Source organism: Hevea brasiliensis, chromosome 18, assembly GCF_030052815.1.
Source record: "Hevea brasiliensis isolate MT/VB/25A 57/8 chromosome 18, ASM3005281v1, whole genome shotgun sequence".
Lineage (NCBI taxonomy): Eukaryota > Viridiplantae > Streptophyta > Magnoliopsida > Malpighiales > Euphorbiaceae > Hevea > Hevea brasiliensis.
The window spans coordinates 44,715,147-44,786,941 of NC_079510.1; the positions used below are offsets into that span (position 1 = coordinate 44,715,147).

A 71,795-nucleotide genomic window follows, 5' to 3' on the forward strand; every position below is an offset into this window, starting at 1 on the left:
CAACTTTCACAATACTTTAATTTTAATGAACGAATTGAGGCCGCCCAATATATATAAATATATATTTAGCTGTAATTTAGGCTATCTTAAATACACTTGTTCTAAGACGAAACATACTAAGTGAACAATCTAAAATTCTTAAAAGGAAACCATATATTGGAGCATCTCGTCTTCAACTTCATTGACATTGAGAAACTAGTAAGTGGTTTGGTAACTTAAAATGAAGAAGTTAGAGTTTTTCCTAGACCACAAAAACAAAGCTCAAACCAAGATTCTAGCCTAACCCTAAATAGCTCACTATGGATTGAAATCAATCGAGTTTTATCTGATTAGTTTTATATATTAATTTATGAGATCAAAGTGAAGCTATCTCAGCCTAATTTACAGTCTAATTTAATAAAATCTGAATGCAAATCGAGACCAAAATAATATGCAATCGCATATTCTTCAATTAAAGAGAGGGTTTTTCGAAGGACCTACAAAAGTAAAAACATGCATATAGAAGCCATAGCATGAGTTTGTAAGCTGGGTGATAGAGATGCCTCAGTGGATCAATCCGCTTATTACGCTTCGTTCATATAATTTGAATTTGTCTTGGTGGAGACCAACCCTTAAATTTCTTTTCCCTCTTATCCATGGTAATATACGGTGTAGTGCCATGAGCAGCCAAGGCCACTTAAGTTAAGGACCACCACTTAAAAGTTCGAACTTTTTCTTAATTTTTCTTCTTTCGACTTTAAAGTTCTTCACATGGGGCACCCATAAATACAACGAGCTCTCTCTCTCTCTCTCTCTCTCTCTCTCTCTCTCTCTATATATATATATATATATTCATATTCGTATTATCTGATGTTGTTGCATTGCAAAGAAGACAGACAATAGGGCCGGGCGGCAAGAACAGAAAGCAATGTTTCTGCTAATATGGAAAAGGACCCTTTAAAGGGATTGCATGTTTTTTATTTTTTTAGGTTTCTTGAAAAAAATGATGGCAAAAATACTTGAACGTTTGATGTTTTTAGATTTTCTTGCTTAATAGATAATATAATATCTAGCTATAGTTTCAAATTCTGATGATAATTAAGATGATCGATCGAAGATGATATACATAACCTTCAAAACACTAGCTATGACAGGATTGATTAGTATATGCATGGCAGGCAAAGGCACCATGACGTTGACGATTTATGGACAGGACAAGGGTAACCTTTTCTGGATCATGTTTTGACTAATCTTTTTATGAAACTTTGTTGTTTTGTTTAGCTTGCATTTTTTACTCTGAAATCTTACGATATGTATATAGAAAGACGAAGAAATTTGAACAAGTTGTTGCTTGCCACTCCTGTATCTATCCTCCATGTTCTGGAGCCCATATAAAGGCATAGACTGTGGTCATCAGGATACACATGAAGGCTTTGAACATGGAAAATTAAAGGAGATGTTTGCATTTTCCCTGCCTTTGCCTTACAAGCGAGGTTGTGTAGATAGTGAGTTGTTTCATTTCTCTTTCCTCACAACGATTTGAAATAATAATAATAATAATAATAATAATAATAATAATAATAGTAATTATTATTATTATTATTATTATTATTATTATTTCGTCAAGTTGAGATGGTGTGGAGTGAAATAATTTTGACTTGACCTGTTAATTAAAATTGAATTTGTTCAGGTGATTATAATTTATATAAAATTTAAATGACTTAAATTAACCAGAGTCAATTCATTTGAATTGAATTGATTAAAGAAAAATTTATTCAAAAATTAAATTAACAAAAATTACTTTTTGAAAATTAACATTTAACTTGAAAGACAGCCCATAAATTGATTAAAAAATTCCTACACATAACGATCGATCTAAAGAGTAAACGAATGAACCCACAATTCAAAACAACTCAACTTAAATACATTTAGAAAATGAGTTCTAAAATGACTCATAAGCCAAAATTACTCAAATTCAAACTTTAGTTTGTCATCTCTAAAGGTAATATATTAATGTCATTAGAATAATAGACAAAAATAAGAGTAGTAGTTGAATGAAAATCAATGTAACTAACCTAATGATCACATATATAATAGGTAATTTTTATAGCGCTTCCTGAATTTTATTTTCTATTTCACTTTTATCTCTTAATTTTAATTTATTATTAAAAAATTTCTAAAATTTAATTTTATTTCAAAAAAAATCCCTTTAACTTGTAATGGTAGGTTTTTAGATTAAAAAATCTCTCAAAACTATAATGTAACATTTACTATTGCAGTTTCAGCACTTTATAATGAAAGGTAAAATCTCATCCATTACCGATGTTTTTGGAATGTGAAAGGAAAAGAGGTAAAAATATAATTTTTTTTTTTTAACTTGAAAAATGTAAAAATATAATTTTATTGTTTTTTTTACTTTAAAAAATTATTATAATAAATTGGAGGAATTTTTATGAAATAAAATTAAAATTTAAAAATCTTTTAAATAATAAATTGAAGTTAAAAGATGAAAATAAAATATAAGATAAACTCCGAATACATGTCATAAAAATTACTCCATATATAATTCTTGAAAAATTTTCCTTGGGCTTCATTTCAATATCAAAGTGAAACAAAGCAATGCAAATATTTCTCTTCAATATTTGCCCAGAAGAATTGATTGCATGTGCAATTGATGGCCTGAGCTAATGGACAAGGATGAGGAGGAGCAGCCCTCTCAATCTGTAGACGAATGAATTTCTTATAAAATTGGGAATAAAGAAAAATGAAAAATATAAGAGATTAAGTCTCTATTTATTTAAAAAAAAATAACTTATACATGAAAAATATTATTTAATTGAAACGTTAAATTAATGATATGTTTATATATATATAAATGTATTTATATTTTAGTAAAATTATTAAAATTTAAAAAATAAAAAAAAAAACTTATTTTTCTTTTTAATCAGAAAAATATTTTCTATCTATCCATTTTTTTAAGTGCCTCAAACATAAAAAAAAATATAAAAAATATTTTTTAAAAAATATTTTCTATAAAACAAATAAAACCTTAATTACAAATTAAAAGGCATGTCTGCTCAGCAGAATAGATGTAGAAGCCTGCTGTGCCGTATAAGGTAAAAGCTCACAGAGATTTGAGAATCTTGCCAGACAATGAAATACAAATTTTAACTTTTTTGCATTTAAAATCTTGTTTACAAACGGAAAAAAAATTTAGTTAGGGAAGGAAAACAGTATAGCGACGTCGTGTGCATGAGTATGCCTCATTCAAGCTTGGAAAAGACTTCTTTCTTCATAATTTTTTTATATAATTAATTTTAATTAATATTTAAATTCGACACCCCATAAATTTAGAGATAACTTTATATTAAAACTAGCTTAAAGGATTTAAGATGTTGTAAGACTTTTAATTTGATTGCAATTTCCGAAGAATTGCTTTGGAATTGCAAAAATTTGCAATACAATGGGATTAGGCTACAAGATTTTTATGTGACAATTAATTAATAAGTTTGCAAACGCTGACTGAGCCATATATTTAGACATAAGGATAAATGGATATCTATTACTTTGATTAATTATATATGATTTGATTAATTATAACTTTAACCCCAACATAAGTCTTTGTATAAATATGAAAGGTATAATTAATATTCTTAATAAATATTCTTTGTCGGGTGTGTGATTAACTTATTTATACATTTATTTTTTTTAAATAAAAAAAAAATTAGTTGTTAAGGCAGAGTTATTCTAATTTTTTTTAAAAAAAAAAAAACTTAACTACAATTTCAAATTAAACCTAAAGAAGCTTAATCCTTGTTCTATTTTTATCATCTCTCAAAAAGAAGTTAGATTGAGCTGTTGATTTTGTAATTAGAAAATATTAATTTGGTGTCTAATTTTGCCACTTGCCTTTAAAAAACGTTCGAGACTATATATTCGTTTTTATACTTTCAAATATACATTGTAAAACCGATTTATATTATTAATAGTTATTTATTTTACATTCTAACTTCTAATTAGTTATTAAATTTTCTAATGTTAACAATTAATCATGCACTTGCTCCCAAAAAAAGAAGGTAAATTCTATTTTTGGGGTCATGCATAATTAGTGTATTAATTAATTCTTCCACAACTATATAAAATGAACCCTAATGCCTGAACCTAACCATGTTTGCATCAACTAAGCAGTGGCTTAAGCATATATATTTGAGTTCAATCTCTTCTTCATTGATTTTTGTTTCTAAATCCAATAAAAGGAAAGATGGTGATGAGAAGCATGCAAGAATTGGGAGAGGTTGCACCATCCCTTCTCATATCTCGTAAAAAGTGTTCAACTTGTCCAAAATTGCAGACAATTATAGAAGAAGGATCAGAGAGATTTGAGGTTCTGCCCAAGAGGATGATTTTCTTTATTCCTGTAGTTCTTTCCTTTGTTTCTTTTTTATTGATGAATGATTATATTTTTCATAATTACTAGATTCATACCAAATTAGATGGTTGAATCACCGAATTAACTTTTAATTCAATTTGGGTTTGTAATTGAACTAAATGAAAAAGCGATCAGATGTGACCCGGTCAACTCGATAATTGAATCGATGAACCAATGTAACCTGATTGACCAAGTCGATTCAATTATATATTCAATAAATTTTTTTTAAATCAAAATCAATTGAGTTAGCTTGGTATCGTTATGTGTTTTTTGTTTCAATATATTTATTTTTTAACGTATACTTAATATTTTATAAATATTAAAATAAGAATTGTATTTTTATAGAAATTTTTATACATTATATTTCTTGAATATTTTTATATAAAATTTAAAAATACTATTAAAATTTATATAATTAATTATATTTATTTATATTAATAAGTATTATATTTAATAAATTTTTAATTAATATATATATAATTAATTTTTAGTGACTCATTAATTAAATTATTAACCACTAACCTATTCAGCAATTTCTTTGTGGAATTAACCTCCAAACTGAATTTAATAATAATTATATTTACTATGGAACTTCTCTTTAATCATGACATGAATGTTTTTCCCTCTAAAACATTTTCACAAATTAATAAAATTAATTTATTATTTAATAAATTATTTAATAAGATTCTAAACTAAAAGAAAATGCCTGATGAATGGAGGAAGAGTATTTTAATACCTATTTTTAAAAATAAGGGAGACATACAGAGTTGGTTAAAATATAGGGAAATTAAATTCATGAGTCATACTATGAAGTTGTGGGATAATTATATTTACTATGGAACTTCTCTTTAATCATGACATGAATGTTTTTCCCTCTAAAACATTTTCACAAATTAATAAAATTAATTTATTATTTAATAAATTATTTAATAAGATTCTAAACTAAAAGAAAATGCCTGATGAATGGAGGAAGAGTATTTTAATACCTATTTTTAAAAATAAGGGAGACATACAGAGTTGGTTAAAATATAGGGAAATTAAATTCATGAGTCATACTATGAAGTTGTGGGAGAGAGTTGTGGAGCATCAACTACGTCATAATACTTCTATCTCTCTCAATCAATTTGGTTTCATGTCCGGTCGTTTAACTATGGAAGCGATTTTTCTCATTAGAAGCTCGATGGAGAAATATAGAGATGTGAAGAAAGAAATCTAGAGTCAAAGGGTTTTAAGTTAAGTAGAACGAAGATAGAATACATGCATTGCAAGTTCAGTGAAGACCAAACGGATGATAGAGAAGGAGTTAGTTTGAATAAAGTTGTACTGTCCCAAAGTAATCACTTTAAATATCTACGCTCAGTCCTTCAAGTAGATGGGGGATATGAGGAGGATGTTAGTCATAGGATTAAAGCCGGATGGTTGAAGTGGAGACGTGCCACGGGAGTTTTATGTGATCGTAAGATTCCCAATAAATTAAAAGGAAAATTTTACTATACAGCCATACGACCGGCTATGTTATATGATAATGAGTGTTGGGCACTGAAAGAGTCGTATGTGTTTAAGATAAGAGTTGCAAAGATGAGAATATTAAGGTGGATGAGTGGACATACTAGACTAAATAAAGTCCGTAATGAGAGTATTAGAGAAAAGGTAGGAGTGGTGCCAATTGAAGATAAGTTGAGAGAAGGAAGATTGAGGTGGTTTGGTCAGGTGAAACATAGACATACGGAGGCTCCAGTTAGACAAGTAGAGCACATTAGGTTAGAGGATAGAAAGAAAAAAAAGGGGTAGACCTAAATTGACTTGGAGGAGAGTAGTACAACATGACCTAGAAGCATTATATATTTCTGAGGATTTAACCCAAAATCATTTAGAGTGGAGAAAGCGAATCCATATAGCCGATCCCAAATTTTTGGGATAAAGGCTTAGTTGAATTGAATTGAGTAGAATAAAATTAATTTGATAAGCTAAGAAGTTTTTTTAGTGGTCGTTGGAAATATGTAAATACAAGTGAATTTATTTATTTATTTATTTATTTTATGGGTTCTTTGTAAATCACTAAATGTACAAATTTACTAATGAATTATACTCTTATTTTAATTTCTGTTATGATTTATGGAGTATTATTGCTTTTATTTAGGGGTCGTGATATTAAATTTCAGGTTAAAAGGGTTTTTTTTTTTAAATATGATTTTATATGTTGTTAGAAAATAAATATTTTAAAAAATATTTTACTGTCTTAATATTTTATGTTTTAAAACTAAAGATTGTTATGGATTAGGTATTTACGAATACTCAATCTGGTTAAATTTTAATAAGACAAGTTTAGATAATATATAATCAATTTGAAATGAGGTTCAAATCTGAGTAGTACTACCTATGTCGAATTTGAATCGAATTCAAATTTTACATATTAAACTTTAAATATTCGGAATAATTACTTAAATATAGAATATATTTTTATATTAATATTTATAAATTTTTATATATTATATTATAAATAAATAGAATTTAAATATTTTATAGAATTATTAAATTTTAAAATAAAAATTATTAATAAAAATATTTTTTTAGATTATAATTAAGTAAAAAAATATTAAAATTTTTACATAAGTGTTTTTACGTTATAAAGTCCATAAAATATACTAAAATTTTTTTGGTATTTTTTTATGGAAGGGTTGTTTGTATCTCTAATTTAACGTTATTGTTAATTTATTGTATCGAATGTTTTGTCCGATATAATTAGAAAAATATTTGAGAAAAGTAATCACTTTTACCAGTAAATTTTATATATATATATATATATATATATATATATATATATATATATATATATATATATATTTAAAGTAATACTTCTTAATGTGTTTTTGTTTCTATATTTTTCAAATCAACATTTAATATATATTTCTATGTATGAAACTAAAAAAATAATATTTTTCTTGGTATAATTAGTTGAAAGTAATATCATTATTAAAAAAAGTAAGTATTAGGATTTGAATATTATCGTTTTATATTTTAACAATATTTAAAATATATTGCATTAGTTTTTATAAATAATATTTTTTTTAATTTAATAACAATTAATAGAAATTGTTATTTTCTAAAAAAATATTTGGAACTGTAAAGTTTTAATTCTTAATTTTTTTAGGTTTTTACTTTTATATATAATTAAATTAAAGTATTTATCAGTTGATTGATAAATGCGTTAATTAAGATAAATATGTTACTAACTAAATAATATTTTTAAATAATATTTTTAAATTAAGTACATCATATATCCGTATGATATAAGACTTACCATGTTTTGATAAAATTATCAAAATTTTATGAAAATGTGTGTGCCTGTTCTATTTCATGTTTGTGCATGTATTCACAACCAATTAAAAAAATGTATTCATAAATTAAGTTTCACCAAATTTATTATGTTCTTTTCATTAAATTTTGAAAATATATATATCATTAAAAATAATACTCGATGGAACTATATATAAGTTTTTTTTGAATTATTTATGAATACACGCATATATTGATTATAAAATATATATATCTCTTAATAAAATTATGATAATTTTGTTATAACATATGTAAAGCTAACAAATTTAGAGATTGAGAATAAAGATTATTGAATATCAATAATAGGATCAAGAATAAAACTATATATTATCTACAAAATTACTATCAGGCAGGAAACAGATCATTGTACAAAAGAAACGATGAAAAAAAGATCAGAAATGATCTGCTATTGCCATTTTAGCAAACCACTCTCAGCCCAAAATGCAATAATAGTGAAGAACACGTGACGGTTGCTGCAGTCCTCCTCCATTCCAATCTTCTTATACCAAATTAGAAAACTTCCATTTCCATATCGACCCCTCTGATCATGAAGTAGCAGCGACATATTTATTTACCAAGAAATACGATCCGAGAGCCAAGAGTGCTGGGAGAAGAAACAACACCGTCTTGGGCAGAAACAACTTCAAGATTTAGCTGAGAATTATCGTTATTATGATGATGATAGAGATGATGATGAGACACCTCTTCAAAGATGGTCTCTAGCTTTGGATTACTTGAAGATTTCCTGTGGGAAATGAGAAGGGTTGGTGCTACTTCACCAAAGTTATGCACGTACCTCATGCCCTTCACCATTTCTTGCAAAACGATGAGGTTATTGGGTGAAGGGTATCGGAGGTTTTTGGAAATGGAGTTTTGAGAGAGAAGAATTGCATATGCGGGCGTCGAGGAATGTGACTGAGCCTTTGCTTATAAAGGAGGAGGAAAATGATTCTTTGCTAAATTAAGGAAAAGTAAAGACCTTGGAAGGAGGACAGGTTTGACCCAGTCTCTCTTTATCTTCCAAGGATGTTAGAAAGGTGGTCCGTACGGTTATTGATTCTCCAAAATAAATCAAGAAATCAAATTAAAAAGATTTTAAATGAAAAAGAAATCTTATTTTAGAAATTAAACTTATTATATTATTTTAATATAATTTTATTTATTTTTTATTAATAGTCATAGCAGTCCATTGTCAAATATTATCAATGAACAGTTGATACTCAACTCATTCCGTTTCTAATGAATAATAATCTTATTTTTTTTGAAATTAATAATCTATTTTTTATTGAATATTGATTTGCATGATGAGAAAGAGGATTACATTCCGTCCAATTAAAAATAAAATACAACATATTTGATAATGTTATAATTAAGAGAATGAAGTGTCAATATTGGATAGGACGGATCATGAAGCCAAGCTTCCAAAATCCTCCGCATGATTTTGATTAAACTTCATTTCGAAATTCCCCAAGGAAGACGCAATGAAATTTGTGGATAAGCCGTCTGATTCACAAGCTGCTGGCTGATTTTTCCATCGGCAAATGCTCCAGAAACTGATTTCTCCGCTTGGCTTCCATTCGTCGGGGAGAAGATAGAGAGACCCACCACCCACGCCCATTCTAGGGAGAAATACGTGATGCATTCCCACACCAATTTGTAGGGCGCTCATCATTGCTAAGAAATGATAGTGCCTTAGAGCTTGGTTCACCAGTCAACCTCTAGTTTTCCCATGATCTGGACTGACTTTGGACCCTCACGCCTAGAGCTTATCCATAACTAGAGGGTCAAATTTTTACACGACTTATAATCTCATCCTAGTGATTCAAAGCTTGCAATCTGTTTCAATTTATAAGATTTCTGAAATAATCCAAACTCAAATGACCCAATTACAAATGGGGTTCTCCTTTACATATTGATGTATAACGTAAATACAATAATTACATATAGGAGCAAAAAGTACTATGTGAACTGAAACTATACAAAAGATAACCCCAATGCTATTAAAACCTACATTATAGCCTTATCAGAAAAGGGGTGTTCTGATAGTTTCTATTACTAGATTCAAGGTAAAACCCAAATTATAATGATCGGACTAGACACTCTCTAGCTCACTAAGAATTTAATCACCAACCCTTCAAATAAAGTAGTTTCAATTACTTTAGTGGGGGAAAATATTCATTCCCAGTTAATATATTCATAAAACAAAAATAATTTTGCTACATTTGTGTAATGTAATAGGGATGTTCATCTAAGAGCAGTTTCTTATGAAGAGTATACATACAGTGTAATCAACAGGAGATTTTAATTCTCTTGAATCAAATAACAAAACGAGTCCTCCGCCTCTGGCTTAAGGTACTTTGATATCACTCGAGAATTTCAAAATTTACATGAATCTATGAGATGAGCAGCAACCATCATTAAATAACTCAAATTTGAATGTCACCTTCTCAGCTAGAAATTCCTTTTCTGTTCCAGGATAAGTAAGCTGTGTCTCCATATGGCCTGCAAATAAAGGCGCAGCACATACAGACTGTGATAAAACTATGGCAGAAAGAGAATGAGAAGGAAAAAAAAAAGAAGCAGACCACAATATTTCTACTGAAGATTGATGAGATCAGTATCTGGTAATTGATCAATAAATTAGAATAATGCCTGTCAAAGTTCAAAAGTGTGGAACTCCAGAAAATTAACAGTAGCAAATGCATTAAATTATGAGCAGAATTGAAGGAGAAACAATCAAACCAGATGGATGTTTGTTGCAAAACGAAGTAAGGCAATATTATATAAGAATACTTCTGTAGCATTCTTTAAAACACAAAACTTAAATAATAGGATTAAAATTGTAAATTCAGTGATATGGAAGATGGAGGGCCAAACCCATAAAGAAATAACAAATAGCAGTATACATTTGTATGTGTCCAAAATTGCTAGCCATTTGTTTCCATAGATTACATAAGCAATTTCTCATATTAGAATGCTCAGAAGAATCATATGTTGCAGAGATTGAGAGGTGTTAGAATATAGAAAAATAAGAATAAAAAAAACAGTTGTGATGTTTGACTACTAGCAGAAAACATGAGAAGAAAATATCTGATAAATGAAAACTTGAAATGATCAAAGTATGCTACAATTTTCTCTTCTTTTTCTTCTCTTTTTGTTTTGGCTCCAGGAGAGGGAACAAGGAAGAGAGTAGGAAAAAGGCCAAAAACTATTCATGGTGAATAAAAGAAAAAAGGCCAAATAATGAAGATAAACTAAACCACCAACCAAAAAAAGAAACGAACTTAGGAATGGAATCCAAGAAAATACTATTCATTAGAAACTGTAACATAGGGAGTGCAAATTTCTAAAAAAAGGCAAGTGCAAAAAGGATGCTAGAGGAAAGTAGATTCACATATAATACATGATGGTCATAAAATTCAAAATGCCAGGTTTTATCTTCAGATGTACAGCAAATGAATATTTAGTGTCAATTAACTATTACCTTGGGTTTTTCACATGAAGCAATAAGAAAACAAGTGAGAGTATTATGGCAGAAGAACCAACAAAGATGTAGGCAACACCAAGGAAGTCATTCCTTCCTCCCAACCAGCTTGATGTGGAAATAACAAGCTTCTTTTTCCCTCCAAAACTGTATGTGTTGTAATTGTTCATCAAGTGAACAACTATGACATCATCTGCTTCCAAATCTTCTTCAATTCTACCATAAATCTTTCGGAAGCTAGGAAGGGCAGAAGTACGCATCCACACAATAAGATCCTCTTGATCACCTAGCTATTAATATAATGCACCCACACCAGACAAAAGGAGAACAAGAAAAGAAGATAAGAGCTCAAGTTTTAGCTGAAGAGAATGTTTAAAGATTGTATCAGACAAGCAGGTGATGGGACTTCATCAAGATGAACCGGAGAAGTTTAACCATAAAAGCCAAAAATTTGTTTTCTTAATATCATGTACATACAACACAATAAACTGCACATTATGCACACTAATGTTGGGCCCAACAGAAAACAAAGTCCTAGATTTTGATATTCAGCATTTCAGCTTACTTCCAAAATATGCAGATGTGATGGGTGACCAAAAAGGCAGTTCCATCATCAAGTAATGGGTTTGGTAACCATTTCCTTCAGCACCACCCTCCAACAATTATATAAAGTGTTATAATCACTCCGGCACGTTCCATTTACTTTTGGCATCACAGTGCAACTAAATGTTGCACAACCAAAGGAAGGGATACATCCAAATGTTACAATGTTTTGATGATGCAAACTAAAAATTTCATTTTAATTTTCCAATACGCTATAGATAAAAGGTCAGTTAAAAGGGAAGAAAATACACCAACTGATGACTGTAGGATAGTTGTTCTGAAGGCTATAAGTAGAAGAGAAGATGAAACAGCAAAATAAATGAGAGTAAGGCTGATGCCTAAAAGATGTTACTGTTATATTCCAAGTGGCACTATAAATCAAACTAACAAAATGCCATAAGTTAACACTCACAGGGATATTAGGATCTAGCTTTCCACCACCAATCAAGGTCCCATTCTGGAAATTGAAGGGATATACATGCTTCCCAAATTTGTGGTCACGGTCACTTTTCCATGCAATGTTCTTCCGGTTAACCCTCAATTCTGCTGTCCCACGAATAAATGTGTATGTGTCATTGAACAAACTCCAAGCTATCAACCCACAAGGGACAACAGGAAGACCATTGTTGGACTCTTCAGGTTTACAGGAGCTTGTGTCATTGTATTTTAGTCCATGTAAGAGCTGCTGATCACTTCTACTTTTGACATACCTGCAAAATATTGAAAAGCTGGTTATGCAAAAATTACAGGATGCTGAAACAACAACTGATATTATTTAAAACATGGAAATGCATAGAAACCAAGCCAAAAAAGCAACTAAGGTTTTAGAAGGTTGCACCATTAAAAAACAAGTAAACTAAGGTAGAATTTTCATGAAAACCAAAGGACTACTGCAAGGATTCTCTCAATGGTTCCTTTAATCAGTTTATGGCACTACCAGCTTCCCACAGAACCTAATGGTGAAAGGCCAATCGTACTGACTAACAGTAAGTGAAAAGATAAATAGAAATGAAGAAGCCAATTAATGCTAAAGAAACTAAAGGAAAATTTTGTGCAAAATGAAGCAATCATACTCACCACTAAATTGGAGATAGAAAGGAAAGAACTCTCACCTTCGGTGATTTTGATAATAATTATCGAGCTGATAATATATGTAGATTGGAGCTTTCATATACTTGTGCACCTACATGGCAATTTAAAAACAAAATCACCAAATGAAACTCAAGAAAATTCAGATTTGATGACTCAAGGAACTCGAGAGTTATGGTCTCGATTTTGCATAGTACTTGGCATATGGCTGATGATGAGAAGCCTAGTTGGGAAATTAAGTAGGCCTTCATAGCCTTGTTTTGATATTCTTAAACAGGAATTGCAAATTTTATCTTTTAGGAAGCAATTTTGTAATTTCCTATTGTGATGGAAAGACTGTATGGATGTCTAGGACTTTTTATTTTTGTTTTCAGGTCAATTTGATTCCTTATTGGTTTAGGATAGCATCAATTCTTGTAGTTTTATTTAGGATTAATTTGAGCTGATAACTACCTATTTTTGTAATGCTTATTATTCAGTTTTAAGTCAATATAAAAATTTCCTGCAAATGTTACTCTTAGACTGTGTGATGCCTATGGAACATTAGGTGTGATGCCTTGGAAAGCTTCACAGATCTCATATGATAAGAATGGCTGGGCTTCAAATTTCAATACGTTATGAAAATTTGCCAAAAGACAAGTTAATGCCCAGAGAAAAAGTATAACCTTCAAGATGCGAGTGCAATTTTTGGGAACTGAAGTATCCTTGATATATGACGCCTTGTTTCCTTTAAATTCCTCAGGTACACAATCTGCATCATATCGGTCCACGATTTCAAGCACCTAAAAAACCATTGAAGTCTGTGCTTAATTATGGGTTTCCTTTAAGCTAAAATGTAAACAGGAGAAATGAAAAGCCTCATGGTAAGCTAATGCAAGTAGAGAAGGCATTTACACCACGAGAAGCATGAAGAGTGACAAGCCCGATGGGAATAAAAACAAAACCCAGCAACAAAAGTGTAGCAATAACCTGCAAAGGGGACAGTCAATCCTACATGAACAAATGATAATAGCATGTGAGAGAAAGATTCAGATATACATTGTAGCTTTCACACACTCACCCATGCTGGTGTTAAGACAGGTTTGCAAGCTGGAAGACTTTGCTGTTTGAACTGAGAAAGAAAAGCTGCCAGGCAATGACACAAAACAGAATAAGTATTCAAAGAAGTAGATGAGAGTTTGAGAGGGTGAAATGGACAAGTATTTTAAAAAACCACTGTTTAGTATCCCACATTGGTTAGGTATGTGGCTAATGTGCCCTTATAAAAGACTTGGGCAATCTTCCTCCCTTGAGCTAGCTTTTGGGGTGAGTTAAATCCGGTCCATTTTCTTATCATGGTATCAAAGCAAAAATGCATGGTGGCCCGAGCCCCAACGAGCCAAAACCTATGAGCTAAGCCCCAATGAACCAGACTAAGGTAATCTATGGGCTAGCCTAGTGTGCTAGACCCTAAGCGTAGAGCCAGACCCAAGTTAGATGGGCCACCCATGCAATGGCAAGTGACAACTGGGACCACGAGCCCTTGTGAGTTGAGTTGAACTCAGTTGAACTTGAGGGGGAGTGCTAGAGTATGGCTTGTGGGAACAAGTCCCACATCAATAATGTACAAGAAAATTAAAGGGCATATAAGTGTTGGCAAACTAAAACCAAAATAGCCTAAGCCATTTTGGTGATGGAAAGTCCAGTTCAGCTTTTAGCCTTACTAGTTTGATATTCACACTCCTGAGTCCGTAATTCTCAACAATCACATCTAACTTGCAACTGTCTATACATTAGATGTCCAAATTTGAGACTTAAAATGGAAAATGAATGAAAAATTCATTTATTACCATGAAGACTACATAGATGGGCATGGGCTGCAACAAGACTGCAACTATGGATACAGGCATGGATTACAATGGGACTGAATCGAGAGGGATTATCAATTCTTTTAAAAGAAGAGCAGAGAATGTTAGTGATAACAGTAAGCACAAAACTAACATGGAACTAGGACACAGTTTTTGGCTGAGTTCATTACTAAGTTGTTCCTCTATCTATTTAAATAATTTGAGTTGGGACTCCTCCATGGTAGAAGTGATATCTAACACCACAGTAATGCAGGTTCATTAGGGGGAAAAAAAAGAAGAAAGAAAGAGACCAGGACCTGCAGAAATGCACATAAGCATAGATAACTACATAGCTCTGCATACATGCAGAAATGAACATATGCATAGATAACTGCATAACTCTGCCCATAAAACTAAGAAGCAACAAAGTTGGAAGAAATTAAAAAGACTAATCACCTTTACATTGCCCAGAATGTATTGGAATTGATCGAACTCTTGTAGAATCTGATGAGGTACTTCCCCCATCCACATCCATCAATTCTGAACTTCAGCAATAACAATGTGCAAATATCCAAATCCTATGAGAGTAATCCTCGATGTCCAACAGTAATCACACAAGAAGTTCACTATATTTACAGGAGCTGCACCATATTAGAAAAAAAAAAAGAAAAGACATCGCTATAGATGCTCATTTAGGCTAAATGCAAAGGTGAAAACGTTTCAATGTTCGATTTCTAATTGCCAAGCAACCTCGAGAACAGAGAAATAATAAAATCTTGTGTTTTCAAGTGAAATGGAGTCCAAAACTTTGGCTGATTTAAGTTCGGGCCCTGAACTTGAGGGTCCATTTTTCTTAGGAACCAGGCATCTTAGAAACCTAAAATCATAAATGCAATGTTATATATTTCCCTCCTCCCTCTGTTTTTTTGCATCAAAACAAATAGGGAATAAATCCATTCCAACAAATTAAATGGTAATTATTTTCTTTTTTTCTTTTTTCTTTTTACATAATTTTTCTTACCTAAAGTATATATCAGTTTTTTTTTAACAAAAAAACCTCAACCAAGCCAAATAGTTTAATTTTGCTTAGTTGAATGGCTACCATACTGAGTTTTAAAAGAAGTGAGAAAATTTCAACTAATCCTTACAGCTATATTTCACAGTTTCAGAAACATATTCCTAGTAGGGCATAAACAGAAGTAAATAAGAGTCAGGAAGCCAATGTACTACATCCCAAATAAGCCCCACAAAATTCAAATAACAAAACCATGCATTTTAAAAAGTGTGGATTGTTATGCGATCCATGATATGCTCCAAATATTTTTGGAGAGTTTTGAATAATAATCTAAGCATATAAAAGTGCTTCTGGATTTCAACTTTTCAATTGTCTTCTCCCATTGTAAGCCTCAAAATTTTAAGTGAATCTCAGCAATAATACACACAAAAACAGCTCTTGTTGTCCAAAATTTTTAACATTAAGAATCCAAATTTCGAGCTTCACTTGTTCACATTTCCAGACAATTTCTTTAAAAAAAAAAAAGCCGCCACAGACAAAACATCAATTATATAAGCACAAATCACATATAATCTAATATATTTACAAACACAAATGCATTCAAATTGCCAAATGAAGAACACTACAACTATCTAAATCGCGCATTAAGTTCAAATGAGTAAAACAACTAAAATAGATACTCGCATCAAGTAATGAATGATCACGAAAATGAGAAAAAAAGGGCTCCAATTTTCCTTCAAAATCCTACATTTCCTAGGGAACCAAGCGGGGAGAGAAATAGAAATAGCTCCTAAAAAACACTCTTTTCTCTTTGCAGTTAACCTAAGCTGGACTAGGAATTGATAGAAAAAGAGAAATCAATGATAAGAAATGCTGGAGACAACAGAGATAAAAGAGAGAGAAGATAAATACCATGAAGATTCCCTGAAATAAAGATGAAAATTTGTTAGGGTTTGTGATTTGGAGAAGAAGCAAGGAATTGCTTCCGTCGAGAATCTTGGTATCTGTGTGTCTGTAATTTTCAGTTATTTTCTACCTTCCGTCCACATTTCAGCCAGCCGAACCCAACCAAATGACATGCCGTTTAGAGACTACGACCGGTCACTCGACACTAGGAAATTATTATTTCGTCAACGATATGTCGTTTATTTGATAGCAGGTCTTTTATTCGTCAACTTTTTTAATTTGTCTCCTAAGCCAACACAACACTGTCAAAGTCTTTCCAGCCTCTAACTGCAATGCTCCAAGCTCAACGGTCAAGCAACTTTCTTGGCCGAATTTTCCCTCATAAATTCTTACACCAAACAAGACCATTCACTGTCTACTCTTCCCTCCTCAATCTCTGCAAAAAGCCCCAGCACCTTCAACAAATTCATGCAAGATTTATCCTCCATGGCCTTCACCAGAACACCACACTCTCTTCCAAATTGGTCGACTCATATGCCAATCTTGGCCTCCTTTACATTTCCAAACAAATCTTCAATTCTATCTCCAATCCCAATACCCTTTTGTACAACACAATTTTGAGAAACTTGGCCAAGTTTGGCGACTTTAAAAGTACACTTTTTTTGTACCAGAAAATGTGCTTAAATTCCATACATCCTGATGAGGAAACATACCCATTTGTTTTAAGTTCATGTTCTTGCTTGTTGGACGTTGTAAATGGAAAGGCGATTCATGGGCATCTCATAAAATTGGGTTTTGAGTCATTTTATTTGGTGGATACTGCTTCGATGGAGATGCATAGGAGTTTTGGTGATCTTGAGAAAGAAAGAGAGACAATTGATGGGAAGTCTATTAATGATTTGGATTATTGGAATTGCTTGATTTTAGAGACCTCTAAAAGTGGGAATACGACGAAAAGTTTATGGTTTTATGAAAGAATGAGCATGGAGAAAACTGAGTCCCTCTCTGTTACTGTTGTTAAGTTGCTGAGGTCAACCGTTGAAATGGGCTCATTAAGGGCAGGAAGGGCTATTCATTGTGTGGTTGTTGTGTGTGGTTTATGTGAAGATTTATCTGTGAATACTGCCCTGCTAACAATGTACTCAAAGTTGAGGGGTTTAGCTGATGCAAGGTTAATATTTGAGAAAATGCCTGAGAAGGACTGTGTCGTGTGGAACATTATGATATCTGCATATTCTCAAAATGGTTATCCTGAGAAATCCATAGATTTGTTGAGATATATGGCGAAATCTGGGGTCAGAGCTGATATGTTTACCGCACTTCCTGCTGTTTCCTCCATCAAGCAGTTGAAATCTATTGAATCGGGCAAAGAAATGCATGCTCATGTGATAAGAAATGGGTCAGATTGTCAAGTATCAGTTCCTAATTCTCTTATTGACATGTACTGTGGATGTGATTGTTTGAACTATGCTCAAAAGATTTTCGAATTGTTGTCAATTAAGACTGCAGCTTCATGGAGCTCAATAGTTAAGGGATATGTAAACCATGATCGGTCTCTTGATGCTTTGTGTCTCTTCTCCAAGATGAAACTTGATGGACCTAGGGTCGATTTCATCACATTTATTAACATCTTGCCTGCTTGTGTGAATGTTGGGGCGTTAGAGCAAGTTAAATACCTTCATGGATACTCAATTAAATGTTGTATAACTAAGCTAGCATCTGTTAATACGGCTTTGCTTATCAGCTATGCAAAATGTGGATGCATAGAGATGGCAAGGAAGCTTTTTGATGAGGAGACTGTCAACAAGGATATAATCACTTGGAACTCAATGATCAGTGCATATGCCAAGCATGGAGCCTCGTCTGAGTGTTTCAATTTGTACAGACAAATGAAGCAATCAAATTTAGAACCAGATGGAATAACATTTCTTGGGCTATTGACAACTTGTGTTAATACAGGGCTTGTTAAAGAAGGGCAGGAACTTTTCAAGGAGATGATGGAGACCTATGCTTGCCATCCCAGCCAGGAACACTATGCTTGTATGGTTGATCTACTGGGCCGTGCTGGCCATGTCAATGAAGCCAGGGAGCTCATAAAGACCATGCCCTTCAAACCAGATGCACCGGTTTGGGGTCCTTTGTTGAGTGCCTGTAAGATGCAGTCTGAGACTAAGCTTGCAGAGTTTGCGGCTGAGAAGTTGATATCTATGGAACCAAGAAATGCAGGAAATTACATCCTGCTGTCAAACATATATGCTGCGGCAGGAAAGTGGGATGGAGTTGCTAAAATGAGAAGTTTTCTTAGAGACAGAGGTTTGAAGAAAACACCTGGTTATAGCTGGCTAGAAATAAATGGATGTGTACACGAGTTTCGTGTTGCTGATCGATCTCATCCAAAAGCGGATGATGTACATACTGTGTTAAGAAACCTAGAATTGGAAATCAAGGAAGCAAGAGAACAATTTGAACTAACCATCTTAAATGCTGATTTTCTCCATTTTTGGTGAATTTCTTGGTTTTTTTCTTTAACTATGATGTTTCATATTCGACTAGTTCTAATCGAAACAAAATCAACTAAAAAAAAATATTGTTTACCAAAGCATGGTTTATGAATTAGCTAGTGCAAAGGTGGACTGCCTAGTGCCTGTGCCTTACCTGTTATTTTTTTCTTTTTTTTCTTAATTGCAAATTGCATTGCATTAAAGCTGATTACACAAAGTTAACTCATATTAACACTGAACCAGGAAACAAAGCAAGCTCCTTAGCCCTAACAATCAAGCCAGCACCAGGCCCATAACCCTATCCAACCAAACCCTAGACCTAGATTCCCAAGCACAAACTTAAGATCAACATCAGACTACGCTTCGTCGGGAAGCATGACCAGAGAACCTATCGGACCCCAGAGCGATGATTCTTTCGCGAAAGCCTAACTCGCAAAAGCAAGGGAAGCCTTATTAATAAGAGTTCATCTTATCTACATTTGAACATTGGACCGCCAACTTGGGAGAAAGACAAGGCAATGCCATGACGTTTTATCCTCGATCTAATCATAGAGAACCGATAACCTTAATCTTAACGTCAGGCCTTCAATCTAAAAAATATTGAAATATATATTACACTTACTGAAAAAAAAAAAAAAAAAAAAAAGACTGAATAAAACTAAAAAACAAATACAAAGAGAAAAAATAATTATACATTTTTAAATAATTTTATCTTTTTATTTCATATTATTATGCTTTTCTGGAAAATGTAATTGAAAATAACATTTTTAAAAGTATATAACTATATTTTTTAATAAAAAATTATTGATTTAACGTGTCATAAGAATTTCATTTCAAATGGCTTTTTAACAGTAAATATCATTTTTATAAATAATTTTAAGCTGATACTGAAAAAGTCGTATGCGTCTAAGATAAGAGTTGCAGAAATGAGAATGTTAAGATGGATGAATGGCCATACTAGACTAGATAAAATTTACAATGAGAGTATTAGAGAAAATGTAAGAGTAGTGTCAATTGAAGATAAGTTGAGAGAAGGGAGATTGAGGTGGTTTGGTCATGTAAAACGTAGACATACGGAGGCTCCAATTAGACAATAGAGCATATTAGGTTAGATGATATAAAGAAAAAAATGGGAAGACCTAAATTGACTTGGAGGAGAGTAGTACAACATGACCTAGAAGCATTACATATTTCTGAGGATTTAACCCAAAGTCGTTTAGAGCGGAGAAGACGAATCTATATAGCCGACCCTAAATTTTTTGAGATAAAGGTTGAGTTGAATTGAGTTAATATTAGGTTTGTAAATAGTTTTTTAACAATTTTTTAAATAATTAATCCTTATTTTAATGTGTGTCAAACATAAAAACATAAATATTATTAAACTATTGTGAGATTTTAAATTTAAATTTTGAGCTAATAAAAAAAAGGTAAACATATAAATAAGCAAGAGATAAAGTCAAGGATATTAGTTGAACCAAACTCGCCTATAAATTTAATAGTCTTTGATATTAAATCCTTCAATACAAATATGAGTATTTTTCACAAAAATTATATCTTAATCATGTTTGATATTTATAATTAATTTGATGTAATTTATACTTTGGCTTTTTTTTTTTTCAAATTTAATACTTAATAATAAATTTAAAAATTTTGGCACTTCATCTTTCCTTAAAAGGGGTGTATTATTGTTTTTATAAGAAAAAATGAGAGCACTAAACTCGATGTAACACTTAATGATACAAGTTATTGGACAATTCACCGCTTCTTTTTATTGCACTCCTAAAAAGAAATAATATCTAGTCATAGTACTTATGTAGGGGATTGAATTTTGGTGAGAGAAAGTCATTTCATTAAGTTAATCACAAAACTATCACACTTGGTGATAAGGGATATATTGTCATTCACTGCCTTCTAATTTTTATAGAATTTTAACATTTGAAAAATTGAATTTTGAAAAAAAAATTAAAACTTGAAAAGTTAAACCAAATTGAAGGGGTTTTGTAACACCCCAAAATTTTTAATTTTATGAGCATTTTTAGTATTTTAATTTTATTAAATTTTTGAAATTTTTTTGAGATTTTTCGGATTTTAAAAATCGGGTTCGATTTTTCGAAAATATAAACTTTGATGATTTTTAAAAATTAATTTAAAGACCACGTGGCAAAACTAAAAATATATTTGGAGTCAACGTATTTTTCTGAGTTTTCTGGAATTTTTTCGAAATTTTTGGACCTCGTTTTCGGTCCTGAGGCAGAGTAAAAATTCAAAATTTTGTATTCTGAATCGAACGGCCGAATTGAACCGGACCGGTCGAATCGGACCGGCCTTTTCCTTCTTCCCTTTTTATTCGCCGCGCGCGTCGTCCCTCTCCCTTTTCTCTCTCTTTTCTCTCTCCTCCCCACCCCACCGGCCACCCACCGCCCACTCGGCCACTGGCCGCGCCAGCCTCCCTGCCGCCGGCCAAAAACGGCCGGAAACGCCACAACGCGCAAGGCTGCGTCGATTCAGCTTCCCGCCAACCGCCGATCCGGCCATCAATTGGACCGGGTCTTATGTCTAAAATCATCTACTCGGCGAGAGCTTTCCATAGACACCAAGAACGCCGAAATCCATCGAGCGGTTTGTCCGATTTTTGCTCGGGAAGATTTTAGCCCATTTCGACTTTTGGGCTAGATTTCTCGAAAACCGTGAATCCCACGAGAAAACTGAGGCTACCAGCACGCTCCACTCGTCGAGAGCTTCGCAACGACATAAATTTCGAACTTTTCCGACACCATTTTTCGGTGGGTCCCACGGAACTTCGCAGTGTATTTTCGAGCATTAAATGAGCTTAGAAAATTCTGAAAAATTTATGTACTAACCCCCGTGTTATGGGCTTCGTGCAGGTATCCTCGATTCGAGGAAATTCGACAGTTGACCGGGTCTGCAAAATTCCGCCATGCACTGCACGGAAAAGTCTCCGAATTGGACCGAGGTTTTGGCTAGCCCCCCATTGTCAGACGTCCCGAGCGCGTTCCAGAAGTCGGAATCGGCAAAGGTAAACCCGAACCTTGCTTTTTCATAATTTTCTAGTGCTTAAATAGGATTAAAAATCCATAAAATATTCGTGGTAGCTTAGAAAATTACGATTCTTTTTGCAATAGCTTAGTAATATTGCTAAGGACCGCAGGGCAAAGTTTTATAACTCTTAGAGCTTGTTTGGGCAGCTTTTGCAAAAATGATCAATAATAAGGACTAAATTGAAATTTTTGCGTATTGTGAAGATGATTGATTTGATGGGCCCAGGAGGGGCTGTGTGATATGATTGAGTTGTGGATGTATGGATTGTGAGTATAGAAGTGTATTTTGAGCCCTTTTGCAGGTTGGGTAGGTCCTAGGTATAGGGGAGACTCTGCCGGATTTTCGGCATGACTTAGGACGTATTTGGTCTTTTCTTGATTTGTATTGAGTCATTTGTGTTAAATAAATGTAATGTAATTGTCAGGTGAGCCGATGACCTTCTTCCTCCGCCACCGCCACAAAGGATTGTCGTCAAGTTTGTGAGTAAAATATTAATTTTAATTGTAATTTCGATATTATTATATGTTCAGCATGCCCATGCATCACTTATATGCATATATTTATGTAGTTAAACTCTAGGCACGATTTATGATGCATTGATAACTGTTAAAGTGCCATGATGTTGTTGTGGTAATTTGGAGCAGCAGCGTGCGTTGGCGTGCGTGTGATGTGGTGTGGACTATGGATAGGACGGGTAGTCACGCTTGAGTTCTTCATTGGACCCGATCCTTCGAGGGGTAGTCACGGCTTGAGTTCTTCAGGGACCTCGATTTGGTTTATTAAGCGAAAGTCCGCTTGAGTTCTTCACGGCACCAAAGTTGGATTTAAGAGAGTCATGCAGGATCACCTCCATATATTATGATTGATGCTACAGGGTGCGTGAGTGCTCCAAATTACCTTTTTGATGTTATGATGTGAAAATGATGTTGATGTTGCATTTCACTCTACAGGGTGCATTAGTTTTAGATAGTTATAGAGATTATGGTTAAAATTGATATTTTACTCTCTGAGTCGAACGCTCACTCCTGTTCAAAAATTTTTCCAGGCCACAGGAGAATATTTTTGAGGTTAACCTGCTTTCTCCCTCGCAGGTCGATTACTAATGTTTGTATAAACTTGTTAAATCTTAGAATTTCCGCATGTGTTAGAAATGTTTATTTGATTTGGGTCTGTAAACTAAATTATTATTTTGGACCTGTAAATTTAATATTCTATGCATGTTTGATGGATTGGATGAGGGAGCTGAGCACCCATTTATTTTTATGCTGATGAGTATGTGAAGGGTGAGCTGAGCTCCCATTTATTTTTATGCTGATGAGTATGTGGAGGGTGAGCTGAGCTCCCCAATTGAGTATTTATTGTGTTTACAGGTCGGGTGAGTCGAAAACTCCCCGTTGGAAAGTCCATTTTATGGCCGGACTATGTCCGTTTGGTTTCTTGAAATTGGGCCCAAATGGGCCTTAGAATTGGGTTAATGAACAGTTAGGCTTACTACGGGCCTCGGGGGCTTTAGGCTGGCCCAGGTCCTAGTGCCGGTCCGGCCCATAGGTTGGGTCGTGACAGATGTGGTATCAGAGCTTAGGCTCCAGATTCTTAGGGAATGTCTGTCTAAAATGTTGAGAAGAGTCTAATAGGAGTCACATGCGGAAAATTAGGGTCCATATTCGTCCTGCATTGTCATCGTTGCTTCTAGTTTCTGCTCCATATATTATGTATAAAAATAAGTCTATGGAGCTGTGTAATGAGCAGTTTTGAATTTTTGTGGGCTAATGCTGCTGAATTTTAGGAAAATGCGTAGAAGCAGGAGAGCTGCCACTGCACTAGAACCAGATGTGCCTGACGAGGTGTCGGCACAGGATGAGGCGCCTGCCCCGAGGAGGCAGGGTAGGAGGCCTAGAGCTGCTCAAGTAGAAGAGCAGCTACCACCAGTACAGGATCAGTCCTTTATGGCACAGGGTCCCATGGACCCCATGGCAGCTACTCTAACTGGTTTGCAGAGGACCATCGACATGATGGCTCAATATATGGTCCACCCTCCACAGCAGCAACAGTCCACCGCACCAAGAGGGGAACCTTACAAACAGATCATAAATTTTAAGAAGTTGGTGCCTGGTACTTATGATGTGTCAGACGATGCATATCGGTTTTTGGATTCTCGCAGGCGAGAGAACAGTCTGATTGGTGATGGAAGACTGATAGAGTGTATGCAGCACGTCATGGGGCCTATGCCTAGACAATGGATGAATGACTACGTGTTACCCCGGATGGAGGGTTTGACATGGGCTCAGTTTGTGGAACTTTTTATCAATCGGTTTGTGCCAGAAAGCTTCAGAGATCAGAAACAGTGGGCCTTTGAGGCCTTAAGACAGAATGGCAGGTCTGTAGATGAATATGCTACAGAATTTCTGGAATTGAGCAGATATGCCCCTGCAGCAGTAGCTACAGAAACTATGAAGGTGAAGAGATTCCTAAAGGGGCTTGACAGGAGGTATGCGAACCTGGCCATGATGTCTAATCAGTCTTTTGATGTGGTGGTTGATCGAGCCAGGCAGATTGAGATTAGTTATGCCATGATGACAAATGGAGAGCAAAGAAAAACAGAGCGAGGGTTCCTCAGTGTCCCTTCCATGGGTACTCCTGGACAAGCAGGCTGTGGTAATTACAGAGGAAAAAGTAGGAACAAGAAGAGTGGTTTTAGACACAAACCTCGAGGATTCGCACTGTGCGGATCCAGCAGTGGTCACAGCTCAGTGTACGCAGCCTGGTCCGTTCAGGATCCTCCTTGGCACCTTGTGCACAGTGTGGAAGAGGACATTCAGGACCTTGTTTGATGGGATCAGGAGTATGCTTCAGGTGTGGCCAACCGGGTCACTTTGCTAGAGAATGCCTCGTTTTCAGTGAGCCACAGATGGGGTCACAGGGTTCTGTTGCGAATGTTCCTCGTCAGTTGTATCCGGGTGCTTCCAGCATGGCAGGCAGTCAGTTCAGTGGCCAACAGGGCCGAGGACAAGGGGGACGTGGATTTGGAGGCAGATCAGGAGGGAGAAGTCAGTATCAGGGTTCTGCCACTCAGGGTAGGGGTCAAGCTCGGGTTTTCACCCTGACCCATCAGGATGCTCAGGCTTCGAATGCAGTTGTGGCAGGTATTCTTCTGGTCTGTTCCTATGAGGCTCGTGTTTTAATAGATCCGAGTGCTACGCACTCATTTGTCTCCCCTGTGTTTGCCATGAGGTTGGGTAGAAACCCTACAACCTTAGAATGTCCTTTGTCGGTAGCTACCCCACTTAGCGATAACATAGAGGTAGATATGATTTTTCCGGGTAGTCCAGTAGTAGTGGATGGAAAGATCCTCCCAGTAGACTTGGTTCCTCTACCAGTAATGGATTTCGATGTAATCCTGGGGATGGATTGGTTGGCAACTCATTATGCCACCTTAGACTGCAGGAACAAAAAGGTGTATTTCCACGTACCTGGTGTGGAAGAGTTTAGCTTTGATGGTGACAGGAGCGTGGCTCCATATAATTTGGTGTCAGCAATTAGTGCCAGAAAAATGTTGAGGCGTGGATGCCAAGGGTATTTGGCATTGGTGAGAGATACATCTGTAGAAGGTGTCAGCATGGAAAATGTTCCTGTTGTCAGAGAATTCATGGATGTCTTCCCGAAGAGCTCGTGGTTGCCACCGTAAAGGGGAATAGAGTTCGCATTGATGTTGTTCCGGTACAAACCCCATATCCATGCCACCTTACAGGATGGCACCAGAATTGAAAGAGTCAAGGAGCAACTACAGGAGCTTTTGGACAAGGGTTTCATACGTCCGAGCACTTCACCTGGGTGCTTCGTTTCTATTCGTGAGAAAGAAGGATGGGTCATTGAGGTTGTGTATTGACTATAGACAGTGAACAAGGTGATCGTGAAGAACAAGTATCCACTTCCTGATCGATGACTGCTTGATCACCTCAAGGGGCTAGATTCTTTTCCAAGATAGACTGCGATCGTGCTACCATCGATTGAAAATCAGAATGAGGACGTGTCCAAAACGGCATTCGTGACAAGATATGGTCATTATGAGTTCTTGGTGATGTCTTTTGGACTCACTAATGCACCAAAGACCTTCATGGACTTGATGAACAGGGTGTTCAAGCCATTTTTGGACCGTTTTGTCATCGTATTCATAGATGACATTTTGATATACTCTCGGACCGAGGAAGAACACGTGTGGCACTTGAGGATGGTGTTGCAGACCTTGAGGGAGCACCAGCTATATGCCAAATTTTCAAAATGTGAATTTTAGCTAGAAAGCATCTCATTCTTGGGACATGTGGTTTCTAGTGACGGTATTCAAGTGGATCCCAAGAAAATTGAAGTCAGAATCGATTGGCTTAGGCCTACAATACCACCGAGGTGCGAAGTTTTCTGGGTTTAGCTGGCTACTATAGGCGTTTTGTACAAGATTTCTCCAGGATAGCGGCTTCCCTAACTAAGTTGACCAGGAAGAATGTTCCATTCATTTGGACAGATGACTGTGAGGTGAGTTTCCAGAAGCTTAAGGAGTGTCTAACCACTGCCCCTGTGTTGACACTACCTGTGAGTGGTGAAGGGTACACCGTGTATTGTGACGCCTCCAGAGTTGGCCTAGGGTGTGTCTTGATGCAAAATGGAAAGGTAGTGGCTTATGCTTCAAGGAAGCTGAAGAGGCATGAGCAGAACTACCTCACCCATGATTTGGAAATGGCGGCTGTAGTCTTTGCACTGAAAATCTGGAGACACTACCTGTATGGTGAAGTGTGCGAGATATACACCGACCACAAGAGTTTAAAGTATATCTTCCAACAGAGGGATTTAAACTTGAGACATAGGAGATGGATGGAGCTTCTGAAAGACTATGATTACACCATCCAGTACCACCCTGGGAAGGCCAATGTTGTGGCAGATGCTTTGAGCAGGAAATCTTCTAGTAGTTTGGCGCACATTTCAGCAGAGAAGAGACCGTTGATTCAGGAAGTACATGAGTTAATGGATCAAGGTTTAATCCTAGATCTTTCAGATGAGGGGGTATTGTTGGCTCATTTTTCGGTGAGGCCAGACTTGAGGGATAGAGTTAGAGTTTCCCAGCACAGAGACCAATAATTGATGAAAATTATAGAAAGAGTACAGCAAGGTGAAGGTGGTGAGTTTGGATTTGCCAATGATGGCGCCCTAGTGCAAGGTTCTAGGATATGTGTGCCCGATGTGGACAACCTCAGGAATGAAATCATGCGAGAGGCACACTACACACTTTACAGTGTCCACCCAGGTTCCACCAAAATGTACCATGATGTGAAAGATAGCTACCGTGGAATGGCATGAAGAGAGACATAGCACTTTGTATCCAAGTGCTTGACTTGTCGAAGGTGAAGTTTGAACACCAGAGACCGCCGTGAAGCTGCAAGAGCTCCTATCCCGTAATGGAAGTGGGAAATGATTACTATGGATTTTGTGGATCGGTTGCCTCGCATCACGCGAGGATATGATTCGATATGGGTAATTGTAGACCGCTTGACCAAATCACTCACTTCTTACCTGTGAAGACTACATATTCTGTGGCACAGTATGCCCGGCTCTACATTCGAGAAATAGTCAGATTGCATGGAGTTCCGGCTTCCGTAATATCTGACAGAGGGCCCCAGTTCACTTCTCAGTTTTGGAGAAAGTTGCAGGAGGCACTTGGCACACGCTGAACTTCAAGATGGCTTTCCACCCTCGCATGCAGACAGTCGAAAGGACAATCCAAACATCGAAGACATGCTTCGCATGAGTGTCTTGGATTTTGAGGTCAATGGGATGAGCAAACTAGCTTTGGTGGAGTTCGCTATAACAACAGCTTATCACTCCAAAGATAGGATGGCACCCTATGAGGCACTATATGGAAGAAAGTGTAGGTCTCTCCGTGTTGGACAGAAATGGGGAAGCGAAGGTGCATGATGTAGACCTAGTGCAAGACACTTCGAGGTAGTTCATTTAATCGTGAACGATCGAGGACAATTTTCAAGAGATGTAAGAGTTATGCAGACCTGACGGAGGGATGTGGAGTTTGCAAAGGCGACTATGTATTCTCAAGGTTTCTCCAATGAAGGGAGTCATGAGATTTGGAAAGAAGGGCAAGTTGACACCTCGGTATATTGGACCTTTGAGGTTACCGATAGAGTTGGAGCAGCTTGCCTACGGCTGCACTACCACCCAACCTTTCTCACGTTCATCCCGTGTTTCACATCTCCATGCTCAGGAAATACATTCCAGATCCTTCTCATGTACTATAGCCGGATGTGATAGAGCTAAAAGAGAACTTGACATTTGAGGAGCAACCTGTAGCCATAGTGGACTACCAAGTGAGACAGCTAAGATCCAAACAGATCCCTATGGTTAAGGTTTTGTGGAGGAGTCAGTCGGTGGAAGAGTGCACCTGGGAGTCAGAACGGGACATGCGTAGCAAGTACCCTTATTTGTTCAATGTATAATCATGTGCTTTATTCTGCCTTGTGTAAAATTCGAGGACGAATTTTCTGTAAGGGGGGAAGAATGTAACACCCCAAAATTTTTAATTTTATGAGCATTTTTAGTATTTTAATTTTATTAAATTTTTGGAATTTTTTTGAGATTTTTCGGATTTTAAAAATCGGGTTCGATTTTCCGAAAATATAAACTTTGATGATTTTTAAAAATTAATTTAAAGACCACGTGGCAAAACTAAAAATATATTTGGAGTCTACGTATTTTTCTGAGTTTTCTGGAATTTTTTCGGAATTTTTGGACCTCGTTTTCGGTCCCGAGGCAGAGTAAAAATTCAAAATTTTGTATTTCGAATCGAACCGGCCGAATCGAACCGGACCGGATCGGACCGGTCGAATCGGACCGGCCTTTTCCTTCTTCCCTTTTTCTTCCCCGCGCGCGTCGTCCCTCTCCCTTTTCTCTCTCTTTTCTCTCTCCTCCCCACCCCCAGCCGCCCACCGCCACCTTGACCCCACGGCCGCCTCCCAGGCCACCCACCGCCACCCAAACAATGAAAAATGCGCGCGAACGCCTCACTGGCTGCCGATTCAGCTTCCCCGGCCAAATCCGGTCGATCAGGCCACCAATTGGACCGGGTCTTGTGTCTAAAATCATCTACTCGGCGAGAGCTTTCCATAGACACCAAGAACGCCGAAATCCATCGAGCGGTTTGTCCGATTTTTGCTCGGGAAGATTTTAGCCCATTTCGACTTTTGGGCTAGATTTCTCGAAAACCGTGAATCCCACGAGAAAACCGAGGCTACTAGCATGCTCCACTCGTCGAGAGCTTCGCAACGACATAAATTTCGAATTTTTTCGACACCGTTTTTCGGTGGGTCCCACGAAACTTCGCAGTGTATTTTCGAGCATTAAATGAGCTTAGAAAATTCTGAAAAATTTATGTACTAACCCCCGTGTTATGGGCTTCGTGTAGGTATCCTCGATTCGCGGAAATTCGACAGTTGACCGGGTCTGCAAAATTCCGGCCAGACAGACCCGTTACCGGAAAAGTCTCCGAATTGGACCGAGGTTTTGGCTAGCCCCCCATTGTCAGACGTCCTGAGCGCGTTCCCGAAGTCGGAATCGGCAAAGGTAAACCCGAACCTTGCTTTTTCCTAATTTTCTAGTGCTTAAATAGGATTAAAAATCCATAAAATATTCGTGGTAGCTTAGAAAATTACGATTTTTTTTGCAATAGTTTAGTAATATTGCTAAGGACCGCGGGGCAAAGTTTTATAATTTTTAGAGCTTGTTTGGGCAGTTTTTGCAAAAATGATCAATAATAAGGACTAAATTGAAATTTTTGCGTATTGTGACGATGATTGATTTGATGGGCCCAGGAGGGGCTGTGTGATATGATTGAGTTGTGGATGTATGGATTGTGAGTATAGAAGTGTATTTTGAGCCCTTTTGCAGGTTGGGTAGGTCCTAGGTATAGGGAAGACTCTGCCGGATTTTCGGCATGACTTAGGACATATTTGGTCTTTTCTTGATTTGTATTGAGTCATTTGTGTTAAATAAATGTAATGTAATTATCAGGTGAGCCGGGACAGCCTTCTTCCTCCGCCCAGCCGCCACAGTGATTGTCGTCAAGTTTGTGAGTAAAATATTAATTTTAATTGTAATTTCGATATTATTATATGTTCAGCATACCCATGCATCACTTATATGCATATATTTATGTAGTTAAGCTCTAGGCACGATTTATGATGCATTGATAACTGTTAAAGTGCCATGATATTGTTGTGGTAATTTGGAGCAGCAGCGCGGCGCGTTGGCGCGTGTGATGTGGTGTGGACTATGGATAGGACGGGTAGTCACGGCTTGAGTTCTTCGCTGGGATCCGATCCTTCGAGGGGTAGTCACGGCTTGAGTTCTTCGCTGGGACCCTCGATTTGGTTTATTAAGCGAAAGTCCGGCTTGAGTTCTTCGCTGGCACCAGGTTGGATTTAAGAGAGTCATGCAGGATCAGCTCCCATATATTATGATTGATGCTACAGGGTGCGTGAGTGCTCCAAATTACCTTTTTGATGTTATGATGTGAAAATGATGTTGATGTTGCATTTCACTCTACAGGGTGTATTAGTTTTAGATAGTTATAGAGATTATGGTTAAAATTGATATTTTACTCTCTGAGTCGAACGCTCGCTCCTGTTCAAAAATTTTTCCAGGCCACAGGAGAATATTTTTGAGGTTAACCTGCTTTCTCCCTCGCAGGTCGATTACTAATGTTTGTATAAACTTGTTAAATCTTAGAATTTCCGCATGTGTTAGAAATGTTTATTTGATTTGGGTCTGTAAACTAAATTATTATTTTGGACCTGTAAACTTAATATTCTATGCATGTTTGATGGATTGGATGAGGGAGCTGAGCTCCCATTTATTTTTATGCTGATGAGTATGTGGAGGGTGAGCTGAGCTCCCCAATTGAGTATTTATTGTGTTTACAGGTCGGGTGAGTCGAAAACTCCCCGTTGAAAAGTCCATTTTATGGCCGGACTATGTCCGTTTGGTTTCTTGAAATTGGGCCCAAATGGGCCTTAGAATTGGGTTAATGAACAGTTAGGCTTACTACGGGCCTCGGGGGCTTTAGGCTGGCCCAGGTCCTAGTGTCGGTCCGGCCCATAGGTTGGGTCGTGACAGGTTTTGTTTTTAATAGTAACTAGAAAGACATAATTTATTTTTTTTAAATAAATGGGAAAATCGTAAAAAAAAAAAAATCAACTTTTGTCCATTTCTATAATTTTACTCATTTTTTTTTTATAAATTCACCCCAATTTTTTAGGAATGATTTAATTGTAACTCACAGTTAATGGGACCATTAACGGTAGGCTGCGATTAATTCAACGTCAAAAGGTAAGGATGTAATTGTCAAAAAAAAAATAGAGCACAATTGTAAAATCTTTGAAATGTTGGGTTTTTTTTTTTGAAATGAAAATTTTGAAAAAACTTTTTTATAACTTTTCTTATTTTCTCCCTAAATTAAATAAAAATATTATTTATTTTCTTTTCTTTATTTATTTTATTGTCTTTTCTTTTTCTAAATAAAAAAAATTATATATATATATATATATATATATATATATATATATATATATATATATATATATATATATATATATATATATATATATCCCTCTTTATAATTTTTCTCAAGTTATTTTCCCCTTAATTTTTTAATTAAATATAGGATTGGCAAAATCTAAATCATACCAAAAAAACATATGTTTTTCCTTGTATCGAATGGTCAATGGACTTAAAAAAATTAAGACTTTTTTAATTTTAATTTTAATATAATTTTTTACTTATGAAAATTAAATTTTTATATTAATAACATTTTTAAAATATTTTTTATTAGTAAAATATAATAATTTTTATCAATTTTAATTTAATTTTTGACAAATTTTATTTATAATTTCTAATTAAAATAAACTATAGTTCATATTATTTATTTACCATTAATGAGAAATTTCTAAATAATTTTTTAAAAATAAATTTTAAAATTTCAAATAATTTTTTACGATTTTACCTTTTTTTTATAATAATTGCACTGATTTTTTTTTTATATAATTATACTCTATCCTTTTTTTAACAATTAGACCCTGATATTTTAGGAATAATTTTAATTATACCTTGCCAAAAGTTAACAATAGAGTATAATTAATTCGGCCTCTATAGATTAAGGTGGAATTGTTAAAAAAAAGATAAGGCAAAATTATAAAAATCGATAAAAATTGAGATATATTTTGTTTTAATTTTTCCAAAATAAAATTCGAAAGAAAAACTCCAATGGCATTTTAGTAATAATAATTCCAAGTTCCAACCTTCTTGTTCTATCACAGGGTTTTCAGAACCCAAAGTCAAAAACCCTTGATTTGAAGCTCTCAGCCTCCGACACCACCATGAGTTTAATTGCAGGCTCCTACGAGAAATTCATCTGGGGTTTCAAGCTCAAACCCTTAAAACACAACGATTCACAGGAAGCCTTAACTCTAATCCCACTCTTCTCCTACCCTGCCCACCTCGCCCCCATCACCACAGCCGCTGCCGCTGGCCCTGCTGCCGCATCCGGTTCTTCCGACGATACCATTCACATATACGACATTCCTTCCGCCTCCTCCCTTGGTTCCCTCCACCACCACACCTCCTCTGTCACCTCTCTCTCCTTCTTCACCCCTCCCTCCCTCTCCTTTCCCCGCAACCTCCTCTCTGCCGCTGCCGACGGCTCCGTCTGCATCTTCGATGCCGACCCCTTTGTCCACTTAAAGACAGTATGGGCTCACAAGAAGGGTGTGAATGACTTGTCCATACATCCATCTGGGAAATTGGCGCTTACGGTGGGGAGGGACGAATGCTTGGCGATGTTGAATTTAGTGAGGGGAAGGAGGAGCTTTTATTGTAGGCTGGGGAAGGAGGCGAGTTTGGTGAAGTTTGATTTGGGTGGAGAGAGATTTTTTATGGTGACAGAAGAGAAGGTTGGGATTCATCAGGCTGAAGATGCCCGGCTGGTGACTGAGCTTGAGTGTAGGAAACGGGTTCTTTGTGCTGCTTCTGGAGAGGTTAGATTTTGTTTTTGAATTTTGGATTTGAGTTTTATTGGTTCTGTTATTATTATTATTATTATTATTCATGATGATGTTTGAGCTCTAGTTTTGTATATAACTATTATTCTTGCCTTTATTGATATATGCTTTATGGCTTTGCTGGTGGAGGAAGAAATGAAATTGGATTGAATTTGGAATTTTATGCTTGGAATTGTAAAATGGCTGTGCAGTTGATGATTTACCTTTTAACTTGATCAATCTTCATGAGCTGTCATTTTCCTGGAGTCAGTAGAGTGTCAGATAATTCCTTGGTACACCCAATTAAACCTGGTTTATGAAGGCAAGATTCTTGTTAACTTTAGACTTTAAGAGCTCACTAATTCACTGATGAATTCTGTAATTTCTTTTTGTAGTGTCCTAGTCTCTCAGAGCATACCTCTGATTTGTATTAATTTTTGAATTTACCTCCAAGATTCATCTGATTAATAATCTTTCTTGGTTGTGAGTAACCGTAAGATTGTTTTCATCACAGCTTCATTTCATTTCCAGAATTTTTTATAATCTGCAGTGTTGAAGCTATGGCTGCACACCAACTCACCAGGGCAATGGGGCTTTCAAGATGACACCTTTTGCTTTATCACAATTAGATATCTATTCAGGACATGATATCTAGGCACAAATTATATTAGTTACTTATTTTACCCATCTCATGAATACTCCTCTGCTTCTTCCCATATTGATGTTCAACCATTAATTTTATATATTTATCCATGGCTCTAATCATGCAAAGTAGAATTTGCTTTGCCTTTTAAACAAAGCACCGTGATGTAGAACCAATAGTTATTAGGGGATTTGGGGTGAGAATAAATTCTCATATTGAAGAGAAATTAATTCTCAATTTATTTACTCAAAATAATAGTCAATAGTCATAGTAAAATCTGTAAATATGTAGAGCTTCTAAACCCTATTTATAGAGTTTTGTAATCCTAATTACATTAGAATTAGGAACCCAATTTCCAACTCTAATTAGGAATTACAAATCAAATAAAGGTCCTAAATAATAATAAAATTCCTAGATAATATAAACTTCCTAATTAATACTAATCTCAATTTCCTAATTTTACAATGAATATGATTCCTAAGTATCCTAAATTGATTCTTCTTCCAATACTGCATCAACTAAATGTCAAATGATGGTGGATGAACCCTTGGACCACTATTACATCTGTTTTTGGTAATGGCTTAGTGAGTTTCTTTTAAATCAGTAATTTTTATTTCTCTTGAATATATCTTATCTATCATTTATCATTCAATCGTTTGAATTTTGAACAGAATGAACTTCTGTTTACTGGTGGTGAGGACCGGAATATTACAGCATGGGACACAAACAGTGGAAAACTTGCATATTGCATTGAGGATGCACATTCTGCCCGTGTGAAAGGTATTGTTGTGCTTACTAGGAATGATGATGATGTAAATGATCCATATCTATTGGCATCAGCATCATCAGATGGAGTTATACGTGTTTGGGATGTTCGCATGGCTGTGAAGGAGAAGCCAAATCCATTGGCTGAGGCCAACACAAAATCAAGGCTGACTTGTCTTGCTGGATCATCTCTTAAATGTGAGTGCTGTGCTTGTATGATTAATGCTTTCCTTCCAGTTGAACACATTCTACTATTTTCTCTGTCAATATCTGCTTCATTTTTTGCCTTCCACTAACCAATTTGCTGTTATATTTCTTATTATTTGCTTAATTTCTTCTTATCTGGCTATAATTATTTCCTCTCTTGTCCTTCTTCTCTCATAGTAAAGATGTTGTACACTTTTGCTGAAATCAAGTGCTTTCTTCATCTTATATGTTCTTTTATTTGTTTTATCAATTACTTCTATGCTTGTAAAATGTTAGCACATTTTAGTTGGAAACGGAGTAATTTTATTAAGTATGCATTTCAATCGTTTGGCTTCTACATTTTGGGATTCTTACAAAAATTTTCTCTGAATATTCAGCGGGTAGATCAACCATAAAAGTAAAAAATGTAACTATGACTGCATTTTCTCTACGAAAGAGTGAAATGTGTACATTAACTCTAATCCTGGTTTGTTCCTATTGGGCTGTTGCTGTCTCTTATTGGTAATCAGAAGGCAAGGAACTCTCTGATTAGGAGGGTAGAGATACAGTAATACTTATGGACAGAAGGCCAGTTTGGTTTATGGTGCTCAAGTTAAAATGCTCAGGATACTACTCAAAAGTAATTACATCTTGGGGTCTAGTGTTTTACCATCATGGAAGGATTTGATTGGGATTGCTGTTCTATGTATTTGCTTTCAAGGGTTCCTAATCCTATGTTAGCACTTACATTATAATAATAACAAACATGGGTCCACTGGAACCTGAGACATCTTGTCCTCTTTTACAGGATAAATGTTGACAATAAATCTTGTTACAAGTGCCCTATTCTGCAAATACCTGTAGAAAAAGAAAGAAGGCCTGTTGTTTCTATATTCCTGAAAATCAGTACTGGTTCTTATCAATTCTTTCTTTTCTTGCAGCTCTTAAACGACCGCAGATGGGAAACAATGTTCCTAGAGAAAAGCCCGGTGCAGCTGGGGAAGGATCACAGGAATAATGAATGCAGAATGGATATAGCCTTGGGAGGATGTGGAACTTATCCCAAGATGTTTAACAAAATTTCTAATGGAGCCGTGTTCTTTGATGGGTCTAGTTACACAAAAATTCAATTTTGACGCAAGGAAAAGCCTGTTAATGCTAATTATTTTTACTTGTTAGTGATATAGAAAACCATCTGTTTACCTTTGATTTTTGTTGAAAGTTCTGACATATAAATGAAAATCTTGTTTTCCCAACTCGTGACTCTAAGTTTACCGCTCTTACGGAATCATGGATTTGAATGACCTTTCACATTTTGTTTGCATATCTAACCATAGAGGATTGAAGAATATGTTTTTGACTAAAAGAATGTTAAATGGAATCCCTTATCCATGAAAATGAGAGATTCTGCAAAAATCTATTTATCCATTAAAAATGTGAGATTCTGCAGAAACACACGTTCTAAAATTCAACACCAAATTAGTCCTAAAAAATGAGTTTTAAAGAGAATTGATGCATCAATGAAAATGAGCTCTAGAACCAATTAGAGTGAATGGTAAAAAAAAAAAAAAAAAGAAATTAAAGGAATATATATTTTAAACATTTAAAAATGCAATATCATATACTGAAATCTGAGACTGTAGAGAATGGGGAGTTGCCAATTATTAGCGTGATAAGCGTAGATGGACTTAAGTAACCGCTAAGTAACTGCCGACAGAACATACCCGATGCCCCAACACCAGAAACAACCTCCTCCGGCTGCCGTCACTGCCGCTGACGCTGCAACAATGCAATCCGATCCGCCTCCACCTCCACCTCCTCCCTTCGATCCCAGTCGAAGTAAATTTTGCTCTCTTTCTCTTGCTTTTTCATGGTTTAGGGTTTTTGTTGTTTTCTCTCTTTTCAATCTTTGCTATATGTTCCTGAATGTGAAATTGAGCTACTGGCTTCAACTTTCGTGTGTGTGTATATATATATATATATATATATATATATATATGATTTCTCCTTGCGGTGAACAAATTACTGAACCTCTGATTCGGTTTTTGTTGTATATATAACATGAACTTATACCCCTGCGATGGTGGTGTTTCCTGTTTGAATTATTTAATTTACTTTAGTGACTTCATTATATTTGAGTGGGACTTTAATTGATTATTTTAATAGCTAAGAAGTTTTAAGGGGATAAGTTGTTTGGTGGAATTTTTGCTGGGAGGGATTGAAGATTGTTGTGCTTTTTTGTGAAATCCAAACTTAATGTTGTTTTGTTCTTTGTTTTTGACACTGGATATGTTTTCTTACAAGTGATTGGTATCATCAAAAGGAAGGCTTTGATAAAAAAGTTGGCAGCAGTTTACCACTCTGAGTGCCTTGCGTACTGTAAGGAACTTTTGGAATTACAAAAGAAATGGGAAGAGGTCAGTATGATGCCATCTTTTTTTTGTATGTGAACTACTTGTTTGTTATGATATTTTCATCAATTGATAAATCTGTTTATGTTATATGTACATTATCTGCTATAAAACTTTGTTATCAGAAGAGGTAAATTTTATTAGTTAGAATTATCCAGACAAATTGGATTTTGAACTTTGCACTTTTCCTAAGTGTATAAGTTGAAGTTGGATTTACATTGATAAAGTGGATATAATTGTAGCACTCGTCAGTGATGTCATAACTAAGTGATAACCTTGGTAAATGGCTAAATTTTTTCTTGAAATGGGAAAATTAGAGATGCAAATTAGTGGAACTGGGAGATTTCATAATGTTTTAAGAGTAAAATTGTGAAAATTTTAAGAGGTGAGTGATTTTCTCATCTTGTATTGTGTTAGGAACGATGCAAACACAAAATCATTTCTAGCCACACCCAAATTCTTGAAAGATATCAAGTCTTTTAACTCTCAAGGAGATTCTTCCATTCAAAGTAATGTTAGTGTTAGAGATCAGCATAACAGGAAAATTATTACAGCTGGCATATTTTCAAAATTTTCCATTGTGCTGATTGTTAGCCTTTAACATGGTATTCCAATTACCCTTCCCTGACAGAAAAAGACTACCAAATAGTTATTGTCACAAGATTATTCCCTTGCTTTCCCTTCCCAACAATTTTTGGTGCTAAAAAGAGAAAAAACTAGAAAAAACTGCCTTCATGCAGGCATCAGCAAGAATCACTCTTTCATGGTATATTTCCTTTTCTGTTTGTGGGTCTGTGAGGAACGAAAAGGGGATAGGAGGGGTACTTTTATGAGGCAAGTGGTATATAACAAATATGACCAAAGGTTTGACCTGGAAGGATTTTTTGTCTATAAATCTCATATTAATTACTTGTCTACAGTCTTGGCATTTGGCTTGCCTGTAGTGAATACTTGTCAGGCAAATGCCATAACTGTGGATTCCATTGTTGTTTATCAATATAAGTTGCTATGTTCACTGGGTGATAAACTCGTGATAAATTAAGGGATTTTTCGCTGTTGAATATGGTGATCATTTTACACAGGATGGTGAATTATTATTTTCATTTTCTTACTTATAGCATGTTGAAAGTGCATGCAGCCATTCGTGGATTTAAAAACCCCTGATGATACAAGGAAAGGACCAATGAAGCCTCCTAAACGTCTGAAGAAATTCCGCTAAGCATAATGTAAGATTTTGCTTCATAACCTGGTTTCTGCAGTAAAGTTTAGAAATGCATCAAAATTCTCTAAATTTATCGGTGCTAAACTTGGATTATTGCAGTCTCCAAAGTATATCTTGTTTCCTGAGTTCACATATTCTCCAATGTTTCTTGCTTCAGCTTTATCACCCTGAAACTTGTGGTTGAATGTCCTTGTTAACAGATGTGCAATGACACGTTCCTGGCATCTAAGAAGCACCACTTCAACTGCTTGTAACTAAATAGAAAAAGCAATAATCTAAATCAAAGCGGTAAAGATTTGACGTAGGTATCATTTAACTTTTTGATCTACCAGTAGGCACCACTTCTGATTCCGCCGATCACAGGAGTGACGCATGTATCTTTATAGACTGTATTATATTATGGAAAAAAGTGACCTTAACAGTAGATTCTTCCCGAGCACCGTCATTTGATATCATAATTTCAACGGCTGCAAAGTGCAAGGTATATACACCAGCCATTTTATAGGATATAAGAGTGGAATTCATTGTAGTTCAAAGTTGGTTTTAGTACCTTGCGAGATTGGAAAACTTGTTATTTCAGTTGCAGAATGTTCTGAAGATGTTAATTTTGTAACCAATTGTTATGTTGTTATAGCATAGTGTAGATTACGGAAGTGGAATTAAAATAATAATAATAATAATAAATTTCTGTTGTATTAGTACCCTATGAAGCGATCTATCCATATCAACTACAGGCTACTAGTGAATACATAACGTCATTGATAGTCATTTGGAAGATTGGACTTGACCCTAGTACAATTACATACTAGAATTGACTTCAATTCCATTTATAATGATGACGGATCACAAATTGATTTGTAAGGTATGAAAATCAATTTATCAAAATATCAAGAGCAGTAGCTCACGCAGGCACCCATAAACAGCTAACAATTACTAAATGACAGATCACGATGGCTGCAACATTGGAGGGTTAAAACTTGGGAGTTCTCTATGATTCTTGGTGGTGCAGACTGTACCAAAGATCTTTGAGCTTCTATGCAAAACCCTACAAAAACCATGGATATAATTTTTGGACCCTTGATACTTGGCGTTGCATTTATTTGTTTCAAATGCATAAATGCAATTTGCAGTTTGCATTCAACAATATGAAAAAAATGATAAGAAAGAGAACTAATTCCAGGTGGTCATAGCTCAAACGATTCGGTCCTAACATTTGTCCTTTTCATTTGAACGAGGATTTCAAAATGTCCAACACTGAAAGACACTCTGCATACTGGCTTACAACAAAATAAATACAATTCGCCAACACTATGTTTCTCAAGATTACTCTTCTACATTCCTGTTGTATTCTGTCCACGGCAACATTTCCTTTTAACTTTGATTATGTTTTCCTAATCTATCTTTTGTATGCGTGTTTGGCTTCAATGTTGAGTTCTCATCAGTGGATTACCATTTGCTGCAAGCAACAAAACAATAAGTACACTTCAATTTAGAAACATCATCAGCCAAACATTTGAATTTGAAATTACCTATGATTTAAATAACAATGTTCGCATTCTTTGCCATAGGCTACTTGAAGCAGTAGGTGCAGCAATTTGCCCTTCCATGATCATTTCAACACCAGGGCCCATTTCGTGGACAAGTTTGACAGATTCTGATAGTCGATTAAGGAGATTCATCAGGGCAATCACTTCATTCCTTTGTAACTGCAACTAAGAGACAACATAGTTTTCAATGACAAATTAAAATCGATAAATTTACCAATGACTGGTAGCTTAAGAACATAATTGATGCATCAGCAATAGTTCAAGATAATTATCTTAAGCAAACTAAAAACCAAAGCAGAATCTTTTTTTGTAGTTGCTGCCAAAAGTAGATACTTACAATCTGACCCAAGTGATCCCAGCCATTATCAGAGAAGAGAATTTTCAGTGCTGTACCTAGACCAAGAACCTGAAGCTTTCCCCAAAGTCGACACTTCTCACAGCCTACACAGTCCATCAATGCACTGCAATGCCAATAGATCTAGTTATATCAATTCCACATAGAGAAGACACTACATAAAGTAATCAAAAGGAAGATAGAAACCAGAGAAACAAGATTATGCTTTACCGATTCAACATTTGAAAGAGAAATTAACTAGTTAATTAAAAGAGAAATGCAAAAGTCCATGTTTGGCCTTTTTACATTTGATGCCATAAATTTGCAGCTTTTGATTGGGTAAAATTTTCCAAAAAAAAAAAAGAGCCAATCAAGATTTGAGAAAAACCTAATGTTTCTGAATTGTTCTTGAATCTTCTGTTTCAGTTCAGGTCCACGTTGACCCTTCCACAACTTAGCTTCATCAAATGGGAGAGGGCATGCTGCTTGAAGTTTTGGATTATAGAGTAATTGTCTCATCAAGGAATGAGCCTTGAGGTCTTCAGTAGGGTTACCAGTGTCATATTCAGCTTGTTCCAAGTAATCTTGAGCCTGAATGAATTACAAGATATCCATTAGATATAACAGCCTTAAAGAGAGCATAAAAAATTTTCACCAACATAACTTGTGATAGATAACACGTAAATAAACAACAATTCTACAATTTATTTGCCTATTATCAACATTCATGGAGACATAAAATATAAAATAATGTAGAAGAAACAGCATTTCTATCACTAAATCACTTACTATATACCTTCATGTAGAGAAAATCTAACTTCATACTCTTTTAACACTCACCTTCATAACAGCTCGGAGAACAAAAAGGTATGTGAAGTACAGGTTTCTAACACGATCAGGGTATCTTAAAACCCGATCATACATCAATGTAGCATTGCAGCCCCACTGCAAACAGGAAAAAAGGAAACAAGAAATCAAAGTTAGATCCCTTCAATAAATGACTGTGCATGCCTAAATATTTCATTTGATAGGGAAACAAAGGTGTTCTTTATGGGCAAAATATTTATCTTCCAATGCCCATCATTATTGAAAATATTTTTTTCCAAAGTGGGTAACAGCCCAAATCAACTGAGCAAAATCACTCCGAATCCTACAAGTCAGGTTTTGGACAGCTCATTTCAAGGGCACTTAGCCATTAAGCTATTTGACTTGTCGTAGTTTTATAATTTTGAGTAGGATGAATGAGATACAAACATATGAAATAGCTACATTGCCATGGTCAAAGTTCATAAATAACACAGGTTGAGAAGCATGCATCTAAATTCATACCAAGTTTTTAGATTTGTCAAGTAGATAACGATCTGCTATGTGAATTGAAATAGAGGAGTGAAGACCAGATATCAACTTGTACAATATCCTTTCCTCTTGACACAACTCTTCAGATGGATCTGCACATCACAAGGGAAGTAAGAAAATAATCAGATGATCCTGTAACCATGACAGCAAGAAAAGTTGAAATTGTACCGGTCCTGAAAAATAAAATCAGGATAACAAAGAATAAAAGATTGTCTAAGGAAAACAAAATAAAGAAAATATTTAAGCACGCAAAAAAAAAAAATGACAACATCTTTAGCATGACAGCATGTTGTGCTGCTACTAATGCATGCCTGTGCATGCAGTTACTTTAAAGATGAAAGTAGATTTGCCAAAAAGATTTTTAAACACCTTTTGTTTGATCTCATGCAAGCGTAAGAAAATATGAAACAAGAGAAAAAGCAATCTATCAACTCTGTTTGGGTTATGTGCAAAGACAAAGAAAGAAAACAAAAAAAAAGAGAACTTACATTTGGGGCAGTTCTCAGAGTAAACAGCATCCCATATCCTCCTAGCTGATGGACCAGAGTAGCCAGTGTATTGTTCAGGGTTCAACTGAAGATTCACATATGTCATCTCAGCTGCAAATGAAAATGCTTTATTATTTACTCCATCAACTTCCAACTTTGCCATTCAATAAGCTAGCATTAAATCTACTTTGTAAATAATAATAAAAAGGTGAAAAAAAAAAGATTACTACTGGAAATAACAGCATGGAAAAAGCATTAAGTTCACAATACGATTGAATAAATATCAATGATAAAAGATATGATTGAACAACCCACCATTGTCAGTCTCATCATCATTTGTCCAGGGATTGTCTATTTCTGTCCATCCCCTAAATGCTTTACTATCAAGGGTACGATCAACAGCAGCCTGAGGCTTTCCTTCTTGACATTGAAGATCATCTGATGGAAGGCCTCGATGGAAAGGTGTCCTAAATGATTTGGGGAATTCACTTTCTGGGCATTCACAAACACTGCAATCCCTCAAGTGGCACATGCCATCGTCAGGCCAGAAAGGGCAGTCACACCCCAACTTAACCTGCCATATAATGACCCAAAGGCTTTAAATTAAAATAGATGCTAGTGAGTGGTAACTAAGTACCATATAATTCTGATGTCTAGTAAGATATAAGAAGATAGATATAAGGCATACTAAGAAGGTTGACTTGAAGTAAAATTCATTAATTGATGCACCTGGAACTCATTTCAAAATTCCAAACAAATACAGGGGCAAGTAGAGAATTCTGATTCTCATTTGATAACTTGAACATGAATAATCCACTAAGGAGAAACAAATTGGTCAATTGATCTTGACATCAAAGGAGTGAAGGTGAAGGACTGCATTTTGATCAACTGATTACATTACAACAGTAAAAACAATAAGATTTATTTGAAAATTCAAATCATGACCTATTATATGCTAAAGAATGATTTAACAAATAGAATATTATAGTTGTGACATGTTGATGACAACTTTCCCAGATTTAACACCTTCAATTCTAACTAGCAAATCAACCCCAAGTGCCCCTTGCCACTGTTCATTCAGGCGAGCCTTCCTGTCTAATCCCATTGATTCTACCTTGCAGATCAATCATGTATCTCGCATGTCAGTGACCAATCACTAGATCGATCTACCATATTAATTATTTGATGTACGAATTGGACTATCAAAGAGAATATCAAGGGCATATTGACATAAACTACTATTGTAGAAAATTAGCATCATTCATGGATTCTATTCAGATCAGATTGATCATTGTGAAATGGAAACTTTAAATTCAAAAATTTGAAGCTGCATTCCAGCAAAACTATTCATAAAAATCATTCAAACATGTCTAACAACTCAAAGGATTATATCATAATTTATATTTACTAGTGATTTCACAATACATAAGTTAGCCAGAAAGATTTATATTCACTTATGATTTCATCATCAAAGAAAATATAAGTAGAAGTCAAAAGAACTCCATGGTCATTTGATTAAACAAATATATTAAGAAAACCTTGCAACATATAGAAAGTGTAGGAAAACCTTTGCTTCTATCATGCATAAGCTTCTATTATAGGAGAGCCATTGTTTTCAAAATCAGCTTCTTTATCATAATACGCCAACCACCAATTCTACCAAGAGGTATTCAACAAACCTTGAAGTATCGAAAAAATGGGGTTTTCACGAGATCTTGGAGAGATGGATACAACACTTCTTCATTAAGACGGTCCACTGTCTCATAGTCGCAACAACAATCCTCCACCATCCCACTATACTTCTGCACAGACAGAAAATAAAACAAACCCTGAGCAGGAAGAATAAGAAGAATAATGTGATCGTATTCAATTTCCTATCATTTCACGATCTAACAAAAACAAGCTCAAACTGCAACAGTGCTGATCACGACAGTCAAACGGTGCAAGTATCAACTCCCATTATAACCCAAATATGAATGCAAATTACAGTCCCTGTCCACCCCCATTACATAAAATACAGAACTAAGCAATCTATACCAACAAGTTAAAAACTTTCTTTATTTTGCTATCCAAAAACAAAAACGTCAAGTAGCAAGATTCAGGTGAATAGTAATTCAAAATAATAATAAAAAAAAAAAATCTTCTCAATTTCTTTTCCTTGGTTTCCTCTGGAACAAACATAGATAGAATAGAAAACGAACCTGAGAGCAGCTACAAGGGTGTCTAAATAGAGAGATCTTAGGGGTAGTCATCGAAGCTGTAGTTAAAGCAACAATCAGAGCAATGACGGCACCAATTATAATCCATCTCCATGGCTTTCCCTCAGTCCTGCTCTTCTTCTCACTCTCCGATCCCACCATTCTCCGACTAGAACTAAATGCAAAGAAACAAAACCCCTGATCTCTGAAATCCTGATCCAGCCCTGCTGGGTTGCTGAAAAGAGAAGACACAGAAGCTGATTTCTGCAAGAACTAATCTAAAACAAGTTCCTTGTAGGAATTCGGATTATAAATAAAGAAAAAATGGGAAGGGAAATGGTGGGCTCTTGCGTCGGCGGTTTTAGAACACAGGAAAATGCACCCGGAGACCGCAACTCTAGAAGCCGACTATTCATAACTGGGCTTAGACTTTGACTTTAGGCTTCGGCCCACCTTAGCCTTTAAAATGAATGCTACTTAAACTAATTAATCGATTTTTTAAAATATAAAAAAATTTCAGTACTTATTATGTTTTTCCTTAAACTATTTTTTTTTATAAATTACAAAATATCTCTTAATTTATTTTTATTGTGTTAAAAATTTTACTTATATCGGATAAGTCCATTACATAGATAAAGTATTCTTAATGAAAATTTTATTTATTTATAAGAATTGAATACATAATTTTTTTTTTTTAAATATAAAATTAACTCATATCGATCTTAAACTAATTTTTTTAAAACATATGTCAGGTAAAATAATTTTATATAATTATAATAAAAATATAATTTATAAATATATTTAATTTGTGATAATTATAAAATTTTATCATGATTTTTAAAAATAAATTATAATAACGTATTTAAAGAAAAGAATCAAACAATTAAAATTTAATCAAATGCAAATTTTCATCGTTATTCTGCTAACTTGAAATAGGGATCAAGAAATCCAAATTTATTATTGTTATTATCATTTAGTTTAATTTCAGTCTTATAAAAAATTATATTTTGAAATCTTAGATTTTTAGTGGATTTCTATTAAGAAAAACCTTATATCCATTTGAAATAAAAGCGTAATAGCAATACCATTAATGAATTTTATAATTTCATCTAGACCCTTATATATTTTCATAATAATATTTAATAAACAAACTTTCATTTTTATTTTTATGGAATTCTTAGCTATGATTCTAAAAATTTCTTCGTATTTATCGACTCCATTTCTTTTTTTATTTTAACTTTAATTTCAGCTGGATTTAAGTTTCCATATAAAGGTACATTCTTATTTAATAGGCCTAATCTAATTATTGGAAATTTAAGATTTATGGAAACTATAGAGTAAACTTAGAAATTTAATAATTATGATAAAAATAGAAGAATTAAAATGTTAAAGTAATAATTAATTAAAAATAAAATAAATAAATAAAGGGTAAATTAATTGGGCATATATATAAATAAATTATATTAAAAGATTGAAGAAATTAAAATTCTAATCCTATTATATTGAGTATTATTTTAATTACAATTTTTTAAAAGAAATTACCATAACATCGAGTTAGCAAATGTCAAAATAAATTTCAGATGTATTCTATTATTTAAAACTCTCCAATAAAATAATATGGACGACATAAACTCTCTAAGGAGAAAAACTCTTTAAGATTCCATATATATTTCAATAAAAATAAATGACTATCCAAATTATTTGTTCAACGAGTATTTAAAATTAGATAAAAATTTTAAGAAAGCTTTGAATAAACAGTATATTCAATAAAAATTTTTAATATAATTATAAAAATAAAAATATATTTTAAATTATAATATTAAAATCAAATAATAAATAATTTATATAACACAAAATTACAAAGAGAGGTTATTTCATTTCATTTCGATTTCTAATTTATTTAAAAATATTTTCTTATTTATAACTCCAAGTTATATAAATATTTTAACTATTATTTTATTTTAAAATACATACTATATTTATTATAATTTTTTACTTAACTATAATTTAATAATAAATAAAATTGAATATGCATATATATATATATATATATATATATATATATATATATATATTATTTCATGGTATAGAACATTTTAAAAATATATTTTTTATTATTGTCGAATTAAAAAAAAAAATTAAAACAGAGCTATTACTCTCGTTCTCTTTCCTACTTAATTTGATTGGTTTTTTTTTTTTTATGATATCATATTCTCTGAAATCTGGGATTAAATTAAGCATCCAAAAATTTTACTGTAAAAATAAAAGGTTACTATAAAAAGAATAGCAAAATAAAAGGGTGTATAATAATTAATCAATTTTGGCTCCTCTCATTAAAGTAATTTCTATTATTATAAAGTCTGAAATTTAAATGTCAATAGCTATTAGAAAAAGAAAGAGAATTGGTGTCCACTCTCATCGTCCAATAGATTATTTGGAATTAGAATTCCATTAAAATTATCAATAAATTATATGAAATAAGAACTTCATTAAAATTATCATAATTTTAATAATGGTTCACTGTCATCACTAATATGTAAATACGTACATTCTATATATATTTAAAAAAAAAATTACAGTGTGTGAAAGAGCCAAAAGAAGGAAAATGTAAGAAATGTTGGGAGGAATATCAAGAAATGTTGGAGGAATATCACATTCACATGTATTAGAGGAAATAAGAAAATCAATCTGGTCAAAGAAATGTATATATATATATATATATATATATATATATATATATATATATATAGAGAGAGAGAGAGAGAGAGAGAGAGAGAGAGAGAGAGAGAGAGAGAGAGATTTCTTTAACGAATTATAACAATCGTCCAAACCCATTCCTCTCAGTTCCTTCATCATCATTTTTCTGCAACTTTCTCTATCGTACTACCAATCCTAGTTGAAATAATAAATTAGTAAAATATTAACATTTAAAGAGCTTAATATATGCTGAGTCATGAGTGGTTAGAAGTAACGTTAGAGGAAGAAAATAATTTTTATGTAGAGGGAGAAAAAATATTAAATAAATGTTAATTAATAAATGGCTTGTCATTCCAATTAGCTAAGAGTCCTACTAGAAATAACCGTACTTTATAATTTGTCCACCCAAATACTTGATTTTCTTTTTCTTGGCTATGTGTGGGCGAGAGGGAAGAAATTGTTGAGAATAGGACTTTTTGTTGGAATGGCAAATGATTACTTAATTAATATGTGTTTAATATATTTTTTTTTCCCTCTTTTTACATGTAAATTATTTTCCCTTTCTTAAACTTGCTCTAGCCACCCGTGACTCAGCATATATTATAAATCTATTTCTTCAAATGTTAATATTTTAATTGTTTGCTATTCTAATTAGGATTCGTAGTTGGAATCTCGAAAGCATATATTTAATAAATTTTTACTTAGATGATTCAAGAAACAAATGATAATTAACTAAGGTTCTGCATTTCCCTTATCAACGGTGGCCGGAGATTTTTGGATTACAAAAGATTGTCTAAATCTAGTTTATTATAGATTATATATTATAAATAATTAAAATTTATGTATTTAAGTTTTATTATATATTTTATACTTAAATTTATGATAAATAAAATCTAAATAATAATTTTTTTTTATAATTTTATCATCTCTAATTAAAGAATTAAAAATGCTTTCATGAAATTGATTGATTTCATATCACCATAAAAGATATGTAATTCCAAGAGGTGGTTTCAGCTACTGTCGAGTTCCATCACACTCATCTTTCTCCAGGAACATCTTTCTTCCAGCCATCTCAGCCTTCCCTATCATGGTCCTCTCCTGCATTTGGATGTTTTAAGATTAATTTTGATGTAGCTTTGGCAAAGCAAAGATGTGAAGGAGCTATTGCAGCAGTACTTGGAGATTCTACTGGTCAACCTTTAGAATGGTCATGCAATAAAGTACTTAACCAAATGAACCCCCATATACTGGAAGCCTTTGCATGTAATCAGGCAGTTCAGTTGGCAATATATAAAGGAATTAATGAGGTGATTGTTGAAAGGGATTCTTTGATTGTTATTCAGGGTATTCAGTCTCAAGACCCACTGTTAAAGATCAGAGGGATCATTCAGAGGGATCATTCAGGATATTGCCATCCTATCTCAATGCATCCAGCGAATTAGTTTTACACTTGTTAGTAGAAGTTGTAACAAGGCTGCTCATAGCCTAGGCCAGAAGTCCTTGCATGACTCTTCCTTTTTGTATAATCCTATGATGCTGTTGATGTTTGTCACCTCTTCGATGCCAATTTAGAGGCTAGTAATGAATTCTAACTTCAGTTTAAAAAAAAAAAATAGTAATCTATATATAGGATTAATTAGACGTATTTTTTTCTATTTAAATTGATCTAATATTGAGAAAATTAAAATGCACATATCAGCTTCTTTCATACAAACAATATTAAGTTATAATCATGCAACAAATAATGATTGTTTCCACTTATTTTATTTTTATACGAGGACGTAATTAAAAGAACCATATATTGGCATCCACTAATATGATATTTATGATGAGATTTAGGCATTATTAATTTTAAACTTTTTTTCTTTAATTTTTCTTTCCACCGCCGGCTAACCATATGCAAAAACCCGCGACGTACTATAACTTCACATATTTACCTAATATATATGACTGACGAGGCATCGGATTCTTATGTGGATAATTAAAAGAAGAGGAACAATATACATAATATGTGAGTATGAAATATATATATATATATATATATATATATATATATATATATATATTATGCAAGAGCCTGAATGGCCATTAATTAGTAACTAGTATTTTAATTAGCTAGTGATAAGGGAAGTGTCACCATGATTCTCTTCTCTGTACAACCCTAATCATGTTAATTAGATAAGATTAATAAAGATTAGAGTTTACTAAAGCCAAAGAGCACCAGCATCCTTGAGAAGGGGCACCAATGTGCCGTTGATATGACAAGCCATGAGCGTTTCAATGCCACCCAGAAACTCGCCACCAACAAACACGGCGGGGACTGGCTGTTGCCCCTCCTTTGCAAGCTGGAAGAGGACGGTCTGGATGTCAGGCCCGGTGGAGTGGTGGTCCAGCTCCACGATGGTGGGGCCAACGCCGAGGCCAAAAAGGAGACACTTTGCCACAGTGCACATGCAGCACCCGCTCATACTGAACAACACCACCGCGTTGTTTGAAGCCAGAGTCCTCACGATCATGTAGGGGTTGTCCGGCTGCTGCTGGTTCACTGCTTTTGACTTTGTATGCTCGCTGTTGATAGCTACACTGCTCGCCATTCGAATTTCCGCAGATTTCTTTGCCACCTGCATCTTTTTTTTTTCCTCCAAAAAAAATCTTGTAGAGAAAAAAAAAAAAAAAAAGAGAGAGCAAGAAATGTAAAGACTGAGGGAGATATCGAATAGGAGAAGGTTGAAGGGTTTGTTGGCTTCTGATGATTCTTGAATTCTGATAGCTAGAGAAAGAGATAGGTTAAGAAACAAAGAGGAATAATGGAGGGATGATCACTTGAAGGAAAAGAACAAAACAACACTATTCCACACATGTTCTTTATCGTATTGATCACTTGGAAACTAATTATGAGGACCTAGAGGTAGCCAGGCTTTCTTAGTCAGGGTTCAAGACCACAAACATAAGTATATAACATGTAGAAAAATAAAATCAAACCTCCTGAGACAGAGATAAAGAACTAGAAAGGGACGTCTCTAGTGTACCCGGCAAACTCTGAAGAGGGTTTGATCTCTTTGCTGATTATTATTATTATTATCATTATTATCATGAAAAAGTAGAGACAGAGACCACCCTAATCATCCAGCTTTCTAGGCATGCCCAATTCTCCTTCTTTGACTTGCAGAGAGAAATCGTTTAAGCTTATAAGAGAGAGTGAGAAAATGCTTGGAGGGTATTGAGGGTGCATATACACCATTTTAAACCCTGCATCCACGCACAATACGAACCCAAACCCAGCAGGAAAAAAAAAAAGGCCCACAGTGCCAAAAGGATACAAATCCCAACAGAAAAGGATTCGAGAGGTCACGCCAATGTTAAAAACCTGAAACTGCAGCAAGAAAACAAGAAAAGAAAAAAAAAAAGTCTCTGGACACTGGTCTTCAAAGTTGAAAGCGCGTGAGCCTTTTGTACAGGCTTCGAAGTATAGGCGTAGAGTAGACTCTGAGAGGTGGCCAAAGGCGCAGAAGAAGCAACCATTCTAAAATTGGGCTTTGGGTATACAAGGAAGAATTCTCAGAAACGAGAGATGAAAAGAGGTAACCGACAAGCCGACAAGAGTGCCTGAAACGCCGTCGTTTGAGAAGGAGAGTCAGAGTCGGTAGCTTTCTTTGCTCTTTCTCCCTCCGATCTCTCTCCTTTTCCCTGCTCTCCCAACTGGGTTCTAAGAAACCGACGCCGTAATAACGTCACCTATGGGTTTGGCTGAGGCACGTCCACTCTGAATTTCCCGTTCTCAAAAAAGTTAATAAATCCAATTTATTTAATTAACATTTTATCTCAACTTTTTGAAAAATCAAGAAACACTCTACCTTTACTTTTCAATCATACGCTTTCATTTGTGGTTTTTAGCATTAACTAATTTTTTTCTAAATTTTATTTTTATTTCTACAAAATAAAATAACTATTTATACATTTTTTTTAAATTTATCTTATCACTCTCATCCTTAATTAAATGAGATAAAAAAATAATTTAAAAAAATAAAAAATATTTTATTATAATTTAAGTAATTTAATTATTTATTAAATTTCTAGATAAAAACTTTAAATGACATATAAAAATAAATAAATAGATTATATTTTAAAAAATAACTTAATTATTTTTATAAAGTAAATTACTTTCCAAAAAATGAACTTTCCACGAAATGTTGCAGCTCATTCTCTTGCAACAAGGGCTATTAGAGAGCTTAACTTTATTTGTAGCCTGTTAGCTCAATCTAACTTTGTACTAGGCTCTATGCCAGTATAATCTTCAATGAATTCCATCCTTCGTTAAAAAAAAATGTGACAGTCGGTCCAATAGAACCAAACCAGTTAATTAAAACAAAAGAGAGAAAGTGAAATATTACATATATAAATAAATAATAAAAGAAAAAGGAAATGAAATGAAATGAAGTTTCTATACGAAAATGAAACAGAGGAAAAGAAGGAGTGCAGCAGTTTCGGTTCATATAGCTAAAACAGGGGAAAAAGTGAAAAGGTTTGAAATCAAATTTCTTTAGCTAATTACCTCTAATTTTCAACAAATTATCTACCTCTCTTCAGCTATTTGTCTTCCCAAATAGTAATCCCTTCATTGAGAAAGCCTAATCACCATTTCTCTCAACCAACACCTACTTGATCGAAGGAGGGAAAAAGGGACAGCAGCTGCCCTTTCCAATTTTTGAGGTTTTGATTCTTATTTTTCAGCCATACTCCTCCGTGGTGACTCTCTCTACATCTTCCTTCTTCCATTAATTAATATTATTTCTAATTTTCTCACCTAGAAGATAGTTTGACTGAGGGAAGGAGATCCTTATGGCTATCCCTCATCAATAGCTCTTTTAACATTGATGAGAGCATATAACTTGTCTTTCACCTTATACAGCAGCCTATAAGTTGTTCCCAAGTCTTCATTTGAGTTAGTGTTTAAGGAAGAACGGAATTGAAGTTTGGAGGGATGGTGTATATTGATGAATTTGTTTTGAGTGATGGTTACCAATAGGTTTGGTGATTAGTGGAGGATTTATATAGGCCTTAATTGACTATGGCTGGCCTTTTTTATGTTTTTAATAATGATGAGTTTAAGGGCATGCGAGGGAAGTGGAAGTTGTAAATAGTAATTTCTATTATTCTATGCATGTCTAAAATTAAGGTGCTAGGTTGATTTGACATTAAACCATGTTAGATTTATAAATATATATTTTTAATTTGTACTGTTTGAATTTGTTGTTGATCATGTGGACATCACTGTAACACCCCTGATTTTTTATATATTATTATTGGGCTTCGTGTAGGTATCCTCAATTCGCGGAAATTCGATAGTTGTCCGGATCTGTGAATTTCCGGCTAGACAGACCAGCTACCGGAAAAGTCTCCGAATTGGATCGAGGTTTTGGCTACCTCACCATTGTCAGGCATCCCGAGCGCGTTCCCGAAGTCGGAATCGGCAAAGGTAAACCCGAACCTTGCTTTTTCGTAATTTTCTAGTGCTTAAATAGGATTAAAAAATCCATAAAATATTCGTGGTAGCTTAGAAAATTACGATTCTTTTTGCAATAGCTTAGTAATATTTCTAAGGACCGCGGGGCAGAGTTTTATAATTTTTAGAGCTTATTTGAGCAGTTTTTGCAAAAATGATCAATTATAAGGACTAAATTGAAATTTTACATATTGTGATGAATGATTGATTTAATGGGCCCAGGAGGGGCTGTGTGACGTGATTGAGTTGTGGATATGTGGATATAGAAGTGTGTTTTAAGCCCTTTTGCAGGTTGGGTAGGTCCTAGGTATAGGGAGACTCACCGGATTTTCGCACAATTATGACGATTTGGTCTTTTCCTTGTTTGTATGGAGTCAAATTTATTAAATGATTGTAATAAAATTGTCAGTGAGCCGAATGCCTTCTTCCTCCGCCTCACGCCTCAGTGACCACCGTCAAGTCTGTGAGTAAAATATTAATTTTAATTGTAATTTCGATATTATTATATGTCAGCATGCCCATGCATCACTTATATGCATATAATTATGTAGTTAAACTCTAGGCACGATTTATGTTGCATTGATAACTGTTAAAGTGCCATGAATGTTGTTGCGGTAATTTGGAGCGAAGCGTGCGTTGGCGTGCGTGTGATGTGGTGTGGATTATGGATAGGACGGGTAGTCACGGCTTGAGTTCTTCGCTGGGACCCAATCCTTCGAGGGGTAGTCACGGCTTGAGTTCTTCGCTGGGACCCGATCCTTCGAGGGGTAGTCACGGCTTGAGTTCTTCGCTGGGACCCTCGATTTGGTTATTAAGTGGAAGTCCGAGCTGAGTTCTTCGCTGGCACCAGGTTGGATTTAAGAGAGCTGTATAGGGGATCAGCTCCCATATATTTTGATTAATGTTACAGGGTGCGTGAGTGCTCCAAATTTACCTTTTTGATGTTATGATGTGAAAATGTTGTTGATGTTGCATTTCACTCTACAGGGTGCATTAGTTTTAGATAGTTATAGAGATTATGGTTAAAATTGATATTTTACTCTCTGAGTCGAACGCTCACTCCTGTTCAAAAATTTTTACAGGTAAGGAGGATATTTTATTCTGGGTTAACCTGCTTTTCTACTTCGCAGGTTGTTTATCAATATTTGTGTAATTTTATTTACTCTTAGAATTTCCGCATGTGTTAGAAGTATTTATTGATTATGGTCTGTAATATTATTATCATGTTGGACCTGTAAACGTATAATGATATGCATGTTTGATGGATTGGATGAGGGAGCTGAGCTCCCATTTATTATTATGAGGATATGAGTATGTGGAGGGTGAGCTGAGCTCCCCAATTGAGTATTTATTGTGTTTACAGGTCGGGTGAGTCGAAAACTCTCCGTTGGAAAGTCCATTTTATGGTCGGACTCTGTCCGTTTGTTTTCTTGATACTGGGCCCAAATGGGCCTTAGAGTTGGGTTAATGAACAGTTAGGCTTACTACGGGCCTCGGGGGCTTTAGGCTGGCCCAGGTCCTAGTGCCGGTCCGGCCCATAGGTTGGGTCGTGACAAATGTGGTATCAGAGCTTAGGCTCTAGATTCATGGGAAAGAATATACTTGGGAGTGTAAAAGGAGTCTTGTTAGGATGTTACATGCGGAGTATAGGATTCTGTTTCGTCTTTTTCTGTAATTCTTTATTTCTAGATTCTGCATTATACCTCAGGAAATATAAAAGTTCCTCATTTAGCATCTTGATTTTCGTGGAGTACATAGAAATGTGAAATAGAGTTAGTAGACATGTGAGGTCTATCATGAGGATACGTACTCCAAGAAATGCTATGTTTCTGTCTGTATGGCTTTAAATAGTGTGCCCATTTCGTGCAAGGCACGAGTACATAAAAGTAAGTCCTGAAAGTACAGTTGCCCTAGATAAGGATGAGGATACCACTGCTGGCAATCATCAGTAGATGACCCAGTCAGAATAAGTTTTTGATAATAGAAGATTCAAGAGAGATAAGAAATTGGGAGACCTAGTCTGTCAGGACGTATCGTAGTAACTATACAATGTTCTCGATATACATTACGTAGTTGCAGACACTGATCGACATGGGATTATTGTGTAGAGCCGCGTACTTCTCAGAGTGCTTATGATGAGGATGTTGCAGCCTCTGCTTTTGCACAGAATACTGCAACAGTTCTATATCTGCAGAGGAGTTGGAAACTCTTGATTAGGGGTCTAGAGTTAGAATATTGAAAGGTCACAGTTGGGTGATAACTAGAGTCAGTGACTCAGTTACCCCAGCATGAGCTAGAGTTACAGTAAAAGTTGCCATTAGACCAGAGGTTTCGGACTAGTTGGAAAGTAAAGGTGACACCTATAGAATGAGACCGTCTAGTCTTCGGTATGGAATTTTGGATGGTTTTTGCAGAACGATAGATGTTTTGCTTAGAACTGAAGGAACGGAAGCGTGAAAAACACAAAATTATACCATTGAATTCAAAAATTTTCACCTAGGGTCACAAGCACCATGCAAGATTTATTTTTATCTATTTGATTTCAATGATAAACAACATATTAAAACTCTTTTAATATGTTTTTGGATCTGTATTTGCCATTTAAGATTTTAAAATTAATCAGATTAATTTTAGAACCCTAGATTAAATCAAGAACGATTACACTAACCTCTTGATGTGTCATATGCTGCGCTTTGAAATTCGTCTTCAGGACACGGATGTTGTCCCTCTAGCTTGTCCACACCAAGAACACCTATGGCAGCCCTTGAACAGCTTCTAAAGCCTTTTCTATTAATTAGAAATTCAAGTTCTGCCTTTTAAGAGATTAAAGATGTAAACAGGACACTAGAAATAATTTCTAGTGTTCTTAATTCAAGAGATTGATGGCTAATCTCTTTGAATTGATGAGAGATGAAGAGAAATGGCTGGAGAGGCTCAAAGTGGCGTGACATATGAGAGGAGAGGCTGCTGGTTGTGTTTTCTTTTCATAACCCCACTTAAATAGCTAGGTTAACACATTAAACCCTAGCCACATGTCACCTTTTGATTAGCTCTAGGTTTAAGTGACCCAATCACATTGTGCCAAGTGTCAAACCTATATTTAATCTTGATTTTAATCATCTTACATGATTAAAAAAACATTTGGCAAACTTATGTGTTATGCCATGTGTCACCATCTCATGGTGCCACGTGTCACAATGCGTGAAATGACCAAAATGCCCCTGTGTCTTAATTTTGAGTTCTTAACCCAAAATAATTATTTTCTTCTTCTAATTAATTTATATTAAATATAAATTAATTAATTAATCTCTATTAATTAATTTCTCATCAATTAAATTCATATTTAAACACTTTAAATATAAATTTAATTTATACTACACATCCAATAATCTAGATTTGGTTTCAAGTCATGCTAGGGACTTTGCAATTTTATTGCAAACCAAATCTATTTAATTAATCAATTAAACTCTTTAATTAATTAATTAAATCATATTTAAATAGGTGATAACTTGTGTATGTGTGTGACTTACTAGGCTCATCACTAATTGGCAATGAGACATGATATCAACTCTTAATATCATCGAACTCTTTCTTACCATAAATGATTTCTCTAAATCATTTTATGAACCTCATAGACCATGGTTAACACCTAGCATAGCATGCCATGGCCACCCAATTAGTAATAAGATTTACCTTAAATGAACCTATAATCATATGTTACCATGCACTAGAATCTCTCACATACAAAATCCCAACTCAAGCCGAGTCATGGTTTATGTCAAACTCCATTTGCTATGAATATTATGTTCTCTTTTAATTCCAGTTCTTGATTAAAAGATTTTTCTCATCGTAAACTCTTTCTCAATAAATCTATCTGTCTGGCCAGAACTTGAAACATCAAGAACAATTAAATGAACATAGGATTTTATCTCTATTTACTTAGAGGAACAGATTCCTTCTTGATCAACACCTACCTCCATATATAACTAGCGTGAGCCAACACATGCCCATATACCCATACATAGTACAAGTATGAAAGCGAGATCAAACTCAAACTACCTATATACAAGATAACTGTGCTATCTCAGGTCTAAAGATTATATGCACTGATATGATTTATGACAAAACATTGACAAGAGTAAACTCCATGTGCTTGTCATAAGTGTCACTGGTTCGGCCTACTCATCATTTATAAGTGCCTATCATGTTTGTTATATGGCATGAGACTCACCATTCCATCTTATTTATATCTCATATAAATAACTTGGGAACAAACATGAATACAATCTTTCTGGATAAGTCATGTCCTTATTATGAAGTATCCTCGATTGTGAACCTATTTATGATACTTTGTGCTAGAAATATTGTCACTCATATTCTTAACAACTTAAGAATAATATTTCTAACAAAATATCAATGGACCTTTTCTATTACACATAAATATATTATGTAAACGGAAAAGTGGAAATGCCTTTTATTATTAAAAATATGTACAAGATACATACTAAATGATATGCTCCAGGGCATACTACTAACAATCTCCCACTAGCACTAGAGCCATTTATTACAATATCTTAGACCTATCTTCTCAAGATGTCGGTCTAACTGAGTCTGTGACATAGGCTTAGTGAATGGATCAGCTGGATTTTCAGCTGATGCTATTTTCTGCATGGCTACATCGCCTCGCCCAACTATTTCTCTGATAATGTGGTAGCGCCTTTCTATGTGTTTGGATTTCTGGTGAGACCTTGGTTCCTTAGCTCAGATGGATCGCTCCATTGTTGTCACAGTGTAATGGAACCGCTGACTCAATGGAAGGAACTATCGTAAGTTTTGTCACAAACTTCTTTATCCAAGCGACTTCTTTGCAAGATCTCGATGCGAATATACTCGACCTCGATGAGTGGAATCTGCAATCGTGCTCTGTTTGGAACTCTTCCAACCGATCGCACCTCCATTACAAATGAACACATATCCAGAGGTAGACTTTCTATCATCGATATCGATTGGAAATCGAATCGTATAACCATCCAATTGCAAGTCTCCACCTCCATAAATCAAGAATAAATCCTTAGTTCTTCTTAAGTACTTAAGAATATTCTTGTGACTATCCATGTTCCAAACTGGATTGGATTGATACCGCTAGTCAAACTAACGAGATATGCGATATCCGCCTAGTACACAACATTGCATACATTACACTTCCAATATCCGAAGAATATTGAATCCTGGCCATCTTAGCTATTTCTTCAGGTGTCTTTGGAGACATCTCTTTAGAAAGGTGGATACCATGTCTCACTGGTAACAATCCTCTCTTGAAATCAAGCATGTTAAACCTCTTTAACACCTTTTCCAAGTATAGACTTTGGGATAAACCAATTATTCTTTTCGCTCTATCTCTATAGATGCGAATCCCAAGAATATAGGTTGCCTCCCCTAAGTCTTTCATGGAGAATGTATTTGACAACCATACCTTTATAGTCGTCAACATACTGTATCATTACCCATCAACGAAGATGTCATCCACATATAAGACAAGGAAAGTGATAGCACTGTCACTATCCTTCTTATATACACATGGCTCATCCTCATTTTTGATAAAACCAAAAGATTTAATGGCTTCATCAAAACGAATGTTCCAACTCCTTGAAGCTTGTTTCAACCCATAAATGGATCGCTTTAGCTTGCACACCTTGGAACCATCTTAGGATTCAAATCCCTTAGGTTGTTCCATGAAAATGTTTTCTTCAATGTATCCATTGAGAAAGTCGCTTTGACATCCATCTGCCAAATCTCATAATCATACTATGCAGATATTGCTAATAAAATCCTAATTGAATTAAGCATGGCAAATGGAGAGTAAGTCTCCTCATAGTCTATTCCTTGCCTTTGGCGAAACCCTTTCTCTACTAGCCTTGCCTTATAGGTCTCTACCTTTCCATCGTAACCAATTTTCTTCTTGAAAACCCATTTGTTCCCTATAGGTACAATACCTTGTGGGTCAACAAGATACCAAACTTGATTCTTATACATGGAATCAATCTCGGATTTCATAGCATCAATCCATTTTGAAGAGTCTATATCTGATATAGCTTCTTCATAGGTAAGTGGATCATCTCCATGATCTACTTCTTCATGAGTAGACAACTCTTGTTCTTCTTCATGAAGAAAACCATATCTCACTGGTGGGTGAGATACCACAGTTGTTCTACGAGGAACAATTTATAGATGTTTCATCAATGGGTATAGGTTGACTAGATGGATCTATATCCATCTGATCTGTGGGTTGGTCAGAATTCTCCAATTCTAACTCTATTTGCCTTCCTTTGCCTCCTTCTTGAACAAACTGTTGTTCAAGAAATGTGGCATCTCTACTTATCACAACCTTTTGTGAAGTAGGCAAATAAAAATAATATCCAAAACTATCTTTTGGATATCCAACAAATCGACCTTTTTCTGATCTGGTCTCCAATTTATCAGTGTTCAGCTTTTTGATATAAGCTGGACAACCCCAAATCTTAACATGCTTAAGACTTGGTTTTCTTCCATGTCATATCTCATAAGGTGTGGAAGAAACTGATTTTGATGGAATCCTATTCAGAATATACAAAGCTGATTCTAATACAAATCCCCAAAAGGAGATTGGCATATCAGTATAGCTCATCATACTACGTACCATATCCAATAGGGTACGATTTCTCCTTTCAGATACACCATTCAGCTGTGGCGTTCCTGGAGGAGTCAGCTGAGAAACAATGCCATGCTCTCTCAAGTATTCATCAAATTCAGTACTCAAATATTCACCTCCACGATCTGATCGAAGAGCTTTAATATTTTTTCTTGTTTGATTTTCTACTTCAGATTTAAATTCTTTGAACTTTTCAAAGGATTCATGTTTGTATTTCATCAAATACAAATACCCAAACCTTGATTTATCATCGAAAGGTAATGAAATAATGAAAGCCCCTCTAGCCATTTCTTTAAACGGACCACATACATCACTATGTATTAGTTCCAAAATATTTTCAGCTCTTAGCCCTTGTCCAACAAAGGGTGATCTAGTCATTTTGCCTTGAAGGCAAGATTCACAAGTTGGAGTAGGCTCAGAGCCCAATGAGGATAGAATCCCCATTTTCTCCAATTTTGCAATCCTATCTTCTGCAACATGACATAACCTTAAGTGCCAAATATATTTTGAACTTGAGTTGGTTTTCACTATGGCATTGTATTCTTTTAGATCACTTGCATTCATTTTGTGTTTGTCATTATTATCCAAATAATAAAGACCATCATTCATATAACCCAACCAACATATTTATTTCCAAAATAAATATTGCAAACATCATCTGTGGAATGAAATTCATAGCCATTTCTAGTCAAACTAGATATAGAAATGATGTTCTTAAAAGCATCAGTACATATAAAATATTATCCAAACACAAAATATGTCCAAACATGTAAAAGATTTAGATCCTATGGCTAAAGCTTCAACAGCTTGAGCCATTGCCAATCCGGACTCTAATATCTTGAGAATGCAAGTCACTCATTGTTGCTAGTTCGCATATCATTAGAAATGTGAGAACTGCACCAGTATCTAAAACCCAAGCTGTAGATGAACTATAAGTATCATCATAATCTAAATAACAAGATATGGACATACCTTCCGAAGGTGTATCCTTCTTGTCCTTCAGAGAAGCAAGATACTCTGGGCAGTTCCTTTTCCAGTGCCCATCCTTTTGACAGTGGAAACACTTTCCTTTGCCTTCATCAGCTTTAGTCTTCCTTTTCTGTTTAGCTATTTTCTTGGAAGGACCAGGAATCTGAGGTTTCTTTTTCTTATTGCCTTTCTTCTTGTTGGACTTTCCAGCAGAAGAAGATGCAACCAAAGCTACCTCTTTTCCTTTATTGCCTAGCATATTCTTTTGGGCAATAACCAGCATGTTGAGTAATTCAGCTAAGGTGCATTCCTGTTTAGTCATATGGAAATTTGTCACAAAATTCCCAAAAGACTCGGGAAGGATCAAGGATCAAATCAGTCTATAGTTTGAAATACATGTTGAAGTCAAGATGTTCCAACCGCTCAATCACCAAATCATCTTGTGGACATGATCCCCAACATTCATCCCTCGGACATCCCGATACGGAATAACTGTCTAGATATCTCATACCTAGCATTCTCTTTGTGCTCACCATACAACTCTTGTAGGTGAAGGAGGATCTCACTAGCACTCTGCATGTTCTCATGTTGCTTCTGTAACTCATTACTCATGGAAGCAAGCATGTAACACTTAGCTCTCATATCATGCTCCTTCCACTTGTCCAAAGTATCATGTTCCTCTTGTGTGGCCTCTGGAGGTAAGGGACCAGGAACATTTGAATCTAGAACATATCCTATATGTTCAAGGTTCAGGACAAGTTTCAAATTTCTTAGCCAATCGCATGATTAGGTCCTGTCAACCTGTTGTGATCAAGTATGCTTGTAAGGATATTGGATGGTGGTGGTTGTTTTGTGCTCATTTTTATCAGAAAATTAACTGCAGAAAATAACCAGATTAATTAGTAAATGTATCATGTAATTAACCAAAATGATTATGGTCTTTTAATCAAATTGGTCCTCCCACTAACTTAGCGAATCCTACACTTCCAAAGTAGAAAACGGAAATCCTAGTTGGATGGATTTCTAGTGGGTGATTGAATTCTTATAATTCTATTGATCATCCTCAGGTACATCCATTATTGGAATTACAATAAACTATAAGTGAGCAATTCCTTGCCCATCACATCTCATGTGAGGTTCAATCCTTTTACTAGCCCCTAATGCTCAAAATCTCAGGTACATCCAATATTGACTTATCTTGCATTAGTTAAGTTGATCCCATTGAGCCAGTAATTATGCAAATAATTTTAATGTCCTCAGGTACATCCAATATTGGCCACCAAACCATTTACATATTTACAACATCTCATGCTTAACAATTATTCTTAAGAAAATCTCTTAAATTAATTGCATCTCATGCAACTATTTAAAATTTCTTAAAATAATTGCCCCAATGGAGGGCTTATGTTATAATTACTTTAATTATAGCATTTCCAACTTAATCATTTGTTTGGAAGATTTTATAGCCATCCTAATTACTATTAAGGTCTCACTTTGCACATTATCCATTTAGCATGCATATATCATATAATTGCATACATTCCCATACATCTCATGCATTCATGGATAAGCAGTAAATATGGTATGATCATGGACTTTCTAAGGGATTCAATTCTGAGCCACCAAGAATTGAATCAGGGCATTCCTAGGTGCATTTCATTCATTCATTTTACAAGAGTTGCTGAAGGAGTACATAATCAACACTTGATATTGAATTCCTCCCACTGGTCCCACCAATGCTCTTGACCTCCTTGAACTTCTTGCAATCCAATATTACATAGTAATCCTTGGCATACCAAGGCGAATTTACAAGAACTTAAATAAATGAAATTACAACCCAAAAATATTACAAACTTAATAATACATGCCCAAAATAAATTAAAATAAATTAATTGATTTACAATCCCAAAGAAACATAAAAGAAATAAATCCAATCACATTGGTCTTTTATAGTCCATGATCATCCATCATGCATATCACTATTTAACAATTAAATAAAACATACATACTTAAATTAAATTGAATATCTCATATTCAACTTAAAAATCCAGATTTGAATATGATTCAAATAAATTTAAAAATTCAGATTTGAATCTCATTCAAACAAATTTAAAAATTCAGATTTGAATCACATTCAAACATCTTCAAAAATTCAGATTTGAATCACATTCAAACATTTTTTAAAAAATCAGATTTGAATCACATTCAAATATTTTTTAAAAAATCAGATCTGAATTTTATTGAATCAATTTTAAAAAATCAGATTTAAATATGATTCAAACAACTTTAAAAATTCAGATTTAAATCACATTCAAACAACTTTTAAAATTCAGATTTGAATCACATTCAAACAATTTTTAAAATTCTGATTTGAATCATAATTTAATTGTGTGATTAAAACAACTAATTAAACACTTTAATTAGTCAAAGAATAGGCCTTAGATCATACAACAATTGCAGAATTAAAAGCCAAACCTTGAACCACCCAAGGAACCATTGTTGCCGCCACCAATGGTGGCTTCACCATGTGTGCCGCCACACCTCATGATCCAACCAGCAATGAATCTCTTGATCTCATGATCAAACACACAATTAAATTATATAATCAACAATCTAAATGGCAAATATAGTGGCTCGATACCAATTGAAGGCAGGCGTGAAAAACACAAAATTATACCATTGAATTCAAAAATTTTCACCTAGGGTTACAAGCACCATGCAAGATTTATTTTTATCTATTTGATTTCAATGATAAACAACATATTAAAACTCTTTTAATATGTTTTTGGATCTGTATTTGCCATTTAAGATTTTAAAATTAATCAGATTAATTTTAGAACCCTAGATTAAATCAAGAACGATTACACTAACCTCTTGATGTGCTGCAGCGTGTCTGCGCCTTTGAAATTCGTCTTCAGGACACCAGATGTTGTCCCTCTAGCTTGTCCACACCAAGAACACCTATGGCAGCCCTTGAACAGCTTCTAAAGCCTTTTCTATTAATTAGAAATTCAAGTTCTGCCTTTTAAGAGATTAAAGATGTAAACAGGACACTAGAAACAATTTCTAGTGTTCTTAATTCAAGAGATTGATGGCTAATCTCTTTGAATTGATGAGAGATGAAGAGAAATGGCTGGAGAGGCTCAAAGTGGCGTGACATATGAGAGGAGAGGCTGCTGGTTGTGTTTTCTTTTCATAACCCCACTTAAATAGCTAGGTTAACACATTAAACCCTAGCCACATGTCACCTTTTGATTAGCTCCAGGTTTAAGTGACCCAATCACATTGTGCCAAGTGTCAAACCTATATTTAATCTTGATTTTAATCATCTTACATGATTAAAAAAAAACATTTGGCAAGCTTATGTGTTATGCCATGTGTCACCATCTCATGGTGCCACGTGTCACATTGTGAAATGACCAAAATGCCCCTGTGTCTTAATTTTGAGTTCTTAACCCAAAATAATTATTTTCTTCTTCTAATTAATTTATATCAAATATAAATTAATTAATTAATCTCTATCAATTAATTTCTCATCAATTAAATTCATATTTAAACACTTTAAATATAAATTTAATTTATACTACACATCCAATAATCTAGATTTGGTTTCAAGTCATGCTAGGGACTTTGCAATTTTATTGCAAACCAAATCTATTTAATTAATCAATTAAACTCTTTAATTAATTAATTAAATCATATTTAAATAGGTGATAACTTGTGTATGTGTGTGACTTACTAGGCTCATCACTAATTGGCAATGAGACATGATATCAACTCTTAATATCATCAGAACTCTTTCTTACCATAAATGATTTCTCTAAATCATTTTATGAACCTCATAGACCATGGTTAACACCTAGCATAGCATGCCATGGCCACCCAATTAGTAATAAGATTTACCTTAAATGAACCTATAATCATATGTTACCATGCACTAGAATCTCTCTGTTACAAAATCCCAATTCAAGCTGGAGTCATGGTTTATGTCAAACTCCATTTGCTATGAATATTATGTTCTTTTAATTCCAGTTCTTGATTAAAAGATTTTTCTCATCGAAACTCTTTTCTGAATAACTCTATCTGTCCTGGCCTGGAACTTGAAACATCAAGAACAATTAAATGAACATAGGATTTTATCTCTATTTACTTTGAGGAACTGTTTCCTTCTTGATCAACACCTACCTCCATATATAACTAGCGAGAGCCAACACATGCCCATATACCCATACATAGTACAAGTATGAAAGCAGATCAAACTCAAACTACCTATATACAAGATAATCTGCTATCTCAGTCTAAAGATTATATGCACGATATGATTTATGACAATACATTTACAAGAGTAAACTCCATGTGCTTGTCATAAGTGTCACTGGTTCGGCCTACTCATCATTTATAAGTGCCTATCATGTTTGTTATATGGCATGAGACTCACCATTCCATCTTATTTATATCTCATATAAATAACTTGGGAACAAACATGAATACAATCTTTCTGGATAAGTCATGTCCTTATTATGAAGTATCCTCGATTGTGAACCTATTTATGATACTTTGTGCTAGAAATATTGTCACTCATATTCTTAACAACTTAAGAATAATATTTCTAACAAAATATCAATGGACCTTTTCTATTACACATAAATATATTATGTAAACGAAAAAGTGGAAATGCCTTTTATTATTAAAAATATGTACAAGATACATACTAAATGATATGCTCTAGGGCATACTACTAACAAGAACTTAGTGAGAATAGTATACCTTTTGTGTATCAGTATGGAATAAAGTACAACTCTACTACCTAGAGAAGGTCGAAACTATGAATTGATGATTTACAGAGCTATGATATGATAAAAGAGTCATTAACTTGACATGGTTCTGGCAAGGTGGTAGATGTAGTACCTTTGTTGCAGCAAGTTTGGATATAGTCCTATCTTTTCAGAATGGATCGAAGGTTATTACTGATAATGATGACTTATGAAATAGTGTCCCAGATGGGACTGTAGAGTGTGGTAGAGAGTAGTTGGCTCGGGTATCCTGGAGAGGATACAAGTTCCATTATAGGAATCATATATAATCAGATCATGATGGATGTAAATCCTTTGAATTGGATGACAGGTTTGGGTGCCCGGAATCTTAAGTTTTGGCTAGTTGAGTAAACATGGAAAATAATAATAATAATAATAATAATAATAAAATTACTGCAAAATTAGTTCTCGAGGTAGTAAGGGTATTATGTAAGCTAAAGGATAAGAATAGAGATCATACAATAAAAGTATGACTGTAATATGCTGAGTTCTTTTCTAATTTCAAATTATTCAAAACAATAGTATAATCTAATTATAATAGTGTTAAGAGTAATAAATTAGCGAAGATAAATCACAGAAGGCCAATGGATAAAGAAAGTGCAGAATGAAAGTTTGGACAATTGATTGCAGATGCAATATAATCTAAATGCTAGTGGAAGTACTAGCTAGAGTGGTCAAAGGACCAAATCTGAGTAGCACAGACATATGATAACGCGATAGAGACTCTGAAAGATATAGTTAGCAAGTACAGCTATTATGTTAGGAAAAAGAATGGAACCAGGGATAGAATAGTCAAGTTCTATTTTGGGTAAGACAAAGGAAATAAATGAAAGGACAACCTAAAGAGCGCATAATAAAAGGAACAAAGTTAAGATATAGGATAGGCTAAGTGTTATTCTTGGCAAGGAGAATGACAAGGATGGAAAACCCAAAATGGGACCACATTAGTGAGAAAAGTGATGGAGGTATGGAATACAATAATAATGAGTAAATGTTAGAAGGTGTGCGATGGTATTGCGGACTACCTAAATAGGTAGAGAAAGAGAAGTTAGTAAGCAGTAAGTTGAATAAAAGTCAGTCTAAGGGATCAAATAGGTATGATGAGAGGAAAAGAATGATAGATAATGACACATAGGTTTTAGGTTAGACTTTTGAGATAGTGAGAAGGTAGTTAGACCAACCAAAAGAATGTCAGGCAAACATTTTTAGTGTGATCAACAGAATCACTTTGTAGTGAAGCAATAATGATAGGACAATAGTAGGGGCAGAACGAAAAGTGACAAGTCTGGATGGTTATAAATCACTAGAAAGTTCAAGGATCAAATTAATGACCCTAGATAAGGGTGGAATTAGTGTTGGAAGAATTTATTAGTGAGAGAAATCTTTCAGGAATCAACAAAAGTTAAGGGCACAATAAAAACGATGATAGATATGAATCATAGGTCGAGTATAAGTAAAGTTAATAAATTATAAAATATTATGTCAAGAAGGAAAATGGTACGGTAAAGGGTTCATGCAGATGATACCTTATAAGTAGAGCATAATTATGCTAGGAGATGATGAAGTTTGGAGAGAAAGACCAAGAAACTTAGGTGAAACGTTATAATATGACAATCGAGTGTAGTTGAATATAAGAGGATATTTTCTTTCTTTTCAAGTTTAGCTTGTGCTTTTGGTTCTAGAAGGTTATATAAGGAACAGAAACTGAGTCAAGGAGACCTAGTTATTGAGAGTTTAGTAGGCACAAATTCATACATAATTTCCTGATATGAGAATGACAGTAAGTGCATACCTAGTATTAAGTATGAAAGGACGAACAGAGTAATGACAGGAGTTAAATTGAGTTAGCTACTAAGGCTTGCGACTGTTTTAAACTATGAGCTAGATGAAGTACTATTTATGGATGAGTTTCAATAGATGAAATTGTTGCTGATGGGTAATTTGAGGTTGAAGTTTAGAAAGCTATGGGCAGTATATATGATTATATTAAGGAGAATGAACACGTGAAGTATCTTGTTTGGAATTAAGGCATGACACATATTTCCTACAACCGTGTTAGTTCAGATGGAACTTATAGTTTATGGGGCTCATATTCATCCAGGATAAGCAATTTCCTACTAAGGCTAGTAGGGAATGATAATGTTCTGATAGTTAAGTTGGAAAAAAGGGGGTACAAAAAAAAATTCTCTATGGGTAATTATAAGTGTTACATAAGGTGAAGAATGTGCTGGTAGGAGTAAATCATAGGGTTAGAATTCTCGAAGTAATGAAACTAGTAATCAAGATAAGACTAAGAAATAAAAAGAAAGTTAAAGTTGATGATGGGATAGACATCTTTGAAGGAAAAGGTGTAAGGATGAGATAGGACTAAAATTAAGGAATAAGTACAGCAGGTTGAAAAGATACCAACAATACCAAAAATAGGAAAAGGGAAGTGGATAAGATCCAAAGGACAGGAAGAGAGCTCGATAGAGTCAGTTATAATGATGAGGATAAGGAGTGTCTAACCACTGCCCCTGTGTTAACACTACCTATGAGCGGTGAAGGATACACCGTGTACTGTGACGCCTTCAGAGTTGGCCTAGGGTGTGTTTTGATGTGGAATGGAAAAGTAGTGGCTTATGCTTCAAGGCAGCTGAAGAGGCATGAGCAGAACTATCCCACTCATGATTTGGAAATGGCGGCTGTAGTCTTTGCACTAAAAATCTGGAGACACTGCCTGTATGGTGAAGTGTGCGAGATATACACCGACCACAAGAGTTTGAAGTATATCTTCCAACAGAGGGATTTAAACTTGAGACAGAGGAGATGGATGGAGCTTCTGAAAGACTATGATTGCACTATCCAGTACCACCCTGGGAAGGCCAATGTTGTGACAGATGCTTTGAGTAGGAAATCTTCTGGCAGTTTGGCGCACATTTCAGTAGAGAAGAGACCATTGATTCAGGAGGTACATGAGTTGATGGATCAAGGTTTAATCCTAGATCTTTCAGATGAGGGGGTATTGTTGGCTCACTTTTCAGTGAGGCCAGACTTGAGGGACAGAGTTAGAGTTTCCCAGCACAGAGACCAACAATTGATGAAGATTATAGAGAGAGTACAGCAAGGTGAAGGTGGTGAGTTTGGATTTGCCAATGATGGCGCCCTAGTGCAAGGTTCTAGGATATGTGTGCCCAATGTGGACAACCTCAGGAATGAAATCATGCGAGAGGCACACTATACACTGTACAGTGTCCACCCAGGTTCCACCAAGATGTACCATGATGTGAGAGATAGCTATTGGTGGAATGGCATGAAGAGAGGCATAGCAGACTTTGTGTCCAAGTGCTTGACTTGTCAGAAGGTAAAGTTTGAACACCAGAGACCGTCAGGGAAGTTGCAAGAGCTCCCTATCCCAGAATGGAAGTGGGAAATGATTTATATGGATTTTGTGACTGGGTTGCCTCGTACCACGCGAGGATATGATTCGATATGGGTAATTGTAGACCGCTTGACCAAATCAGCTCACTTCTTACCTGTAAAGACTACATACTCTGTGGCACAGTATGCCCGGCTCTACATTCGAGAAATAGTCAGATTGCATGGAGTTCCAGCTTCCATAATATCTGACAGAGGGCCCCAGTTCACTTCTCGGTTTTGGAGAAAGTTGCAGGAGGCACTTGGCACACAGTTGAACTTCAGTACGGCTTTCCACCCTCAGACAGACAGACAGTCCGAAAGGACAATCCAAACACTGGAAGACATGCTTCGCATGAGTGTTTTGGATTTTGGAGGTCAACGGATGAGCGGCTAGCTTTGGTGGAGTTTGCCTACAACAACGATTACCATTCCAAAGATAGGATGGCACCCTATGAGGCACTATATGGAAGGAAGTGTAGGTCTACTCTGTTTTGGACAGAAATGGGGGTAGCGAAGGTGCATGATGTAAACCTAGTGCAGTACACTTCAGAGATAGTTCCTTTAATCGAGGCAGTAGCTTGACTTTCGATGGCGTAAGAGTTATGCGGACCCAGACGGAGGATGTGGAGTTTGCGATGGGCGACTATGTATTCTGAAGGTTTCTCCAATGAAGGAGTCATGAGATTTGGAAAGAAGGGCAAGTTGGCACCTCGGTATATTGGACCTTTTGAGGTTCTTGATAGAGTTGGAGCGATTTGCCTACCGGTTGGAGCTACCACCCAACCTTTCTCACGTTCATCCGTGTTTCACATCTCCATGCTCAGAAATACATTCTGATCCTTCTCATGTACTGTAGGATGTGATATAGCTAAAAGAGAACTTGACATTTGAGGAGCGACTGTAGCCATAGTGGACTACCAAGTGAGACAGTGAGATCAAAAGCAGTCCCTATGGTTAAGGTTTTGTGGAGAGTCGATCGGTGGAAGAGTGCACTGGGAGTTAGAACGAGACATGCGTAGCAAGTACCATATCTGCTCAATGTATAATCATGTGCTTTATTACGCCTTGTGTAAAATTCGAGGAAGAATTTTTACGTAAGGGGAAGAATGTAACACCCACGATTTTTATATATTATTATTGGGCTTCGTGTAGGTATCCTCAATTCGCGAAAATTCGATAGTTGTCCGGATGCGTGAATTTAGGCCGAACAGGACCACTCTGGAAAAGTCTCCGAATTGGATCGAGGTTTTGGCTACCTCACCATTGTCAGGCATCCCGAGCGCGTTCCAGAAGTCGGAATCGGCAAAGGTAAACCCGAACCTTGCTTTTTCGTAATTTTCTAGTGCTTAAATAGGATTAAAAAATCTATAAAATATTCGTGGTAGCTTAGAAAATTACGATTCTTTTTGCAATAGCTTAGTAATATTTCTAAGGACCGCGGGGCAGAGTTTTATAATTTTTAGAGCTTATTTGAGCAGTTTTTGCAAAAATGATCAATTATAAGGACTAAATTGAAATTTTACATATTGTGATGAATGATTGATTTAATGGGCCCAGGAGGGGCTGTGTGACGTGATTGAGTTGTGGATATGTGGATATAGAAGTGTGTTTTAAGCCCTTTTGCAGGTTGGGTAGGTCCTAGGTATAGGGGAGACTCTGCCGGATTTTCGGCACGAATTATGACGTATTTGGTCTTTTTCCTTGTTTGTATGGAGTCAAATTTATTAAATGATTGTAATAAAATTGTCAGGTGAGCCGGGACAGCCTTCTTCCTCCGCCCAGCCGCCTCAGTGACCACCGTCAAGTCTGTGAGTAAAATATTAATTTTAATTGTAATTTCGATATTATTATATGTCAGCATGCCCATGCATCACTTATATGCATATAATTATGTAGTTAAACTCTAGGCACGATTTATGTTGCATTGATAACTGTTAAAGTGCCATGAATGTTGTTGCGGTAATTTGGAGCAGTGTGCGTGCGTTTGCGTGCGTGTGATGTGGTGTGGACTATGGATAGGACGGGTAGTCACGGCTTGAGTTCTTCGCTGGGACCCGATCCTTCGAGGGGTAGTCACGGCTTGAGTTCTTCGCTGGGACCCTCGATTTGGTTATTAAGTGGAAGTCCGAGCTGAGTTCTTCACTGCACCGGGTTGGATTTAAGAGAGTCAGTATAGGATCAGCTCCCATATATTTTGATTAATGTTACAGGGTGCGTGAGTGCTCCAAATTTACCTTTTTGATGTTATGATGTGAAAATGTTGTTGATGTTGCATTTCACTCTACAGGGTGCATTAGTTTTAGATAGTTATAGAGATTATGGTTAAAATTGATATTTTACTCTCTGAGTCGAACGCTCACTCCTGTTCAAAAATTTTTACAGGTAAGGAGGATATTTTATTCTGGGTTAACCTGCTTTTCTACTTCGCAGGTTGTTTATCAATATTTGTGTAATTTTATTTACTCTTAGAATTTCCGCATGTGTTAGAAGTATTTATTAATTATGGTCTGTAATATTATTATCATGTTGGACCTGTAAACGTATAATGATATGCATGTTTGATGGATTGGATGAGGGAGCTGAGCTCCCATTTATTATTATGAGGATATGAGTATGTGGAGGGTGAGCTGAGCTCCCTAATTGAGTATTTATTGTGTTTACAGGTCGGGTGAGTCGAAAACTCTCCGTTGGAAAGTCCATTTTATGGTCGGACTCTGTCCGTTTGTTTTCTTGATACTGGGCCCAAATGGGCCTTAGAGTTGGGTTAATGAACAGTTAGGCTTACTACGGGCCTCGGGGGCTTTAGGCTGGCCCAGGTCCTAGTGCCGGTCCGGCCCATAGGTTGGGTCGTGACAATCACAATTAGTATTTCGCTGCAAGATGGGTAAGACGGATAATTTTGACTAATAAATAAAATAATCTCATGGATGTTAAAGATGTATGTTAATTTAAGAATTGAAATAAAAATTTGTGGAGATTTCTTGTTATATATATTTTGTTTAAACCCATATTTCAATTATTTTATAATATGTTGTGACTTGCTGAGTGCTCCTTAGAGTTATTAGATTTTTAGAGAACATTAATATGATCAGTCATTTATTAAAATTTTGAAAGTATATCATACATTTCGCTTTTCGCACTTCCATCCTAAGAGTTAAAATCCTTTCTTGATATATTATTCTTTCTCTTTAATTCTAAGAAATGATCCAGCTCCAACAGTAGATTTCAAAGTATATCATACATTTTGCTTTTTGCACTTC

The 71,795-nt window shown here is 35.0% G+C and overlaps 6 protein-coding genes across 12 annotated transcripts; 3 read left to right on the forward strand and 3 right to left on the reverse strand.

Annotated features, from left to right (window-relative positions):
- Positions 1-9,877: 9,877 nt before the first annotated feature.
- Positions 9,878-16,833, reverse strand: LOC110631483 (putative ALA-interacting subunit 2). 4 transcript variants are annotated; one of them, XM_058140476.1, is made up of 9 exons: positions 16,674-16,833; positions 15,203-15,372; positions 13,981-14,045; positions 13,815-13,889; positions 13,586-13,702; positions 12,944-13,014; positions 12,244-12,541; positions 11,229-11,518; positions 9,878-10,246 (listed from the first exon to the last, which is right to left on the reverse strand). In XM_058140476.1, the coding sequence occupies exons 2-9, from the start codon at positions 15,279-15,281 to the stop codon at positions 10,192-10,194; spliced, it is 1,050 nt and encodes a 349-aa protein (XP_057996459.1). In that variant the 5' UTR covers positions 15,282-15,372; positions 16,674-16,833; the 3' UTR covers positions 9,878-10,191. The 4 variants fall into 4 exon arrangements, with proteins under 4 accessions (XP_057996459.1, XP_057996460.1, XP_057996461.1 ...); XM_058140477.1 differs by having other exon boundaries at positions 15,203-15,291; positions 16,674-16,816; XM_058140478.1 differs by having other exon boundaries at positions 15,203-15,387; positions 16,674-16,814.
- Positions 16,834-16,940: 107 nt separating this feature from the next.
- On the forward strand, positions 16,941-19,175 carry LOC110631478 (pentatricopeptide repeat-containing protein At1g11290, chloroplastic-like). The gene has a single exon (XM_058140475.1). The coding sequence runs from the start codon at positions 17,000-17,002 to the stop codon at positions 19,172-19,174; it is 2,175 nt and encodes a 724-aa protein (XP_057996458.1). The 5' UTR covers positions 16,941-16,999; the 3' UTR covers position 19,175.
- Positions 19,176-32,527: 13,352 nt separating this feature from the next.
- LOC110651344 (uncharacterized) lies at positions 32,528-36,165 on the forward strand. Its single transcript, XM_021806648.2, has 3 exons — positions 32,528-33,312; positions 34,630-34,921; positions 35,851-36,165. The coding sequence occupies exons 1-3, from the start codon at positions 32,656-32,658 to the stop codon at positions 35,925-35,927; spliced, it is 1,026 nt and encodes a 341-aa protein (XP_021662340.2). The 5' UTR covers positions 32,528-32,655; the 3' UTR covers positions 35,928-36,165.
- Positions 36,166-36,533: 368 nt separating this feature from the next.
- On the forward strand, positions 36,534-39,248 carry LOC110651345 (uncharacterized). 3 transcript variants are annotated; one of them, XM_021806649.2, is made up of 4 exons: positions 36,534-36,748; positions 37,214-37,326; positions 38,459-38,546; positions 38,743-39,248. In XM_021806649.2, the coding sequence occupies exons 1-3, from the start codon at positions 36,637-36,639 to the stop codon at positions 38,537-38,539; spliced, it is 306 nt and encodes a 101-aa protein (XP_021662341.2). In that variant the 5' UTR covers positions 36,534-36,636; the 3' UTR covers positions 38,540-38,546; positions 38,743-39,248. The 3 variants fall into 3 exon arrangements, with proteins under 3 accessions (XP_021662341.2, XP_021662342.2, XP_021662343.2); XM_021806650.2 differs by having other exon boundaries at positions 36,540-36,748; positions 38,642-39,248; XM_021806651.2 differs by having other exon boundaries at positions 36,540-36,748; positions 38,700-39,248.
- A 493-nt stretch (positions 39,249-39,741) lies between these two features.
- Positions 39,742-44,845, reverse strand: LOC110651343 (endoplasmic reticulum oxidoreductin-1). Of its 2 annotated transcripts, none has more exons than XM_021806647.2 (10): positions 44,469-44,845; positions 43,947-44,069; positions 42,583-42,841; positions 42,268-42,378; positions 41,753-41,871; positions 41,264-41,368; positions 40,812-41,014; positions 40,427-40,550; positions 40,072-40,248; positions 39,742-39,998 (listed from the first exon to the last, which is right to left on the reverse strand). In XM_021806647.2, exons 1-9 carry the CDS (start codon positions 44,625-44,627, stop codon positions 40,072-40,074), a joined length of 1,380 nt encoding a protein of 459 aa, XP_021662339.2. In that variant the 5' UTR covers positions 44,628-44,845; the 3' UTR covers positions 39,742-39,998. The 2 variants fall into 2 exon arrangements, with proteins under 2 accessions (XP_021662339.2, XP_021662338.2); XM_021806646.2 differs by having other exon boundaries at positions 40,072-40,254; positions 44,469-44,843.
- A 4,449-nt stretch (positions 44,846-49,294) lies between these two features.
- On the reverse strand, positions 49,295-50,593 carry LOC110656416 (glutaredoxin-C9-like). The gene has a single exon (XM_058140967.1). The coding sequence runs from the start codon at positions 49,787-49,789 to the stop codon at positions 49,367-49,369; it is 423 nt and encodes a 140-aa protein (XP_057996950.1). The 5' UTR covers positions 49,790-50,593; the 3' UTR covers positions 49,295-49,366.
- Between the last annotated feature and the right edge of the window lie 21,202 nt (positions 50,594-71,795).

Coding starts and splice junctions, on each gene's coding strand:
- LOC110631483 (XM_058140476.1), bottom strand. CDS start 15,281: ATGGATGTGGATGGGGGAAGTACCTCATCAGATTCTACAAGAGTTCGA. Junction 12,542..12,943: donor TATTATCAAAATCACCGAAG/GTGAGAGTTCTT, acceptor AATATTTTGCAG/GTATGTCAAAAGTAGAAGTG. Junction 11,519..12,243: donor AGCTAGATCCTAATATCCCT/GTGAGTGTTAAC, acceptor TTATATTAATAG/CTAGGTGATCAAGAGGATCT.
- LOC110631478 (XM_058140475.1), top strand. CDS start 17,000: ATGCTCCAAGCTCAACGGTCAAGCAACTTTCTTGGCCGAATTTTCCCT.
- LOC110651344 (XM_021806648.2), top strand. CDS start 32,656: ATGAGTTTAATTGCAGGCTCCTACGAGAAATTCATCTGGGGTTTCAAG. Junction 33,313..34,629: donor TTTGTGCTGCTTCTGGAGAG/GTTAGATTTTGT, acceptor AATTTTGAACAG/AATGAACTTCTGTTTACTGG. Junction 34,922..35,850: donor TGCTGGATCATCTCTTAAAT/GTGAGTGCTGTG, acceptor CTTTTCTTGCAG/CTCTTAAACGACCGCAGATG.
- LOC110651345 (XM_021806649.2), top strand. CDS start 36,637: ATGCCCCAACACCAGAAACAACCTCCTCCGGCTGCCGTCACTGCCGCT. Junction 36,749..37,213: donor TCCCTTCGATCCCAGTCGAA/GTAAATTTTGCT, acceptor TTTTCTTACAAG/TGATTGGTATCATCAAAAGG. Junction 37,327..38,458: donor TACAAAAGAAATGGGAAGAG/GTCAGTATGATG, acceptor AAGTGCATGCAG/CCATTCGTGGATTTAAAAAC.
- LOC110651343 (XM_021806646.2), bottom strand. CDS start 44,627: ATGGTGGGATCGGAGAGTGAGAAGAAGAGCAGGACTGAGGGAAAGCCA. Junction 41,872..42,267: donor CTCTGAGAACTGCCCCAAAT/GTAAGTTCTCTT, acceptor TGTGATGTGCAG/ATCCATCTGAAGAGTTGTGT. Junction 41,015..41,263: donor TTCTCCGAGCTGTTATGAAG/GTGAGTGTTAAA, acceptor TAATTCATTCAG/GCTCAAGATTACTTGGAACA.
- LOC110656416 (XM_058140967.1), bottom strand. CDS start 49,789: ATGCAGGTGGCAAAGAAATCTGCGGAAATTCGAATGGCGAGCAGTGTA.